Source organism: Petromyzon marinus, chromosome 52 (assembly GCF_048934315.1).
Source record: "Petromyzon marinus isolate PM22_M1 ecotype Great Lakes invasive population chromosome 52, UKy_Petmar_22M1.pri1.0, whole genome shotgun sequence".
Taxonomy (NCBI): Eukaryota; Metazoa; Chordata; class Hyperoartia; order Petromyzontiformes; family Petromyzontidae; genus Petromyzon; species Petromyzon marinus.
The window spans coordinates 12,736,860-12,802,766 of record NC_133718.1 but is presented as its reverse complement, the minus strand read 5'-3'; the positions used below and the strand labels follow the sequence as shown (position 1 = coordinate 12,802,766).

The following is a 65,907-nucleotide window of genomic DNA, read 5'->3' as shown; positions in this document are numbered from 1 at the left end:
AGCTGTAACACACTGGCTGAGGAGGGAACGTGAGTATCATTGATACGAATTAATTGTAATGTTTCAGCACCATTGGGTCATTCAATGCCGCCATGAATGTAGCCTATTTTAAGAAAATGTAAAAATACTTAGAGCCAAAGGCAAGTTCAGCGGTGTCGAGCCTACGGAGAATTCCATTTGCCGCTGCAGGCAGGCATCAGCAGTAGCAGCATCATCAGCAGTAGCAGCATCATCACGAGCAGTAGCAGCATCAGCAGTAGCAGCAGCATCATCATGAGCAGTAGCAACATCAGCAGTAGCAGCATCAGCAGCAGCATTATCATCAGCAGCATCATCAGCAGTAGCAGCATCAGCACCAGCAGCAGCATCAGCATCAGTAGCAGCAGCATCAGCAGACGGTCCGGAAATGTTAAGCTGTTACAATGTTAATAATAAAACACGTCAATGCATTTGGTGTAGTAAATGCACAATGGTAATACCCTGCTTTATATCGGGGTTGCGTCCCTGAAAGGTGCGATTACGAATATCGAAACGTCAAATAAATCGATTTACAGCGGTCGGTGGTGGAGGCGAAGGCTGAGAGGCGGCGGGTAAGAGAAAGGATGTTGCTGTCAGCGACGTAAGTGTGGGGTTGAGGCGACGCTAATCAGGTCGCGGTGTTAATAAAACATCAATTTGGGGGGCTCTCATCGACTGTCCCCTCCCCCCGTGGATCTGCCACTGGTGGCAGTGACATCTGAACATGTCCGGGGCCCCCCACTCTTCTCGCACTTTGACCAGCGTGGTGAAGTATGGTCAAGCAATCCCTGTGACCGGCGCGGCGTGTTGGGGAGGCCTGGTTGCTATTTCAGGGCAATGGCTGCTCGCAAATAGTCACCGGCAGTGGATGCCTCAGGGTCGCAGTTGATTGGCCAAGGGCCACCACGCTGTAGAATTATGATGATAATGATTATAATGATAATCACCGTTTATAATCACCGTGGCGAACGTTGTCGACCGCCACTGCTTCAGCTCCGCCAACATTCGAGCTTGATCCAAGCCAGGCCCTCGAGCCCGTGGTGCCACTCGGGGCTATTTGATGGCAATCGTTGTCATTGTTACCAGAAACACTTATTACTACGAGCAACTACGGCAAATTGGCACGACGATTGTATATATAAGCATAATGCAATAGACATCGAGATCATACGACTGCATTTTGATAATTTTCCTCGGAATAATATCTTAATAAAATGCGGCAGTGCCCCCTCCATTGCCACTCAGGGAGACACCACGTTACATATTTACGTATGTACAGTATGTAGAACTTCTTTCGCACCGTACGTAGCCAACCGTGCTAGTCGGAGGTGAAACATCTGACAAAATCAGAGCAATCCCCACGACAGTGGTGACACCTCAACAGTCGGTGCGGCATCGCTGACAAAAGTGGCTCCACATTTCCCCTATGTAGGGTAGCCGAGCTGCACCTCAACATCACGATCACGCCATCGTCACGGACCCAAACCATCGAGACCACCAACTCACCACCAACTCATTCCACCCTCTGACAGATCCCACGGGAGACACACAGCCACCTCCAAGCTCTGCCTCCACAGTCTCGTACCACTATCTGCTCTTAAATCTTATCCTTGTGGAGGCCACTCTGAATCCTGTTGCGGTAACCTGCCATTCCCTCCGTGCGTCTCCCTTGTCCTACCCACGTATCCTGCCAGGTAGCTGCACCGACTGTGGCGTAAACGTGAGCGGATAAATAAAACCTCTGCAAAAGCCTTCATGCAATTCGAGCATTGCTGTCGATTCTCCCGCATGTGTTTCCAACACTTGGACCTCGCACCAACCCTGCCGGTGGTCTTTACGCCGCTGGGACTGATGTCAATGCCTCCTGTGCTACCCCAGGGCACAGCGCGTCAGTGCATCTCCTGATTGAAAACTCTTGTTTTAATAACTTTTTTGTGTGTTTAGTTTGTTGTCCTTCCCGCGCACCTCCGATGAGCGCGGTTGGCTACGTACAGTGGTAAAGAAGTTAAACGCACACACATACATTAAGCCTCCTCTTCTGCGCCGTTATCCATTAGCTCGGCAAGGCCAGACCTCAAAAACCCGAGCGGCTCGCCGTGGACACGCCGCACGTATCTCGCCCTCTTGACGAAGCCATTGCGAGTGTGCATGCGCGCCGTGCCAAGCCAGCTGGCCGGGGTTCTGCTCCCCCAGGCCCTGACGGCAGGGGGGACGCTGGCAATGGGCCTCTCGCAGCTCCGTCGCACACACACGGCCCGCACTGCAGACACAGACTTTGTCTTTATGTGGGTGTCGGAATTTTTTTTATTTTTGTATCAAGCTCAACTCACTCACAAGCGTGATCCCTCCCACCTTTTTTATATTTCCGAGTGAGATATGGACCGTTGCAGGGACACCGTATATATAGAGAATCCATTGGCGATTTTCGGCAGTTGATTTATAACCTCCCTTAGAGCCTCGTCCATCTTTGCAAACATCGCTCAGAACAACTGCTCCAGTCTCTCGGCAGCATTCGGTGGAATTTTGATGGTGTCTGACAAACTTTGCTGCTCTGCTAGTCCAGAAGTGATAGGCTAAGTTGTCGGTCAATTTAAATATACATATATTTTTACTAACATATTTTTCGCTGTGTATTTAGCGACAGAGACACTGCTAAACTTGAGGACATTATGATGTATCTCCTGTTAGCGCTTTTGATCCATTCCTGCCCAGCTTTTTCCCAGGTCACCACAACCACTGAGGTGAACTTCTCCGGTGAGTAACACTCCTCTGTGACGCTGTTGTGTCTCTGCCAACATTACAAGTTCGCAGGTCCCTGCAAATGGAGCTGTAGGTTAAATCTACCGCGTGCGACTCAAAGCGCGCGCACACACACACCAAATACGCCACACACACCACACACACCGCACACACCACACACATACACCACACACACCACATACACCACACACACACCACACACATACACCACACACACACCACGCACACCACACACATACACCACACACACCACACACATACACCACACACACCACACACACACCACACCCACACCACACACGCACACCACACACCCCACACACACACACATCACGCACATCACACACACACCACACGATCACTGCCTCCGCGCTGCTTTAACACGGAAAGCACGATATCTCTGTGTGTTAAGCGGCTTTAGCAGTGACGGAAATCCATCCTCGGAGTGGCGACGTCTCGTCTTGTGCGTGCGTGCAGGAGATTTGTGCTGTGTGTGTATCGAGCGTTTTCGTGTTATTGTTTTCCCGGGGTGAAGTATAAAGGATCTCGTGGTTTTCCGGCACGTAATCCCAGCGGGAGGCTCCACTCACCTCGTCCGGGGTTAATGACGAAGTGGGGTACGGAATCGCAATCGGCCCGGCTCCTCTCTGAACGTCCCCGGCTCCTCTCTGAACGTCCCCGGCTCCTCTCTCAACGTCCCCGGCTCCTCTCTGAACGTCCCCGGCTCCTCTCTGAACGTCCCCGGCTCCTCTCTGAACGTCCCCGGCTCGTCTCTGAACGTCCCCGGCTCCTCTCTGAACGTCCCCGGCTCCTCTCTGAACGTCCCCGGCTCGTCTCTGAACGTCCCCGGCTCGTCTCTGAACGTCCCCGGCTCCTCTCTGAACGTCCCCGGCTCCTCTCTGAACGTCCCCGGCTCCTCTCTGAACGTTCCCGGCTCCTCTCTGAACGTCCCCGGCTCCTCTCTGAACGTCCCCGGCTCGTCTCTGAACGTCCCCGGCTCGTCTCTGAACGTCCCCGGCTCCTCTCTGAACGTCCCCGGCTCCTCTCTGAACGTCCCCGGCTCCTCTCTCAACGTCCCCGGCTCCTCTCTGAACGTCCCCGGCTCCTCTCTGAACGTCCCCGGCTCCTCTCTGAACGTCCCCGGCTCCTCTCTGAACGTCCCCGGCTCCTCTCTGAACGTCCCCGGCTCCTCTCTGAACGTCCCCGGCTCGTCTCTGAACGTCCCCGGCTCGTCTCTGAACGTCCCCGGCTCCTCTCTGAACGTCCCCGGCTCCTCTCTGAACGTCCCCGGCTCCTCTCTCAACGTCCCCGGCTCCTCTCTGAACGTCCCCGGCTCCTCTCTGAACGTCCCCGGCTCCTCTCTGAACGTCCCCGGCTCCTCTCTGAACGTTCCCGGCTCCTCTCTGAACGTCCCCGGCTCCTCTCTGAACGTCCCCGGCTCCCCTCTGAACGTCCCCGGCTCCTCTCTGAACGTCCCCGGCTCGTCTCTGAACGTCCCCGGCTCCTCTCTGAACGTCCCCGGCTCCTCTCTGAACGTCCCCGGCTCCTCTCTCAACGTCCCCGGCTCCTCTCTGAACGTCCCCGGCTCCTCTCTGAACGTCCCCGGCTCCTCTCTGAACGTCCCCGGCTCCTCTCTGAACGTCCCCGGCTCCTCTCTGAACGTCCCCGGCTCCTCTCTGAACGTCCCCGGCTCGTCTCTGAACGTCCCCGGCTCGTCTCTGAACGTCCCCGGCTCCTCTCTGAACGTCCCCGGCTCCTCTCTGAACGTCCCCGGCTCCTCTCTGAACGTCCCCGGCTCCTCTCTCAACGTCCCCGGCTCCTCTCTGAACGTCCCCGGCTCCTCTCTGAACGTCCCCGGCTCCTCTCTGAACGTCCCCGGCTCCTCTCTGAACGTTCCCGGCTCCTCTCTGAACGTCCCCGGCTCCTCTCTGAACGTCCCCGGCTCCCCTCTGAACGTCCCCGGCTCCTCTCTGAACGTCCCCGGCTCGTCTCTGAACGTCCCCGGCTCCTCTCTGAACGTCCCCGGCTCCTCTCTGAACGTTCCACACGCACCAGGAGCCGGCACCCGGCTCTCTCTCCAACACTGCCGCGTCAACACTCGGCCTTCGTTTGGCATTCACAGCGTTTGCTTATCTTGAATCAATGCTGCTGAAAGTATCCGCTCCCAGAGGGAAGGCCGAGCGGCCGATGGGTTGTTTTACATGTTATATACATGTTGTTTTACATGTTGTATACATGTTGTTTTACATGTATACATGTTGTTTTACATGTTGTATACATGTTGTTTTACATGTATACATGTTTTTTACATGTTATATACATGTTGTTTTACATGTATACATGTTGTATACATGTTGTTTTACATGTTGTATACATGTTGTTTTACATGTTGTATACATGTTGTTGTACATGTATGCATGTTGTTTTACATGTTATATACATGTTGTTTTACATGTTATATACATGTTGTTTTACATGTTGTATACATGTTGTTTTACCTGTTGTATACATGTTGTTTTACATGTATACATGTTGTATACATGTTGTTTTACATGTTATATACATGTTGTTTTACATGTTGTATACATGTTGTTTTACATGTTGTATACATGTTGTTGTACATGTATGCATGTTGTTTTACATGTTATATACATGTTGTTTTACATGTTATATACATGTTGTTTTACATGTATACGTGTTGTTTTACATGTTGTATACAGGTTGTTTTACATGTTATATACATGTTGTTTTACATGTTGTATACATGTTGTTTTACATGTATACATGTTGTTTTACATGTTGTATACATGTTGTTTTACATGTTATATACATGTTGTTTTACATGTTGTATACATGTTGTTTTACGTCGAGAGATGAATTACGTGAAGGGCGCGTCATGTGTCGACAACTTGTTTGATTCGAGTATTTATTTACCATTGTAGATCCGTTTACAATGGAAAACAACCCTTGGTTGCTGGAGTGGAGAGAATGTCAATGGCAGTAGAGTGAGATGAGAGGGGGGAGGTAGGAGAGTGCGTGGAGGGGAGTGGAGTGAGATGAGAGGTGAGAGGTAGGAGAGAGCGTGGAGGGGAGTGGAGTGAGATGAGAGGTGAGAGGTAGGAGAGAGCGTGGAGGGGAGTAGAGTGAGATGAGAGGTGAGAGGTAGGAGAGGGCGTGGAGGGGAGTAGAGTGAGATGAGAGGTAGGAGAGAGCGTGGAGGGGAGTAGAGTGAGATGAGAGGGGAGAGGTAGGAGAGTGCGTGGTGGGGAGCAGAGTGAGATGAGAGGAGAGAGTTAGGAGAGAGCGTGGAGGGGAGCAGAGTGAGATGAGAGGTGAGAGGTAGGAGAGAGCGTGGAGGGGAGTAGAGTGAGATGAGAGGTAGGAGAGAGCGTGGAGGGGAGTAGAGTGAGATGAGAGGTAGGAGAGTGCGTGGAGTAGAGTGAGATGAGAGGGGGAGGTAGGAGAGTGCGTGGCGGGGAGTAGAGTGAGATGAGAGGCAGTGGCGACGGATCTTTAAGAGGGTGAGTCAGTGCGATGTGGTGGCGTCAGTCAGTGAGAACGGTACCGATGCAGTGTTCTGTGGGGGTTCAACTGCAGGTGCAATGCATCCGATTCGGGGCTCAGATGTAAGACTATGGTCCCACACGCATATGATGCATAACAATCCGTTTTCACGCATTGTATATTTCGGAAGCATTGGTACACGAATTGAAACATTACAGTCATGCAGCGAAACCACAGTATTAATCGTAATATATATATGTATATATTTGAAAGACTGCATTATTGTGCAGTAATAAAGTGCTCTTGCCAATAGCATCTGCATGGCATCCCAGCAGGAATTGTGTAACAGGCTTCATCCGCAGAATGCATTATTAAAAAAAAGAATTGCTGCTGGATAATGATCATGTAAACGCGGAACGCAACAGCGCACAGGAGGAACCACAGACGAGCCAGTGCGACCAACAGTTGTCGAAGCTCTGCGGTCATCTACATATTAAGATGTTTCCTGCTAATGAATGAGTGGAGAAACCCCACACGTGCGACAGAAGCATCACTCTATCCCATACACGGGGAACAGATGGAGTCCACATTTGCTGTACTGACTTCTCTCGTAAAGTTTGCTAAGAATAAAGTTTACAAAGAAGCGTGGAAAGATGTACGCTCGGAATTACACGGAGTACACACGCAAGCAGGTAATGGACATCATTGTGACTATTAGCATAGTGAGAGGGTGGCAGCCAACGGATGGAACGTGCCGAGGAGGTGGAAAGAGAACATCAGCTCGTGTGTGCAGGTGTAAGGTGGATTGTCGGGTCTCATGATCATGAGAGATGGCGATGGCTTGGTCAGGCCTTCATCCAGCAGTGGATTGATCATGGTTGATGATGATGCGTGTGTGTGTTGTATTGTAGAGAGAGGCAGTGTAGTGGATAGCGCTCTGTGCACTACGAACCCGGCCGCCAAAGATTGATTTCCACTCACGGGACAAAACAGTGGCAAATATTTGAACCGGTTCCTGGCCTCCAGTAGGGTGAACTTAGCCTTAAACTTAGTACGTGATGTGGTGTGTAAACGTCAGGACTGGGGAGACAAAGGCGGCCGGGCATGGTGCCGCCCACCCACCTTATCGTGTGTTGTGCCGGCTTTCATCGGTACTCCTCGCAACAGCACTTGCCCCAAAAATCCGTTAAAGGCTATACGGGGGATCTTTGTGATAGTGTGTTGTAAAGATTGTGTGCATCAATGTATAAGTACCCACGCGAGCCTTCCACCTTCTGTAGGGGGATGGGGGGGATGCGAGCGTTGTTCTGCTGAGGCGTGGACAAACGGTGGCGTTCAAATGTCGCTGAAGGGTCCCCTGTCACTTGGCCCGCGAGCGTTCACGACAGCGGAAACACACAGATGGCAGCACACACTCACACACGGCAACACACACACACGGCAACACACACACACGGCAACACACACACACGGCAACACACACACGGCAACACACACACACACGGCAGCACACACACACAGCAACATACAAACACACGGCAACACACACACACGGCACACACACACGGCAACACACACACACAGCAACATACACACAGCAACACACACGGCGGCACGCTCTCGCGGGCACGCGGAACACAATGAAGCCCTAGGACCCACGACCTTCACTAATGAAGCCCTAGGACCCACGACCATCACTCTCCGCAAACTACGTCAGTCACGGGAAACTAAAAAATAAATTTTGATGGAAAAGAAAAAAAGGTTTGAGATTTGGTTGAGAATTGCGACGGCGAGAGGCCTTTTTGTAAAGTGTCCGTGACGTTCTCAGCACGTGGTTGACACCGAGAGGACCGCTTTGCGTGTCCTCGACACCATGGTTGGAGAGCCGTGGGATCGACCTCACCTCCTTACTGTGGCGGTGAACTTCAAGGTGGATCAGAATCAGAATATTAGTTTAGACAGGAGGAATCCGATGAGCTATGCAGCTCTTTTTCACTGTTGCCAAGTAGGGGCAGGTGAGAATGTTACAACAACAAACAACACAAGAACACGATTGGAGTGCAAAGCATAGGAAAGTGAACAAATCACTAAATACAAACTTTTAAAATCTTATTTTACTAGGTAAGGCTTCTTTTTTAGAAGCGACCTGGCCACAAATTATGGCTCAAAGTGGCTTATGTGGACATTTATAGCAGCCAAATAATCTAAAGGCATGTCTCTAAATGTGGAGGGTATTCCCGACGGACCTTTGAGATTGTTGTGTTCTCAATGTAGTCACAGTGGTGGAGCTCAAAGTCTGTTCTCGTGACTTCAAAGTCGTTGTGCAGCGAGGATGGTTTTCATACTGTAAATATGGTGGTGGACTTTATGCCTTTTTCCAATGTTTTGCAGATATTGGTGGACCTTATGGACAGTTTAAAAGTTATCAATGTAGTGGTTGACCTGTGGGATTTATCACATGTTGTCAATACAGTGCTGGACCTGTGGAATTGTTCTTATATTCCTGCTAGAGTGATGGACTTTTGGGATTCATCTCATATCTTAATACAGAAGTGGACCTGTAGTACTGACCTCATGTGGTCACGGACCTGTATAACCGTGCCCACGTTCTCAGTGGTGGACCTGTAGGACTGACCTCATGTTGCCAATACAGTAGTGAACCTGTGGGATTGATATGATATTCTCAATGCAGTGAAGGATCTGTAGGACTGACCCTACGTGGTCACAGACCTGTATAACCGTGCCCACGTTCTCAGTGGTGGACCTGTAAGACTGACCCTATATGGTCACGGACCTGTATAACCGTGCCCACGTTCTCAGTGGTGGACCTGTAGGACTGACCCTACGTGGTCACGGACCTGTATAACCGTGCCCACGTTCTCAGTGGTGGACCTGTAGGACTGACCCTACCTGGTCACGGACCTGTATAACCGTGCCCACGTTCTCAGTGGTGGACCTGTAGGACTGACGCTATGTGGTCACGGACCTGTATAACCGTGCCCACGTTCTCAGTGGTGGACCTGTAGGACTGACCCTATGTGGTCACGGACCTGTATAACCGTGCCCACGTTCTCAGTGGTGGACCTGTAGGACTGACCCTACCTGGTCACGGACCTGTATAACCGTGCCCACGTTCTCAGTGGTGGACCTGTAGGACTGACGCTATGTGGTCACGGACCTGTATAACCGTGCCCACGTCCTCAGTGGTGGACCTGTAGGACTGACCCTATGTGGTCACGGACCTGTATAACCGTGCCCACGTTCTCAGTGGTGGACCTGCTGTCGACCGGCGAGGGCCAGGCCGCTCGCGTCGCAGGGGCGCTCGCCGACATCCGCTCTCGCGACGTCGTGAACTTCGCGACCGTGTTCCGCCTCTCCCCGCACGCCGGGGGCTCGCTCGTCGGGATCTACTCGCGAGCCAATGGGACCAAGCACCTGGAGGTTATCCTGGCCGGCAGGGTCAACAAAGGTGAGAAGTGTGGAGCTCAATTGATCGGTGATTCAGTGGGATGCATTCGACGAGAAGATTGTCCGTTAATATTTTTTTTTCTCGGAGATTTCAAAATATTGCATATCTCTTGCTGCCGGGGCGTAATGGTTAGCACACTCAACGTGCAATCCAGTTCGATTCCATCTCCTGGCGCAGCAGTTTGAATAATTGGCTAATGTCTTGAAATAAAACCTGCCATCTGTCTACCGAGGTGTATAAATCTATCCACCGCAATTAGTCAATCTGCAGGTCACCTGCTGTGGGTTAAAGCGTGGGTACTCCCACCACTGCCAAGACATCTGACCAGCGTGGAAGAGTAGACCAAAACAGCAGTGGCGTGAGCAAGAAATATCAAAGCTGCGCTTTTACCATTTTTATCCGATCAAAAAAGGAGAGGCTTTCCACTTTCTGGCAATAGGAGTGCCACGGTGGCGAGACGTTAACTACCTCACCTGGTGTGCAGGAGGTTGTGGGTTCGATCCCAACCCTGACGCCTGCTGTATATTTGGAGTTTGCATGTTCTCCCCGTGGTCGCGTGGATTTTTCTCAGGGTCCTCTGGTTTTCCCCTCCACGTTTAGACACATACGTTTAGAGTATTTGGCTGCTTTAAATTTCCACGCGATAAGCCACTTCGTTGAGTTATTATTTGTAACCAGTCGCTTATGAAAAAAAAGCTGCATAGCATAAAAATGAAATAGTTTAGCTTTTAATAATTTTGATACTGGCAAAAAAGGGTATTTTTTTAGCCGTTCAAAAAATTAAATATTGGTGGTGTCTGGACAACCACGACAGCTGCAGTGGCTGCGGTCCCGTAGCAGACACTGCACGAGGCGGCGAGATTGATGGTTAGAATAACATCGCGGTATCAATTTAAAAGTCCGTCGTAAAAAATTGACACGTACCGTGCGGCATAGCCTGCTTCTATAAAAAAAACCACAGCCTCTTTTTTTGGTGTGCAAGGCAAAAAAAGGTAACATTCACGTAGTGGGAATAGTGCAGCAGCTGTATTGACCTTGAATAAGCCGCCTTCCATAAACTTTTATAAATCAGTTTCCAACATTTATGGCTACGCGAGTCGAATTATGATGAGGTGCCCCTGTGAGTTAATGAATCAGCCCGTTCCGGCATGAATCCACTTGGACCGAGAACATGGAACTTGGAACATTGGAAGGACATCGCTTTGAAAGACGACTAGGTGCTTTGAAAATAAAAACTAAACAAAATCCTACAATACCAAGTCGTGACCAGGCTCGTACCTGCTTGGCTTCTGAGATCCGACGACTGTGTTGTTACTTAATATGGACAATGACGCTGAATTAATATTCTGCGTCATGCATTATTTCGACTTGAATCGAAAGCTTGTTCTTGCCCTATGATTTATACAACTGGCAGTATGCAGTATTGGTTCTCATCAGCAAGCTTGACTCTACGGATGTGGTAATGCGTGTCAAAGCCGGTTCAGAGTTTGATTTGCTTATATTGGAACCAACGCTCCTGAAATGATGCACTCTCAGAAGGCCGTGTGCCTGATGGGATGTGTATAAATCACGCATGTACAGTAATACCCCGATTTACGGCTCCCCCTTTTACGTCGTTTCACAAATACGTCGTCACTTTATTAACACCGCTATCTGATTTGGGTGGCCTCAACCCCAAGTTTACGTCGCTGACAGCACCATCCATCGTTTCTCGTATCCGTCGCTTCTTAGCCTTTGCCTCCACCTAACCCTCCAAACTGCTTTGATCACGTTGTTTCGATTTCGTCGTTGTACCTTTCAGGAATGCATCCCCTACGTTAACTGAGGTTTTGCTGTGGATATATTTGTATTACGTGAAAGGGCTAGTCACGTGTTGGTGGCGTGCTGCTCGCTCGTTAACGTTGTTAGGGTGCTCCAGTGGTGAGATGTTAACTACTTCGCCTGGTATATAGGAAGTCGTGGGTTTCGATACCGACCCAGACGTCTGCTGTATATTTGGATGTTCTCCCCGTGGTCGCGTGTATTTTTCTCCGGGTCCTCTGGTTTCTCCGTCCACATTTCGAAAGATTCGCTTTCAGACTTTGGCTGCTATAAATTTCCACGTGATAAGCCACTTTGTTGACCGATCAATTGTGGCCAGGTCGCTTCTGATAAAGAGCTACATAACTTAAGCGCGTATCATCGGGCGCAATGCGGGAGACTCGTGGCCCGCATCTCTCCCCCAATTCTCCCGCAGCGGCCGTGCGCTACCTCAAGGCCGACGGGACGCCTCACCTCGTCACCCTGGACCGCGTGGCGGTGGCCGACGGCAAGCGGCACTCGCTGCTCGTGCGCCTCGAGGGCCTGCAGGGCGGCCACGCCACCGTGAGCCTCTTCGTCGACTGCCGCCTCGTCGACTCGGCCGTGGGGTTGCCTCCGATCCTGCGCTCGCTGCCCGGCGACGCGAGTCGGCTGACCATCCGCACGGGGCAGCTCTCGGCCTTTCGCGTGCAGGTCAGGGGGGTGGGTCAGGGAAGGGCAGGTCAGGGTGGTGTGGGTCATGGCAGGTCAGGGGGGTGGGTCAGGGAAGGGCAGGTCAGGGTGGTGTGGGTCATGGCAGGTCAGGGCAGGCAGGGCAGCGTGGGTCAGGGTGGTGTGGGTCATGGCAGGTCAGGGCGGGCAGGGAAGGGCAGGTCAGGGTGGTGTGGGTCATGGCAGGTCAGGGCGGGCAGGGCAGCGTGGGTCAGGGTGGTGTGGGTCATGGCAGGTCAGGGCGGGCAGGGCAGCGTGGGTCAGGGTGGTGTGGGTCATGGCAGGTCAGGGCGGGCAGGGCAGCGTGGGTCAGGGTGGTGTGGGTCATGGCAGGTCAGGGCGGGCAGGGAAGGGCAGGTCAGGGTGGTGTGGGTCATGGCAGGTCAGGGCGGGCAGGGCAGCGTGGGTCAGGGTGGTGTGGGCCATGGCAGGTCAGGGCGGGCAGGGCAGCGTGGGTCAGGGTGGTGTGGGTCATGGCAGGTCAGGGCGGGCAGGGCAGCGTGGGTCAGGGTGGTGCGGGTCAGGTCAGGTCAGGTAAGGGTTGATTGATATCACTTAAAGATTTTTCTGGGACGCTGGTAGTCTGGAGTGGGTGGCATGTGATTGGCAGCCACCATCATAGCGAAAGGTATATGTGATGTGCCGGGTACGGTAATATTTATTGTACCATTGACCCGGAAAGGTAGATGTACAAGGTAAAAGGTGCAGCCCTGCAATTTCTTGTTCAGGCCACTGCTGGCAGAAGGGCCTCGACTAGAGGGAGCTCTCGAGAGCCCATATAGAGGGTGTGTGGCCGAATCTTTCCCACCGGAGTGACATATATAGCCCACCATGGCGTGGCCTGCCGATCTACCAACGGTGGTGTACCGATTCACTGCCTGCTCGTGGGCTGACAAAAGGCGGGGGGCGATTGAAGAAGCTCGCCGCGTCGTTTCACTCGTCGCACCGGGAGGTTGGATCGAACCGGCGATCTCTGCCAATCTAAGTCCGGGTGTGCTGGTGACCATTTCTACCGCGGACAGAACCGGCTGAAATGTAAGCCCTGGGCTACGGGTCGAGCGTCCGCAGCGAGGTCGCAGAACGTGTGGACACGAGGGGATGCGTCCAGCCGTCTCGCGCGCTCCCTGCTTTGCTCCAGACTCCACCGCCCACACCCAAAGTGCAATGCGAAGAGTCAGCCCGGTTATCTTATCGTAATGTATAAAAACAAGCAGGCACGACGCAATTCCCGTCTGCTGTGGTGCATTCCTCGACAATGCGTGCCTTGTAGAATGACAGCATCCTCCCTTCCATCCCCCTCCCCGCCAGGTCCAATGACATCATTCTCCATCCTTAGTTGACATCCATGGTTTGAGAGACACTTGGTCTACAGATGTGGCCTATTTAAAGTTCCGTGGCGGGTATCTATGGCAGTTGGTGATCTACCCTATATGCAGAGATCTACGGCCTTTAGAGTAAACGTCACGTATTTTACAAACCTCGCGCGATCGCCTTAAGACACAATCACTCGGAACGTGCCGGGTCTCATCAGAGCTCAGAAGCTAAGCGGGGTTGAGCCTGGATAACATTTGGATGTGTGAGGACCACCGCACTGGCGTGGGGAGGCCCTCATCCAGCAGTGGATTGACACGACTGCTGTACGTGTTGCATGTACATGGTCATTACCAAAATGTATTTAAATTTCGATTTGAAGCTTTCGTGACTGCAAGGATTCATCTTCTTTGGTTCTTTCGGTAAAGTCACGTAGAATGAGAATAAAATAATAAAATAACACAATAAAATTCTCACGATGTTTCGGCCACAACGCAAGTGAAGACGGCCGCTTACGTTGTGGCCGAAACGTCGTGAGAATTTTATTGTGTTATTTTATTATTCTATTCTCATTCTACGTGACTTCATCGAAAGAACCAAAGAAGATGTATTTAAATTGTCTGGTGATGCTTCTGCTGCTGCTGCGTTGGCAGTTGTGCACAAGCAGAACGAACAAACACATCTCAACACATACGTGTTGGCCCATACATATAGACCACATGGGAGTCCGCTTCGTCCGTGCACCTGCACTGTCTTCTCCTGGCAAGCCGGGGGCACGGCTCCTCCTCGACGCCCACGGGAAGGGAGTTTCACAACATCTGGGTGTGATCCACCAACCCCCGCTGCTGCTTCTGCCTCCACAGTGCTGCTGGCTGTGGAGGCAGCAGCATCCACGCGCTGTACGTGTGAGACTGTACGTGTGAGACTGTACGTGAGGCTGTACGTGTGCACGCTGAGGCTGTACGTGTGAGACTGTACGTGTGCACGCTGAGGCTGTACGTGTGCACGTTGAGGCTGTACGTGTGAGACTGTACGTGTGAGACTGTACGTGTGCACGCTGAGGCTGTACGTGTGCACGTTGAGGCTGTACGTGTGCACGTTGAGGCTGTACGTGTGTACGTTGAGGCTGTAAGTGTGCACTCTGAGGTCACGAAGTCAGTCACCGGCCACTGCGGGAGGCTTGGCGGACGTCGGTGACATTGGCTGCGTATCGGCGGTGCGGTGAAGCTTTGGACGTGCGACCGATGCTTTCAGCAAACCGTGCATGGCTCCGCGCGTGTTCCCGTGTCGTGGCGCGCCACAGCGGAGCAAAGTGACGCGCTCGCAGACGCCGCGGCAGCGCTGCGAACGCACTCGTTGCCCGGACTTTAAAAAAAATATAACGACGCGTCAATTTAGTTCGAAGGCCGCCAGACAGAGGTCGCCCAATCAGGGGCCGTGCGTGGGTTTGCGTCTTCAAGGGACGCTCATCTCGCAGCGGCTTCGAGCTCCGGGCGTGCCAGGCCCCGCGCGGCCACCACTCAGTCGCCCCCCCCCCCCCACCCCGGGCCCAAGCGCCGCTAATCCCGGGGCGCGGCATCTCTCAAGCGCGCGCCGCAACAACGGCAACAGAAGTCGTCTGTTGCCGTTGTGTAAGTGCAGCCCGTGTGTAAGTGCAGCTCGTGTGCACGTGAGAAAGAGCTCTATAGCTTCGTGGGCCTTACTTGGATGTGCGCCGTAACCGAACAGGGGGTGTGGAATGAGATGAGAGGATAGAAGCAACGTGAGAGCAAGACCACGTTTGCGTCTTAGAGACCGGTGTGCAATTTCGATTTAATGTTCATAGCCAGAAGCAACATTCCAGAGTACATTTTTCTTATTTGGATTCAACGGGAAATATTGAGTGTCAAATGTCGATAGAATCCCCATACGATGGTGACATTTCTGTCCAGCGTTTGTTTAGTCTCTGCGCTCTCTTCCACCACCACCTCAATCACAACTCTCACCCGCTATACTCACCTCCTACACTCACCACCAACCATCACGAATACCACCCACCATTGTAACTACCCACCATTGTAACTACCCAACATTGTAACTACCCACCATTGTAACTACCCAACATTGTAACCATCCAACATTGTAACTACCCAACATTGTAACTACCCACCATTGTAAACACCCACCATTGTAACCACCCACCATTGTAACTATCCAACATTGTAACTACCCACCATTGTAACTACCCACCATTGTAACCACCCACCATTGTAACTACCCAACATTGTAACTACCCACCATTGTAACTACCCACCATTGTAACTACCCACCATTGTAACCACCCACCATTGTAACTACCCAACATTGTAACCACCCAACATTGTAACCATCCAACATTGTAACCACCCAACATTGTAACTACCCAACATTGTAACTACCCACCATTGTAACTATCCAACATTGTAACTACCCACCATTGTAACTACCCACCATTGTAACTATCCAACATTGTAACTACCCACCATTGTGACCACCCACCATTGTAAACCACCCACCATTGTAACTACCAACCATTGTAACTACCCAACATTGTAACTACCCACCATTGTAACTACCCACTATCGTAACTACCCACCATTGTAACTACCCACCATTGTAACTACCCACCATTGTAACTACCCACCATTGTAACCACCCACCATTGTAACCACCCACCATCATTTACCACCACCACCACTACTACTACTCATCATCCACTAATCATCGCCACAACCATCACCCATTGCCACCCACTCGCATCGCCCACCACCAACTCAACTTGAAGCACAACCACGAACATCTACAAAACTTTACCACCCTCATCACCCCCACCACCCTCTACCAAAAAATACAAAGATCCCCCGTATAGCCTTTAACAAACTCTTGGGGCAAGTGCTGTTAGCGAGCGGCACCTATGAAGACCGGAACGGTACACGAGGGGGTGGGTGGACAGCACCACACCGGCCGTCTTTGTCTCCCCAGAGCTGATGTATACACACCGTGCCGAGTACTGAGTTTGAAAACTGACTTCTTTAGAGCAGCGTTTTGTGTTCAGTTTGTTGTCCTTCCCCCGCACCTCCGGTTAGCACGGTTGGCTACGTATGGTGTGAAAGAAGTTCAACGTGCATACTCATTGAAGGCTTAGTCAGCATAGGGACTGGAACCGGTTCCGATAATCGCCACTTATGTTGGCCGTGAGCGGGAACTCGGGTTGCCGGCGCCGTAACACAGCACGCTAACCTCGACGCGATCACTGCCTGGCAGGGCTCTCTGCAGGAGATGAAGCTGGTCCTGGGAGGGTCCCTCGCAACTGTTGCCAGTATGCAAGGTTGCTCGCATCAGGCAGATGACAACACACTGCTCAACACAGGTGGGACATTACAACTGTTGATCACCTTCTATCACCATCATCCCCATGACGTCCAGAAATGTGACGGTCAATTTGTCTCTGGCGCAAGAGTCGGTCTCGTCGCTCCATCCCCGTGGTGGCCGTCCTCTCGAGGACTCTCTCTGGTTGCCGTTCCGTCACCAGCCTAGTGCGGTGACCCTCGTGCCTGTATGTACATATGAATGTTGAACTTCTTTCGCACCGTGCGTAGCCAGCCGTCAAAATCGGAGGTCCCTGCTCCAGCAAAACTCAGCGCATCACCGACAGTGCTCGCGCCGCGCGGTGGGCTGTCCTAGCCCTCTTACTAACAGCCACACGTGATGTCTCCCATGTGCACTCTCCCTAACAGCCACACGTGATGTCTCCGATGTGCACTCTTCCTAACAGCCACACGTGATGTCTCCCATGTGCACTCTCCCTAACAGCCACACGTGATGTCTCCGATGTGCACTCTTCCTAACAGCCACACGTGATGTCTCCCATGTGCACTCTTCCTAACAGCCACACGTGATGTCTCCCATGTGCACTCTCCCTAACAGCCACACGTGATGTCTCCCATGTGCACTCTCCCTAACAGCCACACGTGATGTCTCCCATGTGCACTCTCCCTAACAGCCACACGTGATGTCTCCCATGTGCACTCTCCCTAACAGCCACACGTGATGTCTCCCATGTGCACTCTCCCTAACAGCCACACGTGATGTCTCCCATGTGCACTCTTCCTAACAGCCACACGTGATGTCTCCCATGTGCACTCTCCCTAACAGCCACACGTGATGTCTCCCATGTGCACTCTTCCTAACAGCCACACATGATGTCTCCCATGTGCACTCATCCCAACAGCTACACGTGATGTCTCCCATGTGCACTCTCCCTAACAGCCACACGTGATGTCTCCCATGTGCACTCTTCCTAACAGCCACACGTGATGTCTCCCATGTGCACTCTTCCTAACAGCCACACGTGATGTCTCCCATGTGCACTCTCCCTAACAGCCACACGTGATGTCTCCCATGTGCACTTGGTCACCCGTACGGACGTGCGCCCCTCTCTCTGGCTCCCGGTTTTAATTCCGAGCGAGCGTTTTGCCAGCGTGCTACTTTATACCCGCGTTACGTTTTATTTCGTGACATTTTAACTGTCAGCGCCGATGGTTCTGATCCGTACGCCACAGCTAGCAATGCGCGCTCATTGAGAACTTGCTATCCGTGGGGACCACGGTTCGCTGCGTCTCATTGCCCAGTTCGGTTTATCAAAACGCGTACCCACCCTGCTCCCCTTCGGCTCTATTTGATAACCTTCGATTATAATGTTACTGTGTATGTGCGCGCGTGTGGTTGTTTGCTCGGCTCTCATAGCCTCACCTGGCCAGGTGGCTCAGCGGCAGTGCAAACGGCTCGCAATTGGAAATGTTGCGAGTTCAACTCCCTCTGGGGTGGATGACTTGGCCCATCATCCCTCTGGGGCCGTTATAATAATCACCGCGTTGTAGTAAAGTCAACAGCGGTTGTTTTATGAGTTGCCTCGCCTCGCCCAAACCCCGTCATAGTAACGTGGAATTTCCACCACCGGCTCAGGGCTGTCTAGAGGAGATGAGCACCATTGCCTCTATGCTCATTTGAGCGGGAATCACTCTTGACTTTTCCACCGAAGACCCTAATGACATAATGGTCATCGTAGTGTTGACTTTCACAATGCGATATTAAAGAGTAGAGTTGATCCTTGAATGCAACACGATGTTATATTTAACCCGTCTTATACGTTGACGTTTTCTTTGTTTTCACAGTGTCATCAAATTCACGGACCTTAGGTGAGAAACAAATGTAAAATCTAATTTAAAAATTCCCTGTCACCACCGCTTCTTCCTCTCCTAGGCCAGAAGCCCCAATGTAGCGTGCGGTCGGCTGGTCCGAGTTTAGATGTCCGTGGGTTTTCTATTCTGTCTCTTCTCTATTGGCATCCACTGTCTTCTTACATCGAGACCCATGCACGTGCATGATCCGCAGACTTACAGAGATAATCAGAGACGTACACAGAGACTCACAGACTTGCATAAAGAAACAAAGAACGTGCATCTTCTTCTTCTAAGACATTGTTGCTTGGGGGTAGCTGCTCGGATGTTCTCTCTCCACCTGCTCCTCCGCCTCTTCTCTACTCACATCCACTCCGCTCATATCTCGTTCCACCGCATCCTCTTCACATCTCACATCATCACTTGTTCCGACAAGAATATTTACTAAATGCGAGCGTGTCATCCAACTGTCAAGGATCAAATGGTACGAGTCTGATTTTTTTCCAGCGGGCCAATCTATCGCACGCTCCGGAACTGAACGCAGTGGCGTTACCTCGGTGTATTTGTTTTGCATGATCCCCCAGGCTCGTGAGTGCCATTGCCGGTGTGCCGCGCTCTGTTCAAGCCGTGATTCTATCGGCGATGCGGGACCCGTTCCCTGCTTTTGCGAGCCGCGCAATGAAGTGACAACTGATGGACGTTGGCGCTGGCTGGGCCGGCTCGGCAGTTGAGGTTCTCTGTCCTCCGTCGCTCTCTTGCAGACGACCAGAGCGCCCGACTGCTGATCAATGAGATGGCGAAGCTCACACAAGTCTTGCGGGAGCTGCGTGAAAACGTCCAGCAGCAGGCACGCACCCCGCCTCGCACGCACCCAGCCACGCACCCCGCCTCGCACGCACCCAGCCACGCACCCCGCCTCGCACGCACCCAGCCACGCACCCAGCCACGCACCCCGCCATGCACCCCACCACGTGTTCACCCACGAACCCCGCCACACACCCCACCACGTGTTCACACCCCACCACGTGTTCACCCACGCACCCCACCACACACCCCACCACGTGTTCACCCACGAACGCCGCCACACACCCCACCACGTGTTCACCCACGCACCCCGCCACACACCCCACCACGTGTTCACCCACGCACCCCGCCACACACCCCACCACGTGTTCACCCACGCACTCCGCCACACACCCCACCACGTGTTCACCCACGAACCCCGCCACACACCCCACCACGTGTTCACCCACGAACCCCGCCACACACCCCACCACGTGTTCACCCACAAACCCCGCCACACACCCCACCACGTGTTCACCCACGCACCCCGCCACACACCCCACCACGTGTTCACCCACGCACCCCGCCACATACCCCACCACGTGTTCACCCACGCACCCCGCCACACACCCCACCACGTGTTCACCCACGAACCCCGCCACACACCCCACCACGTGTTCACCCACGAACCCCGCCACACACCCCACCACGTGTTCACCCACGAACCCCGCCACACACCCCACCACGTGTTCACCCACGCACCCCGCCACACACCCCACCACGTGTTCACCTACGCACCCCGCCACGCATGCCACAATTCCCCGGCCGCCCTCCTGTAACAGAATGGCTGCTTTCTATTGATGCAATATCCATATCATAGGGATAAAAGTGCAGCTCCGACAATGCTCGCTCACACCACTGCTGGCGGAAGGCCTCCGAAAGAGCGAACGCTCGATGTTATTTGGTCTACTCCTCCACGTGGACTGAAGGTGTTGGAAGAGACGGATCTACCCACGCTTTACCCCACCAAATCGGTGAACTGTGAAGAATCCATTTAACTCTTGTGGGTAGACAGAGGAGGCGACGGGGGGTTTATGAAACTGGCCCCCATTGTTTCAACTGCCGCGCCTGGAGATGGAATCGAACCGGCGACGTCTGGATTGCAAGTCCTGTGTGCAGCTCACCAATCCACTGCTGTCGCAGTAACCCCATTCATAGTAGTGTAATGACAGGGTGACACCTGCCGGCCTGTACGGGTCATTACGGTTATGGCTGCATTACATAATGCCTTATTAAAAGGGGTCCGTATCTGGGATATAGGTGAAGGGCGGAGTCAGTCGAGAAGCTCCGGGAACCATCCCGAAGGGTCTAGAAGGTTCTGGAAAGGGAGCGTGGCCAGAGGTGGAGCTTGGCCACGCCAGGCAGATATCAGGAGCCCCGAACGAGGTTCGGAGCTGTCGCGTGGGGTCTGGGTCCTGGCTGCGTCGCTGCTCGTCGTCGTCTCTTCGTCTTCGACCACGTGGCTGTTCTTCTGCAAGAGCAGCTCCATCGACGCCGCTGCGCTCGTCAACCAGAAGCCTTCTACTCGACGTGTGTCGGAAGTCGCTCACTGCAGTCGTAAGACATCTCCTAGCGCCACTGCTGAGCGGTACAACGTCAATACGCCCATCACCAATGACCATACTTCACCACGCTGGTCATTGGAGGTTGCTGAATCCGCAGAGCATTGTATATGAGGACATAGAAGCACAGAAAGACAAAGCAAGTTACTTTGAATTATACAATAGCTTAGGTGCACTGTGGTGCAGTGGTTAGTGCACTGGACTTGTAGTCTAGAGATCGATGGTTAGATTCAATTTCCTGGCGTGGCATTTGAAACAATGAGGCAAGTTTCTCAAAATCACTCCGTGCATCTCTGTCCACCCAGGAATATAAATACTCATCGATTTGGAGGTTGTAGTGGTAGAGTAATGTGTGGGGAATCCCACGAGTTCCAGGATAGATGTCTGTTCAGTATGGAAGAGTAGGCCAAATATCCACTAAAGTGAAAGCCCCTTCCGTCAGTAGTGGCGTGAGCGAGAAATCTCAGAGCTGCGCCTTTATCTTTAGCCGTCACCGAAGCGCATCAAGTTGAACTGACGGCTCTACGTGCACACGAAGGCGGTCCCTACTCGGGAGAAAGGAATCCCATTACATTGAGGCAACACATTTGGTTCGGGTCGGCAGCGGGGAGCTGCAGTCTTTGTCACTTGGCTCAATGCGAGTAAACGTTTATAATGGACAGACAGACGGAGGGAGGTGATGGATGGATTGAAAGCCGGCGCTGAATATGCTCGGAATGCCTCTCTTTGTGTTGTTGTTTTTTGTTGTTTTTGTCGTCGTATTTAATAACGTGCCGCTTTTATTCATCTCTCTCTCTCTCCCCACCTTCTCCGTGCAGATAACAGAAATGGCTCTGCTAAAAAATGTGATCCAAGGGTGCAGAGCGTGCGGTGAGGTTTAAACGGCTCCCTGTGATCCTCACGCTCGCTCGCAGCCCGGCAAACGTCGTCGGCATCGCCCCCTTGTCATTCCTTTCCCTCTCTCGTCACCTTTATCCCATGTGTGCTATCGCAGGGGTCGTAGTACAAGGTGACAACAGAATGCCCTTCTGTCCGTCATCTCTCTGCTTAAAATTTGTATTTTATTTTAGTCCATCGTGTATATATGTTAAACTTCTTTCGCACCGTACGCAGCTAACCGTGCTAATCGTAGGTGTGGGTGAAGGACTGCAAACTAAACACAAACACAGTTCGAAAAAATGAGTTTTCAATCGAAATGTAAAAGTGCATAGCTTCATTAGCTTCTTAATATCGGAAGGAAGAGCGTTCCAGACGGCCGGATGGGAGTAAAACAGTCCCTAGGGTAGGGCGAATCGGGGCGACTGGCCCAGGCCCCGCGCTTTCAGGGGACCCGCGCATTAACGTCACGGTGTCAGATGGCTGCGAGGGGTCCCACAAGCTGTGATTTGCCACGGGCCCCGCACCCCCGATGGACGGCCCTGCATGGGAGCGTCGGTGTGAGCCATGACGATGACGACGATCGGTGATTGATGAGAATGCGTGGCCGACCGGATGGCCCCGCTCATGTCGCAGACGCTGGGGTTGACTCGGGGAGGCTGCGGTGCGACAGGCAGCCGTGTTCCCGCGGCGTCGCGTGCACCGACACGGAGCACGGATTCCGCTGCGGGCCCTGCCCGGACGGCCTCACCGGGGACGGAGTGCGGTGCACCGATGTGGACGAGGTCACTACCCTCCCACCCAATTACCCCCCACACACCCACCCCCTACCCACCCACCCTACCCCCCCCCCCTACCCACCACACCCCACATCCACCACCTCCCACACCCACCACCTCCCCCACCCACCACACCCACCACCTCCCCCACCCACCCAACCACCCCCCCACCCAACCACCACACCCACCACAACCCCCACCCAACCACCCCCCCACCCAACCAGCCCCCCCACCCAACCACCCCCCCCACCCAACCACTCCCCCCACCCACCACACCCCACACCCACCACACCCCACACCCACCACACACCCCACACCCACCACCCCCCTACCCTCCACCCCACACCCAACTACCACCCCCACCCACCACACCCCACACCAACCACACCCTCCACCCAACCACCCCCCCACTCTACCCCCCACCCACCACACCCCCCACCCAACCACCCCCCCACCCACCACACCCCCCACACCCACCACACACCCTACACCCACCGCCCCCCCTACCCTCCACCCCACACCCAACCACCACCCCCCACAACCACCAAACCCCCTACCCACCACCTCCCCTACCCCCCATCACACACCACGCCCCCACCCACAACCCGCCCCCACCCAACCCCAGCACCAACCCACCCACTAATCAATCTATCCACCCACCCGACGACCCGCACACCCAACCACCCACCCACTAATCAATCCAACCACCCACCTGCTCATCAATCTAACCACCCACCCGCCAAATTACCCTACCAACCCAACCCACCGTGAATTGATGTCCGCTGCTAAAAGCCCACGTGAACGACACCGCGCTGACTCTAATCTGCAGTGCGCGGGGGCCAAGCCCTGCTTCGTGGGGGTGGAGTGCTCGAACGCGTTCCCGGGCTACGAGTGTGGGCCCTGTCCCGCGGGCTACACGGGCACAGCCACCTCGGGGCTCGGCCTAGCCCAGGCGAATGCCCGGCCCCAGGTGAGCTGACGCGAGCGAGCGAGCGAGTGAGCGAGCGAGCGAGCTTGCTGTCAGCCGCTCGTGATTAAATCGAGTAGAATCAATCGATGTTTTCATGCTAGACATCATTGACTCTGCGCATAAAAAAGATCGCATTAAGATAGTTTTTTTTGTCAAGTTAATTAGGTTCATTAAATTAGAAATTAATAGAGTATTGATTGACATGCAATAAACACTCTCAGCTGGGCACATGAAAGGTTTTAACCTCATGTGGATAAAGTGGCCAAGTGGAGCAAGCACGTGGGAGCGTGTGGGCGGCAGCCTGGAGCAGTGGCGACACGCGCCCCTCGCAGCAACGCGCGCCTCGGTTCGATTCCCGACTCGGGCGTCTTTATGTGTGTGGCGTTTTTGTGTTCTCCCATTGTTTTTTAGAGAATGAGTGGAGTCTGTATTTTTGACTTTAAACTTTCCTGACTGCAGGAATTCATATTCTTGGTTCTTTTTGGTAAAGTCACGTAGATGAAGGCCGCTTATGTTATAAACGTCGTTATATATTATTTTTCGATTTAAAGCTTTCGTGACTGCAAGGATTCATCTTCTTGGTTCTTTCGGTAAAGTCACGTAGAATGAGAATAAAACAATAAAACAAAAATAAGACAATAAAATTCTCACGACGTTTCGGCCACAACACAAGTAGCCTTCTTCAGGTGAAGAGACAGGTCTGTACGGAAGACAGAGCTCGAATGGACGCCGTCATGTATGGACAGCGTTTATTAAGCTGTGTGGGCGGAGTTAAAACATGAGTCTGTACGTTACCAGCATCACCTCCGGAGAGGGGGAGGGAGGGGGGGCTGGGGACACAGGCAGAGGGGAAGAAAAAGACTAAAGAAAAAGTGAGCAGGTATAGCAAGGTACGATGTTGTGTCCTGAGCAGCTTCATGACCATGCTATAAACTGGACTTCTATACAGTACAATATTAAATCTTCAAATCTAAACTACATGGTATAACATCATATCATAGACAAATTCCACCTTTGAATTATACAATGCGTTACTTTACACTACCCTATACTTTAGATTATAAACTATTTGACTTGTGATATTACACTGTGTCTTATTATATGAACCCAACTATATACCACACTGCTGTATATTCACTATGCAATTACGATGCTATATATCTACTCACCTGATATCGACAATCAAGGGCATTTCCCTGTCCGGAGACGACCTGCTTGTCAGTTTTGATGTGGTGTCCTTATTCACCAAAGTTCCGGTACCTGACACCATCGCAATCATTAAAGACCTGGTTCATCAAGGACTGCATACTGATGTACCCCCTCTGGTGAGACATTGCTTAACCAACACATACTTCACCTGGAATGGAACTTTCTACAAACAGACTGATGACATCCCAATGGACTCCCCCATATCTCCAGTTGTAGTCAACGTGTTCATGGAAAATTTTGAAACTGACGCCATCCAGACTGCCACTCTACGCCCGACCTTATGGAAGAGGTATGTAGATGACACCTTTGTTATCTGGCCACATGGACTACCTGCTCTAGACCAATTCCTCGACCACATCAACTCCATACACCCAGCCATCAGATTTATCATGGAGGTCGAAAAAGAAGGCAAGCTACCCTTTTTGGATGTCTTAATTAAAAGGAGACCTGATGGTTCAATGAGCCACTCGGTCTACAGGAAAGCGACCCATACGGATGCTTACTTAAAACCGGATTCCCACCACCATCTATCCCAGAAGAACTTCCTCATCAAGACTCTGCACCAAAGAGCCCAATGCATTTCCGACCAGGATCACATTGCCAGTGAATTCAAACACGTACACCAAGCTCTCAAGGCTAATGGTTACTCCGACTACACAATCCGCAAAGCCATCACTCCAGTCATGAAGAAGGATCCCCTTGTGGAGCCATTCAAAACCATCATCACCTTACCCTACATTGCGGGGGTCACAAAAAAGATCTCCAAAATCCTGAACAAACACAAGATCCAGGTCCGATTCAACACAGTACATAAAATCCGTGATCTGGTTCCATCTGTAAAAGATACTGTTCCAGACATACAGTGCCCGGGCGTTTACAAACTAAAGTGCCTCTGTGGTAGCAGCTACATTGGAGAAACCAAACGACATATCTCGGACCGCATCCGCGAACATAAAGCAGACTTGAAACACGGTAGGACTAACACCTCTGCCGTGGCAGATCACTGTTATAATTCAGTGGGCTCACATGACATTGACTTCGCCAAGACGGAGTTCTTTGCAAGCCAACCGGCTACCATGAGAGATTCGTTCATGAGGCAATCCACATATACAAGCACAGAGACAATTTCAACCGAGGAGATAGATTCTGGCTTAGTAACCATTGGAAAGATGTTTTAAACCATTCCGGTTCTTAATTGATTGTATTTCACGGTGACTTTCAGACCACAGCCCTTTCGCTGACACTGCCTCTTAATACTTCTCACACCACGGTCAATAGTATGGTTTATAACATGTAGTATAATAATTAATAGTATAACATTATAATATTTAACAGAACTCATAAGGCAATATATAGCATCGTAATTGCATAGTGAATATACAGCAGTGTGGTATATAGTTGGGTTCATATAATAAGACAGTGTAATATCACAAGTCAAATAGTTTATAATCTAAAGTATAGGGTAGTGTAAAGTAACGCATTGTATAATTCAAAGGTGGAATTTGTCTATGATATGATGTTATACCATGTAGTTTAGATTTGAAGATTTAATATTGTACTGTATAGAAGTCCAGTTTATAGCATAGTCATGAAGCTGCTCAGGACACAACATCGTACCTTGCTATACCTGCTCACTTTTTCTTTAGTCTTTTTCTTCCTCTCTGCCTGTGTTCCCCCCCCCCTCTCCCCCTCTCTGAAGTTTGATCGGGCTCTTGTTCTGACTCCGCCCACCCTGCTTGATAGACGCGTTCTTTGCATTCCTCTCTGCCTGTGTTCCCCCTCCCTCCCCCTCTCTGGAGGTAATGCTTGTAACGTACAGACTCATGTTTTAACTCCGCCCACACAGCTTAATAAACGCTGTCCATACATGACGGCGTCCATTCGAGCTCTGTCTTCCGTACAGACCTGTCTCTTCACCTGAAGAGTGCCACTTGTGTTGTGGCCGAAACGTCGTGATAATTTTATCGTCTTTTTTATTCTCATTCTACGTGACTTTACCGAAAGAACCAAGAATATATATTATATTTTGTTATCTTATATTTTCTATCTACGTGACTTTATCGAAAGAACCAAGAACATGGAATCTGTATGTTCTCCCCTTGTTCTGCAGACAGTGAATGTGTCTGAGTGAGTGTGAGTGAGTGGAGTCTGTATGATCCCTCCCCCTGTTCTGCATGGTTTTCCTCCGGCTTCCTTCCATGATTAAAAAAAAACCCACTTCCACCCCGCACAATTGAATTGCAGCCCCGTACTGTACACCACACACGAACGAGCGCGAGCGACAGTCACGACGCACCGCCACTCTCACAAAACGGCGCAACAAGCAATGGGCGAGCGACGGCGGCATCGCGAAACTCCGAGCCACAACGCGTCTTTACTGCCTCGTGGTGATTCACTGGTTTTTGTTATTATCTCGGAGTGAACCGGCAGGTAATTAGCGCAAGTTAAAATAAAAAAAAAATCTTAAAACCTTTGGGACCCTGTGGTCACCCAGAAGGGAACAATGGAATATATCTGACGACATCGCAACTGGCGATTAACAAATACGAAGGGGGGGAGGCATTGTCACAGGGGCCCCACTCCTCCGCTCCTGACGCTTCACGCAGCTGATTCGCCACCTCGGTGTAGGCTGACAGCTGTTGCTCTACTTCAACATCAGCCATGCGAAGAAAATGTGAACCTAGAAACTGTATTTAGTTCTGACTTATTTAAGGGGCGCCACGCTGGCGAGATGTCACCTTCCTCGCCTGGTCAGCACGAGGTCGGAGGTTCGACCCCGAACCTGACGCCTCCTGCTGCTGCTGCTGTATATTTGGAGTGTGCGCCTCTCTCTCCCCGTGTTCGTGTGGATTTTTTCTCCGGATCCTCCGTATTTTTTCTACACATTTAGAAACAACATGGATTTAGATTATTTTGATGATTTGGGGCTGCTCTAAATTTCCACGTGATAAGCCACTTCGTTGAGCTATCACTTGTGGCCACGTCGCTTGTGAAAAAGAGCTACATGCCTCAGTGGGCCTTACCTGGTAAGATAAAACATTGTTTAGATTTATTTGTATGTTTACCTTTCCTATAATTTGCACTCCTGTCGTGTTTTGTATTTGTTGTAACGTTCTGACCTGCCCTTATTGGACATCTGTGAAAAGAGCTTCATAGCTCATCGGATTCCTCTAATAAATATAAATATCTTGATTCTGACAAAAACGAAGAAGCGCAACTTCGTAACGTTTGCGTTTCTTCGCGTTGCTTTGTGCTCAGCTTTGTCGTCTTGTGCTCAGCTTTGTCGTCTTGTGCTCAGGTTTGTCACGACATCGACGAGTGCCACGACGGGAAAAACGGCGGCTGCGTGGACAACTCCATCTGCATTAACACCAAGGTGAGTGAGCTCACCAACACCATCACCAAGGTGAGTGAGCTCACCAACACCATCACCAAGGTGAGGGAGCTCACCAACACCATCACCAAGGTGAGTGAGCTCACCATCACCATCACCAAGGTGAGTGAGCTCACCAACACCATCACCAAGATGAGTGATCTCACCAACACCATCACCAAGGTGAGTGAGCTCACCAACACCATCACCAAGGTGAGTGAGCTCACCAACACCATCACCAAGGTGAGTGAGCTCACCAACACCACCATCAAGGTGAGTGAGCTCACCATCACCATCATCAAGGGGAGGGAGCTCACCATCACCAAGGTGAGTGAGCTCACCAACACCAAGGTGAGTGAGCTCACCATCACCATCACCAAGGTGAGTGAGCTCACCATCACCAAGGTGAGTGAGCTCACCAACACCATCACCAAGGTGAGTGAGCTCACCAACACCATCACCGAGGTGAGTGAGCTCACCAACACCATCACCGAGGTGAGTGAGCTCACCAACACCATCACCAAGGTGAGTGAGCTCACCAACACCAAGGTGAGTGGGCTCACCAACACCATCACCGAGGTGAGTGAGCTCACCAACACCATCACCAAGGTGAGTGAGCTCACCAACACCATCACCAAGGTGAGTGAGCTCACCAACACCATCACCAAGGTGAGTGAGCTCACCAACACCATCATCAAGATGAGTGAGCTCACCAACACCATCACCAAGGTGAGCGAGCTCACCCACACCATCACCAAGGTGAGTGAGCTCACCAACACCATCACCAAGGTGAGTGAGCTCACCAACACCATCACCAAGGGGAGTGAGCTCACCAACACCATCACCAAGGGGAGTGAGCTCACCAACACCATCACCAAGGTGAGTGAGCTCACCATCACCATCACCAAGGTGAGTGAGCTCACCCACGCCATCACTAAGGTGAGTGAGCTCACCCACGCTATCACCAAGGTGAGTGAGCCACCCACGCCGACACCACGGCGAGAAGGGACGATGGCCGATGGTCAAGAGTAATAACGAAGCGGTGGCCAAGGAATGGAATGCATCCGAGAGCTCAAACAATGTGGAGATGGAACGATGAGAATGAATGTGCAGGTGGTTATGGATGGATTGTTTTATCGCGCTTGGGGAGGCTTTCATCCAGCAGTGGATTGATCTTCGCTGTTTTTCGCGATGAGGAACGTTCCCATTGTATTCTATGAACACTTTTTTTAATGTAATTAGGTAGTGAATTTAATTGAATTGGCTCAAATTATGTTTTCGTGCTTAAATTTACATTTACAGTCAATAGGATGAAATGTATGGTGTTCTGCGTATGTATGTTTAACTTATTTTGCACCGTACATAGCCAACCGTGCTCATCGGAGGTGCGGAGGAAGGATAATTGTAGGTGCGGGTGAAGGACAAATACACAACGTGGACTAACACTCTCCCGTAGCGCGGCGTTGTCCACCGCACATGTTCCTCCTGGGAGTTTTGCCGTGCCCCTAATCCTGAGGTCTTAATACCCCTCGCATTCTCCGCAAGGGCCCAGATTATCCTGCCAGAGGGCCAGGGTTTAGATAATTCAGAGGGGTTCGACGGGCGGATTGGCGTCCCAGGGAATTTAAAATTTGGCTTTGATTTAACGTTGATTTATCTTTGCAATTTTTTTTTCAATTCCAGCATTGCTTTGTTGTGCGCATTTTTGTTTTCATCTCAATTGCTTATCCGAAGCTTGTCATTTAAGCCTATAATATAAAAATACACTTTCAAACGTAGGCTGTTGCAACAGATATTATTATTATAATTGGTTTCTTTTGGCTTAGATCGTGGAGGTTTAATGCCAATTTGCTTGAAACCCTCCACCACCCGACAATTAAATGAATTTGTCATGTGGAAAAATATACAAATTAATTTGGTTTCTTATCGAAACCGGGGGAGGAAAGTAGAAATATTAAATTTTATTTGATGGCTCTGTCGGGTGGTGAAAGGTTATCATTAAATCTTGGCGTGATACCTACACAGTAATCTAAGCCAACAATTAATCAAAATCAAATGCAATTAAACGCAAAAACCAGAGCATTGGGGAAAATGCGGCAATGCTAAAATGTGAGATTCCACTCGCGTCGTCTGACTTTTACCATTTCAGTGACCCAGGTCACTGTCGCGAATTCGACTCGAACCCTGTCCTCTGGAGTTCTCACGATGGTTACACAAAATACTCTTCAACCCCGACTCGCGCATTCACAATCACCAGTGCATTCGCGACCTAACTATTGACCGCAGCTGCTATGCTCAACATCATCATCAGCCGTGATCTATACACTGCTGGATGAACGCCTGCCCAATCTGCCGCCACCTCTCGCACTCCCGCGATGGAGCAACACACCCAGTTCCTGCACATGAACTGAATGCAACGCTCCACTTCCTCGAACGACCCAGCGGCTGTGGTTTGCACGCGACGGGCATGGTGTATGTACGTTGAACTTCTTTTGCACCGTACGTAGCCAACAGCCCTAATCGCAGATGCGGGGGAAGGACAACAAACTAAACACGAAAAAACAGTTCTAAAGAAAAGAACATTCAATATAGATTTTAAAATGCATAGCTCCAGTGCAGACGGCCTCAGAAGCGCAGTGACCATCTTTGTTCGATGGCGAGCCAATAGAAAATGGTGGGGCTTGGCCATACTTCAGCACGCTGGACAGCGCCAGATTCTCGTGTCTCACTGAGCACGGGGCTGCTATCAAGTTATTGACCTACTCGGGCTTAAGTGGCCCTTCAGCCTCTTTGCCCCGCCCTCGCCATTAATTTCCGATATTTAGCGCTAGACGCAGTTGTTGTCGCGGCATGTCTTGTGCTGTCTTGTGCTCGATGCAAATACGCGGAGTCAAGACACACACTGCGGGTGTATTCCCTGTGTGCGGTACGCGCCGTCTGCCTCACAGCGGACGTTTAATATCACGTGACGTGACTCGAACAAGACGAGGCCAGCGTGTGCCAGCCTCGCGAACCAAATGTGCCACAACAACAAACAACAACTACTAATAACTGAATTAGGAAACACAACTATCATCACCCTCCCATAGCGAAAACTTGGCAGGAAGCTCCCGGAACACCGACAATATGCAGCTCAACGAAGCAGTCCTAGCTAAACAAGCGCAACAATTATGAGAATACATACAATATACAAATGTATAATTATCACAATGAATTAATATACTACGCGTTTAATAACGCGCCAGCTCGTATTATTTCAGCTCACTGCTAAGTTGAAGAATAATGCTCACGATGCGCGACCTTTTGCTTGGAGCTGTGCCACGCGTCTTCAGGGACATGCAATATGTCACGGTAGAATCCAGGAAATCGGGATGTAAATTACGTTTAACTTAACACCTCTGTGCCAAGGGACATTACTGTGCAGGGTGGTTCAGATTTCTTGTGACCCACAATTAATTGACCCTTAACATTTTTTCCCTTTGCATATTAATGTCTGTTTTAAATAAACCTTACTTAAAAGCATATAAAGTTTTGGAGAATTAAATGGGGGTCACAAAACATCTGGGCCATCCCGTAGATGTTTAGAGTGTTTGGCTGTGATATATTTGGACGTGATAAGCCACTTCGCTGAGCTATCATTTGTGGCCAGGTCGCTTCTGAAAAAGAGCGATATAGCTTAGCCTTACCTGATGAAATAAAACATGGTTTGATAGTTTAATGTATATAAGAATGTATGTTGGAATTATTTCGCACCGTACGTAGCCAACCGTGCTAATCGTGGGTGGTAGACGCTGGCAGCTCGTGGAGCCAGGGTGAAGGACGCTAACGAGGCCACGCTTTTCCGCACTTGCCCTCCCGTCGCGTGCGAGCAGGGGTCATTCCAGTGTGGGCCCTGCGGGGACGGGTTCGTGGGAGACCAGAGGGTCGGGTGTCGGCGTGGGCACGGCTGTTCCGGGGCCCACAGAGCGCCCTGCAATGAGCAGGGCGTGTGCGTCACCACCGACAACGGATCCACCTCCTGCCAAGTAAAGATTGCAGTGCAAATCACAATCAGCAGCACCGTCATCATCAGCACCACCAGGGCCTCATGTCTCACTGAATATCTACCAGCCTGTGACAGAATCGGACGGATTTCGTCCGATTGTCGTCAGATCTCGAAAGCTAAGCAGGGCCGAGTCTGGATAGTCGCGCTTGGATGTGTGGCCAAGCGTGCGGACGAGGCAGGTGCAGACGGAAGCGCTGTGTGCAGGCGTGGGCAGTGCATTGAAATCCTTTGTTCTGCCCTCTCACCCCACCCCACCTTCAAGTCGCAGTGACAAACGTGGTGATGTATGGTCACGGTTCCCACCTGATGTGGAGAGGCCCAAATCCGAAGGTGCAGCCCCGAAATGTCTTGCCCACGTCACTGACGACAGAAAGGCCTCCCCTGGAGGGCGTTGTGGCCGCCTCTGCTGTGCTGAGCCGACTTGGACGAGGTGAGATGGCCCACACTTTACCCCACCACACGCGACCCGCCAATTCGTTAACGCTGCTTGGTGGACACGGGCATTGGTGAGGTTAAATAAACTTGCACAGTTGAGAACGTGAACTTGCGACCTCCGCAGGTCGCAAGTTCACTCACCGTGGCAGCCGGGGCAGCTTCCCGAGCTCAGTGAGGTAAATAAGCGTCACGTTCTATCTACAGCCATGGCTTCTTCTCACGCTATCTCCTCGGCATATCCAGCGCTCACACGGCAGCTCACACGGAACATCCAAGCCCGATCTTCCCAGCTGGTGTGCGCCCGCCTTTTCCCGCCTTTGCCCGCTGATCAGTCCCGTCCGTCCGCCCGCACACAGAGGCAACGACCGACCCCCCCCACCCCCCCGATAGACGGCAGGGGCAAGGATGCTGCCCCCCCCCCCCCCCATGACTGTCGTGGGCAACAGACTCGACTCGCGATGCGAAGGTCGCCGCGTCATCTCCCGCCGTGGCACTTGGGGCGAAGCTGCGCGAGTTTCCTCAAATGTCGCCCGGCTCTTTGTCCGCCCAGAAGTCTCAAGTGGTGCGCCAGAGTTACATCGATTGGGTGGCCAGCACCACGCCCGGCTGCCTTTGCCTCCCGAGTGGCGATGTTTGCACACCACACCAAATACTTATTTGAGGCTGAGTCAACCTAGGTGAGGCCTAGGACCGGTTCAAATAATCGTCACTGGTGTTGGCCGTGAGCAGGAATCGAACTCGGATTGCCGGGTTTGGAATGCAGCGCGCTAACCGCGACACGACCGCTCCCCACACTCACACAACAGCAATCATTGCCCCCTACTGGCAGCAGACGATTACTCCACTCTCGCAAATGTGACTCCGTCCTGTTCGCGAGTTCTCACCTGGCTAAACAACAGAAACTTAACTTGAAACGTGATTATAGCTGACAAAGGGACATGCACACGATGCACACAATGAAAAGAGAGGAACACTCCCCCCTTGGATCTGAGAATGATTTCCCATATCCGTGAGCTCTAACATATATTTTTTTCATTTCCAATTGTGCCATTGCCATCAAATCTCAGACTGAATTATGTTCTGCAGAATAAGTTATCATTGAACCACTGCTGAAATCCCTGTCAGCGAACTCTATTCCACACACTGAGGATGCTGCTCTTTCTCACCTGTCCTGCTATTGAGACGTTCATCGCATGCAAATCAAACCGAAATACATATTTTTTTCCATTCTCACGCTAGAATTGCTATCATCATATTAACCAAATGTACAAGTGGTCATTGGTGACCGGACTGAGACCATCAACTCACTGCACTTGAGAACTCAATTTCACTACAGTCGGTGGATAAAACCAGGATTTGAACCCAAGTTACAGTGGTGTCGGCTCAGTGCTCTGGGCCCTCTGCTCAGTGGGCTTTACCTGGTTAAATAAAATAATTTATCTACGTGACTTTACTGAAAGAATAATTTGATTTGTAAATTATTTTTAGTGAATTGCTGTACCTTTCCTATAGTTTGCACTCCGATCGTGTTTTTGTGTTGTTGTTGTATCGTTCTCACCCGCCCCGAATGGACATCTGTGAAAATGAGCTTTGAAGCTCATTTGATTCCTCCACTATAAATACATATCCTGATTCTCAACGAACCCAGCTCTGAGAATGTAAGGCTGTGCGTGTGGATAGATGGGGAAGCTACGCGAGCAACCTGAGCAGCCCCGCACGATGGCCATGCTCGTGGGTGACGTGAACATTTAATAAAAAATGTGAATGTCATTTAAACCGCACTTCAAATTGACGAGAATGTAACCAGGGTCACCAAACTCCAAACCACGACCCCCCCACTGACCTAGCCCGCAGCTCCCAAGTGTTCTTTAAGCCGTCACCTCCATTTGACACTAAAATAATTACCTCATCAAATCTCGTCCGGTGCAAGTAATAAATCACGTGCGGTTTTTTTTTGCAAATGTGACAAATGCCGCAGATACTAAGCGTGAGATTTAATCCCACATTCCCAAAGGGGGATCTCGCTGAGAACAGTGACGCGGTTGTCAATCGAAAAACTTGATTTAGCGATACGGTAATATACCGTTTATCATGCCCCACCGTCGTTATTCTACCTCATTATCATCATGGATTCCGAGATGCCTGGCTCAACCCCCGTGCTGCAGTGCACACAAAAACAAATATCCCCCGAGTGGCCTACATGGGCTGCAGGGGCAAGTGCTGTTAGCAAGCACCTATGGGATGAGTATAAACTACAAACGATAAATAATTGTCATTTACCAGGTAAGGCCACACTGAGCTATATCGCTCTTTCCCAGAAGCGACCTGGCCACAAATGATAGCTCAACGAAGTGGCTTGTGTAAACATTTATATCAGCTAAATACTCTAAACGCGTGTTTCTAAATGTGGAGGGAAAAAACGGAGGATCCGGAGAAAAGTCCATGCGACCACGGGGAGAGAACATGCAATTTCAAAATATACAGGCGCCAGGGTCGGGATTCAACCCACGCGTCCTTCATACCAGGCGAGGTAGTTATCGTCTCGCCACCGTGGGTGTGATCAGAACCACGTCCTACCGTATTTGTGTCCCCAGTGCTGATGTTTACACGACACAAGGTGAGTCATTTAAAGGTTGAATCGATCTAGGAGACACCCAAGACCGTTTAAGATAATTGCCGCTCATGTTCGCTGTACCCGGGAATTGAACTCAGGTCTCTGGGTTCATAGCACAGGGTGCTCACGACTACCCTACCACTGGCCACTAGTGCTGCATACAAACATATATGACAAATATCCCCATAATAGCCTTTCCGTTTCGCGAAAGTGGCATTAGCGAGCACCGATTAAGGTTGTTGGCATGTACCACTGCCAACTTGTACCATGTTTGGAGCCGGATCACCCGGAGAACACCGACACGTGGGAGGGCAGCAACACTCTGTCCCATACAGATGGAACATATGGGAGTCCGCATTTGCTGTGCCGCCTTCTCCTGGCGAGCCAGGGTATGGCACCTCCTAGATGTCCACAGAAAGGAAGTTTCACATTTGTGCGGTGATCCACCAACCCTCGCCGCTGCCTCAAGTGCCGCTGCATCACAGGCGGCCACGTGGGACGTAGCCACCGCGCCCGTCTAGAACTGTGTTGTTATTTGCATGGGCAGTGCAGGGTGGGCTGGGCTGGAAATGGCTTCGTTTGTGGAATCGACACTGACTTGGACAGCTATCCTGATGAAGATCTGAGCTGCAAGGACAGCAACTGCAGGAAGGTAAAAGCTGCCCGCCCCACGTGACCCGCACCGCATCCACCCAATGCCTTCAGCTGCCATGAAAGCAAAGCAGCTCTTCTCGTAAACACAAACTCAACATTTACATGAGCTGAAGTTGCCAGAGCAGCTTTGGCGGTGAAAGGTCCTCTCTTTCATCTCTTTTATCCTCTGCGTAACACAAAATCACCATGAGTGTTGTTGTATAGCAGAGTCTACATTTTTCAGTGGGCTCAAGCCTTCTGTAAATCACGTGACGCTGCGTGGCCGCCCCCACTCTGAATCCCTCTCCCCGTCGCCCCCTGTGAACACACACGCTGCTGCTGCTCCTCCATGAAGCCCACTGCTGCTTTTTTCTGTATCTCTCTCCTCCCCTATCATCATCAACATCATCATCAACATCTCATCCCTCCTCCCCTTTCTGCCAGGTGCTCTTTCATTTTAAACATGCCTTGAGATGATTTTGCTGCGAGAAATTTCCACGTGAAAATCCACTTCGTTGAACTGTCGTGTCATTTTATTTTCTGTTCTCCGGTGTTTGTCGAGCACCCCCTGGTGGTCACAGATTTCGAAGCTGAAATCGCACGGAATTTTCCGCGGCTGCCAGATTCTTGTTTGTTTACGCCGTGATGAGCAACCCTGCCGTGCTATTCTCGAGCATCGTGGCAGCAGCAGCAATACGGTCAGGAGCTCGATGCCAATGTCGAGGTCTAGCTGCTGCTCGACACGACGAGAGGGCTTCCGCAGAGAGAGAGACTTCGTGTCGTGTCGCTCTTCCTCCTCCGGCATTGGTTGACTGTGTGGTCCCTAGTTTGGGTTGCATGGTCACAATTGCATTGCTGTGAATTGTCTTTAATGTATCTCGATTTATGAATGTTCCATTAATGAATGAGATGTGTGCAATCGGCCTGGTGATAAATGCCTCGATTATATGGGTTTTACATTTTCATGCTTTTGATACTTAAATTAGTGTTTATTTAATGAAAAATAAGTTTAAAAAATAAAATTTGACTGTTGCAAAGTTATACATCATCACAATCAAGACAAGTGTCCAAACCGTATCACCCAGAATGCACCCGGCCTCGTCGGCTCCTGGATGTTGGATTGTAGGGGCGACCACCTTGTACAGCAGGTGCTATAGGCTGTGGGTCCACGTGGCGGGCGGTAGACGGACAGCGCAGCAAAATCTTGTCCTTCCACACTCCGCTCATCTATACTGCCTGCCTACAACATCCCGCAGCTAGCCAGTGTGGCGTAGTATTGGGCAAACCAATGACAACCCACACGGGAGTAGAGGAGGCCCTCATCCAGCAGTGGAATTGCAAAAGGACTAAATTTCGATTTAAAGCTTTCGTGACTGCAATGATTCATCTTCTTTGGTTCTTTCGGTAAAGTCACGTAGAATGAGAATAAAATAATAAATTGATAAAATAAAATAATACAATAATATTCTCACGACGTTTCGGCCACAACACAAGCGGCCTTCATCAGGTGAAGGGACGAGACTGTCTGGTAGGACAGCGCTGGGGTGACAGTCTCGTCCCTTCACCTGATGAAGGCCGCTTGTGTTGTGGCCGAAACGTCGTGAGAATATTATTGTGTTATTTTATTTTATCAATTTATTATTTTATTCTCATTCTACGTGACTTTACCGTAAGAACCAAAGAAGATGCAAAAGGACTGTAGAGGCACATACGCTGCACATACTGTTTCATCTCATTCGTACCGTGCTCAACCATCGCACTGCGGATCACAACAACACATTCGTTCATCCACCCACTCACCACGCTGCAAGTCACGGGACACCCACACACTCAATCACTCCACCTCATTGGCCCACCCACGCACCACGCTGCAGGTCACGACGCTTCTGCTTTTTGCCTCGCACTGTTCTACTTAGAAATGCCCTCCTCCCATCGTCTCTTCCCTCCCGAAGCTGTTATAGCAATAAGCTCGCTCAATTCTGATACAACTTTGATAATAGTACCGCTTGCTGCTGACCGCTTGATGTGTTTGGACCCTTTGGGGGGGTGGGGGTTTGGGGGTCTGTACCCAAACATTTTGTCGTAAAAAAAAGAAAGCCCCAGAGAGCGCCTCTCATTTCAGGACAACTGCCGCCTGACGCCCAACTCGGGACAGGAGGACGCGGATGGCGATGACGTCGGGGATCAGTGTGACCCCGATGGAGATGGTGATGGCATCACCAACGAAGAGGTGAAATGAGTGACGATGATGGTAGTAGGCTCATTCTCGCAAGAAAAGCAACGGGAGTCGTGCCGAATCCAGACCCCACAGTCGGCCGAATTGAGGCCCCTTTCTGTTGTGTGGCTGCGATTCGTCGCTCGGTAGGTGGCGCTACAGGACTCGGTCGCAGTGTTGTCGGTTAACATCTTGGCCATAGTAGCAGATCCCGGTAGTCGATCAGTTGTCACCGCTAATCAGTCATCGTTGTGGTCAGGGTCATCGGGAACATCAGGACCTTTAACAATAAATTAAACACCACCGCCACTATCCCCATCATCATTACGAACACCACCACCATCATTATTTTTATCCCTCTTGCATCAGTAAAATGTGATGATTCGCCCCTCTCTTAATTCAATGAAATGAAAAGGTTCTATGAAATAAAATGTGCCTTTATTACATGTTTTCCCCCATTCCAGCCATTGTGTTATTCCACTGCTGGATGAGGGCCTCCCCAAACCATGCAGCTTGTGGGGATTACTTAACCATATTTCACCACGCTGGTCAGTGCGGGATGATGAAGGCGAGGAGCATAGACGTGGGAGCATAGGACTGTACGACTTTTATTTTGGTGCGCTGCGGTCTGCTGCCCGCGATGTACCACCGTCGCAGCCTGTAACGCCCATTACGCGTTTTTTAAAACGAATTACTTTAGAACCGCTTGTCGTGTTTAGTTTGTTGTCATTCCCCCTCACCTCCGATGAGCACGGTTGGCTGCGTACGACGCGGAAGAAGTCAAACATGCATGTGTACAATACTCGTAACGCCTGCCGCCCATCCGGAGCTGAACCCTGCAGTAGCTGCTGGGATCTGACGGACTCGGGCGCATTAGCCAGGGGCTTCGGTCACGGGGCGGTTTCCGTCGTCGTCGTCCCACGGTAAATCCAGGGACCGCCAAAGTGCCGCGAGGAGTCCTCAGCAGCTGGCATGGGTGACCCTGAGCGAGAGTCCCACCCGCGCCGCCCGTTGACAGTGTCCAGGTCACCTGGAGACCCAGGTGACCTGGACACCGTCGCTTAGTCACCTGGAGATCCCAGGTGACCTGGACACCCTCGCTTAGTCACCTGGAGACCCCAGGTAACCTGGACACCGTCGCTTAGTCACCTGGAGATCCCAGGTGACCTGGACACCGTCGCTTAGTCACCTGGAGATCCCAGGTGACCTGGACACCCTCGCTTAGTCACCTGGAGACCCCAGGTGACCTGGACACCGTCGCTTAGTCACCTGGAGATCCCAGGTGACCTGGACACCGTCGCTTAGTCACCTGGAGATCCCAGGTGACCTGGACACCGTCGCTTAGTCACCTGGAGACCCCAGGTGACCTGGATACCGTCGCTTAGTTACCTGGAGATCCCAGCTAACCTGGGCACCGTCGCTTAGTCACCTGGACATCCCAAGCAGGGGGCGCACAGATGCGGACAGGTGGAGAGGTGCGTGTACGCGTCTGCAGCGACGTCCCGTGCGCATCTCAAACGGCGAACGTGGGAATTTAACAAATGTATATTTTGTACTTGATAAATGTTACCGCGCATCCGCCGCAGGACAACTGCCGGCTGGTGCCGAACCCCGACCAGCGCGACACGGACGACGACGGCTTCGGCGACGCCTGCGACAACTGCCCGGCCGTCTCGAACCCCGACCAGCACGACGCGGACCGCGACGGGCACGGCGACGCCTGCGACAGAGACGTGGACGGGGACGGTGCGTGGCCCACCGGGCCCTGCCAAGCCGGGCTGAGTCGAGTTGAGACGAGCAGAGCGCTGCGAAACTGAGCCACGCCAAGCCGAGCTCGGCTGAGCTGAGCCGAGCCGAAGTGAACTGAGCAGAGCTGAGTGGAGTTGAGCCGAGCGGGCTAAATACCCCTCCAGAGTGGCTCGATGGAGCTCGACCTGGTGCAGGGCATTCTGCCAGCAGTGAGCAAAGCAATTGCAGTGCTCCACCTTTGCCTATCGCTTCCTCTCACGTCTCGACGCCTTTAAGACAATCAGCAATCCAGCCCTGCGAAGGTGAGGGTTGGTGGACTACGCAAGGTGAGGGTTGGTGGACCACGCAAGGTGGACTCAACACGAGGAAGTGCCATGCCCTGGCTCTGTCAGAAGGTGGCACAGTATTGATGTGAACTCCATCTATTTCATCTGTACGGTGTAGAGTGTTTCCCCCTCGCACGTGTGGGTTTCCCCCGGGTGCTCCAGTTTCCTCCCACGTGTAAACATTGATTAACCGAAAACACGTGCATATATAGAAGACTGCAGAGCTCGGTGGGGGTGGGAGGAAAATTTGCCTCCGCTTGGCTGCTGCTGCTGCTGCGGCCTTCCCGCTCATCTGTGGTTCCTCCTCGCGCCTCTGGATTGTTCTCTCTCTGTGTGAGCAGATTATATGCGGGGTGTTACAAGTTGAAGTTATTATGATACAATCGGGGGGGGGGAAATATAATATTTAAATCCTGGCCGCATCGCCGCCTACCGTGGGGCAGGATTGTGAATTGTGCACTTGCCGTGTGGTCGGTGTCGGCTGGGGTCGTCTGCGCAGGGATTCCCAACATTCTGGACAACTGCCCGCGAGACGTGAACCCTGATCAGCTGGACAGGGACTCGGACGGCGTGGGCGACCAGTGCGACAGCTGCCCCAACGTCAGCAATCCCACCCAGGTGCCGTCACCTCCCAGACGAGGGCCGCTTAGACTATTAAACTGTACAAATATTTTTTTTATATTTTACCAGGCAAGGCCCACTGAGCTAAGTAGCTCTTTTTTTGGAAGTGATCTCGCCGCAAATTATTGCTTCCATCCAGCAGTGGATTGACAAAGTGCTGTAATAGATGTCTTCACCCTTATAGCAATATGGTGAATGCGTTACGAGTCGGGGTTATGAGTAATTGTTGCTGTATCGTTTGAATCCTGTCTCGTTTGCAGAGGGCAGACTCGAGACGTCCCAGGTTTGGTGGGGGGGGGTCGATTGGGATAGGGGGTGGGGGTGAGCCGGAAGATTTCAGCTTCTTTAAATCGGGCCCTGCATTACTCAAGAAATAAAACCTCCAACCCTACATCCCAAAAAAAACGATGCACTTTATCGGTTACATATCAGTAAGAGACCAATGTTTGTGGTCTCAAGTGGGGGGCTGGTGACCCCCTTCGCCGTACGCCCCTTTGTGATCCACCGCTGCTCATTTGCCTTGACTCTGGTGCTGTGTAGTTCGCACACCTCCTCGTTTGTTTACAGTCTTATTGTGAACGTTAATACTGTTTAGATTAGCAGTGGTTACATTCATAATGGTTACATTGTTATTGTTTACATTAATATTGTTAACATTAATATTGCTGACATTAATACTGTTTGCATGCATGAGAGTTACATTCATATTGTTTTCATCAATATCGTTTACATTCATAGTGTTTACATGAATAGTTTATGTTCTGTAATCTTCTAAACAATTATATGGCGTGATATTTGTTGTCATGTTCCATTTTAATACTTGTGTTTGATTATCAACAATATATGGTTATAATGAATACATATATGTTCGAAGAATCAAACATACATTTTAATTACCAAGCATATTCGACAAACACAGGGACCAAAAGCTTATTCACGGATCTAAAATCTAAGAAACAAACCCGCGAATCCAACAGGCGCGTGCTTATCATAGAGCAGATACCTTCAAAGGCAATTACCATGCACGTCGGGGTTTGACACGTGGGTCGCACGCGTGGGTGGGGTGGAGAGAAGGCAGCGTAGTCGTTAGCGCCCTGCGCTACACACGCACTGTGCTACACACACACTGCGCTACACACACACACAGCGCGACACACACACTGATCTGCACACACACTGTGCTACACACACACACACTGCGCTACACACAGCGAGACACACACACTGCGAGACACACACACTGCGCTACACAAAGATAAAGATCCCCCATATAGCCTTAACAGACTGTAGGGGCAAGTGCTGTTAGCGAGCACCTATGAAGGCCGGAACGGTACACGAGGGGGTGGGTGGCCAGAACCACGCCCGACCGCCTTTGTCTCCCCAGTGGCAATGTTTACACACCGCACCAGGTACTCATTTGAGGCTGAGTCGACCTAGGGGAGGCCCGGGACCGGTTCAGATAATCGTCACTGGTGTTGGCCGTGAGCGGGCATCGAACCCGAGTCGCCAGGTTCATAGCGCAGCGACAGCGCTACACACACACTGCTCTACACACACACACTGTGCTACACACACACTGTGCTACACACACACTGTGCTACACACACACACACTGCTCTACACACACACAGCTCTGCACACACACACTGCTCTGCACACACACACTGCGCTACACACACACACACACACTGCGCTACACACACACACTGTGCTACACACACACACTGTGCTACACACACACACTGCTCTACACACACACAGCTCTGCACACACACAGCTCTGCACACACACACTGCTCGGCACACACACACTGCGCTACACACACGGACCGCTCTGCACACACACACTGCTCTGCACACACACACTGCTCTGCACACACACTGCGCTACACATACACACACTGTGCTACACACACGCGCACTGCGCTACACACACACGCACTGCGCTACACACACTGCGCGACACACACTGCTCTGCACACACGCACCGCTCTGCACACACGCACCGCTCTGCACCCCACAGCTCGACACACCCACAGCTCGACACACGCACCGCTCTGCACACCCACAGCTCGACACACCCACAGCTCGACACACGCACCGCTCTGCACACCCACAGCTCGACACACCCACAGCTCGACACACCCACAGCTCGACACACGCACCGCTCTGCACACCCACAGCTCGACACACGCACCGCTCTGCACACACGCACCGCTCTGCACACCCACAGCTCGACACACCCACAGCTCGACACACACGCACCGCTCTGCACACCCACAGCTCGACACACGCACCGCTCTGCACACACGCACCGCTCTGCACACCCACAGCTCGACACACACGCACCGCTCTGCACACCCACAGCTCGACACACACGCACCGCTCTGCACACCCACAGCTCGACACACACGCACCGCTCTGCACACCCACAGCTCGACACACCCACGCACTGTCATTTTTGTAACCGACAAGTAGCTGCATAATTACAATACCATCTCATTTATTACAAACACAAAATATTCTGAAATCTCCTTGATAATGTTCGTAAACGTGAGCCACGTCACACTACCATGGCGGAGGACCTGGCAGTGACTTTAAAGTCTTCCCAACGTTCCCAACTAAGGGTGAAACCATTCATGAATTAGCTTTGCCCATCTGTCTGTCAGCCCGTCTGTGATGGGCTTCGGGGGAATGGGGGGCGGAGGGGACCCGATGACTCTCGTGAAGATAGTCCGATACGAACCAAACCTCATTGTCAATTTGTGTTGCTGTTCGGAGCTATCCGGAGAGAACCCCGGCCGAATTAATCAATAGTTTGCCTGAAACCTGGAAAGACAGAGCGGCACGAATGTTACTATTTGCAAACATGCAAATTCATTTTTGCACTGACAGCTGCACCCGCCGATTTCAGCACTGCCAATTAACTGCTTCCAAAGACAATCGCATGATCGAAAGCGTCACGTGGCAATACATACGCGCGCATCATTTTTGTGCTCCTTGTTTCACATTTAACGAGGCTCGCAACGTCCTGCCCGGGGCCATCCCAGCTCCCACGGCCTCAGCGTCCCTCTGCTGGACGAGGCGCCGCCCGCCGCTGAGCGAGGCACAGGAGCGGCGTCTTTTTCAGTGATACAACCAGGAAAACGAGAGCGCAATGATTGCCACCTGACCCTCCCCTCCCTCCCTTCCTCATTCTAACCACGGTGTCAAGATTTCCCCGAACGAGGAGGTGGGGAGGGTCATGCCCTCCTAGTTTCAAATCAACTCCTCCTACCTCCCAGAGCCGGTCCGACTGACACGTGGCCACCACCTTCACGCCTGCGACGCCAGCCGTGGCAGGCGATGCCGCCGGCACGGCTCCCGTGTGACTCCGTTATGTCAATTTGCGTCGGCCGATGCTCGCCAGCCCCGCCGGAGCGGGCGCGAGGATTTGGTTTTCCGGCCGAAGCGCCGCGCAGCGACGTCCGTGGTCGTCGCGGGAGTGCGCCCGAGAGACGCGTGGCGAGAGTCACGTGGGCGCGCGCATAAACCACAGAGCAAATGTTGTGCCCCTGGAAACCAAACTTGTCGATCGCTGGAAACCGAAATGATCGATCGCGGAGAGAAAGCTCATTGATCTATGGAGATAGATGAATGGAACAGGGGTCACCGGAGCTATTGACCCTCGTTCGGACGTTGCCTGTCCAGGCTCAGATTCCCGGTTTCCGGCTCCACGCAAGTGCGGTGCGGTGCCCCACGCGCCGCTCCGCACAAGGGAAGACCAAATGATCGTCTCGCAGGCACAACACGTTGACAGCAGTTGTTGTTGTTTGTTGTTGTTTGTTGATGTTTGTTGTTGTTTGTTGTTGTTTGTTGTTGTTTGTTGTTTTTGTTGTTGTTTGTTGATGTTTGTTGTTGTTTGTTGTTGTTTGTTGTTGTTTGTTGTTTTTGTTGTTGTTTGTTGATGTTTGTTGTTGTTTGTTGTTGTTTGTTGTTGTTTGTTGTTGTTGTTGTTTGTTGATGTTTGTTGATGTTTGTTGTTGTTTGTTGATGTTTGTTGTTGTTTGTTGTTGTTTGTTGTTGTTTGTTGTTGTTTGTTGTTGTTTGTTGATGTTTGTTGTTGTTGTTTGTTGTTGTTTGTTGATGTTTGTTGTTGTTGTTTGTTGTTGTTTCTTCGCGCCTCTGCAGGCCGACATGGACGACGACTTAGTCGGAGACATTTGCGACACAAACGAGGACAGGTAACATATATATAGTAATTGAATAACTCAAAATAAATGCGGCACGGATGTCTTTGTGAGCCAAACACTAATGACCGCGTCGTGGTCAAGACTTGAATGGGACTGCATTTTTTTATTTTTCCTTAAATGGGCCCCAGCTGCTGGTGCATTGGCTTTAATTGCCTTTGCTAAAAGGGCCCTTCCTGCCAGAAAAGCACAACCGGTTCCCCCCCCCCACACTCCCACTACCCACCCCCCAACCCTCTCTCACTTGGCCAGTTCACTTGGAACGTGAGCCCTCATTGCTGCGGCGAGCTTCGAATTCTGTCCACGCGGTGCGACTGGGGAAGAGAAAGCGGGCGCAGGTTATCCATCCCCACTCGCCCACACGGCACTTAGCTTCTACCCCACCACCCCCGTCTTAGAGTCGAGGTGAGAGGCAGCAGCAGCAGCAGCGTTGTCTTCTCGTGGTCGAGGTCAGAACAGCCGCGCCGTTCCAATTCTAAATCGGGCCACCAGTGCCGCTAGGCGGTCGGGCGGCTCGCAACTGGAAGGTCGCAAGGTCAAATCCTGGTGTGCGGACGATGACTCGGCGCTATAATCCCTCCGGGGTCGATAAAATGAGCACCACACTGTGGTGTTGTCCTATGTGGAATTTCCCGCACCGGCTAAGGGCTGTAAACCGGAGATGAGCGCCACTTCGATAATCACCTGAGCTGGAAATCGCGTTGACGTGGCCTTGCCCGATTCCATTACGCGTTCGTCGTGTGAGCGCCCGCGCAGAGCGAACTGCAGCGGGCTCAGCAGAGCGCGCGTCTTAGGCCCGGCCTCTCAAGCGCTCATTGCAAAGCAAATGAAGCAAAGCAGCTCATTTGCAACCCTATAGCAGCAGGCAATGGGCAAATTACATAATGCATTTTTTAATGCCCTAGGCATGAAGTGCTATTAATGAACCTCTGCCCTTCCAAGCCCACATACGTGCTTTGCATTTCTGAGGCACCCTCCCCAGCCCTCTGTCTCTCTGGGGGGGCCCGAACGAGCGTCTGTTTTGTTAATCCGCCAGTAGCCATAAGTGGATGTCGCCGCATCCAGCCGAGGGCCCGGTAGTCTGTTAAGGTGAAGGCTGTGTGTTCTCATAAAGATTGCTCTTTCCTCTGCGATTTCGGAGGGCACGCTATAAAATATGAATCTGTGTAATCTTGACGTGATTGGGCTGTAATTGGGAATGTATTCGCGTTTTCAACTGATTGATAACAATTATAATAATTCTCATTTCGTAACGAGCGCATACTTCGCGAATCGAACTCGGAGGCGCGGAGATTTATTTTGGGATTCTTTCACGATCGTTATTAACGCTGCCTTAGCAATTAAACAAAATGTTACGTTATTGCTTGTCAAATATTTTGAGTCAGTGGCAGAGTAGTTTGCGCACTGCACAATGAACCCGATGAGCTAAGTTCAATTCTTGACAAGTCAATCTAACAACTTCTTACCCTGTCAGAGCGAATGCTGACCCCAGACATTAGTGAGACTTCGTGGTTTACAAGAGTTTTGCCTCCACAGCTGCCCCGTCAGCTTCCGTGCCGCTAATTAAATCCATCCGAAGACAAACGCGTGGAGGAGAGCGTTGCTGGATCCACAGCTCGTGCGACGCTACTTACTCCCCTTGTTTCATCTCCGATGACCTCTGTCCGCTACGGCGTCGGAACGTCCGGCTTGTTGCGGAGGTTCGCGGTTTGGTTCCGGCAGGCCGCCCCGTTTAATACTGCAACGGCGTTACCCGTCAAATACTACGCGGTGTTTACTTCACGGTAGAAGTTAAAGATCCCGTGATGTAATTCGAAACGAGTGGGCCATCGCATGCCAGTGTCAAAAAATTACATGGAAAATCACTCGATTGGGATTACGCACACACAGCAAAATCACCCCCTACTGTGAAACACAGCAGCGGTGCCTTCCTTCGTGGCGATCGCCCCACGCTCTTTGGAATGACGGCGCCCCTACCACAGCTGCTCGAATGACGTCCGGTATCGTTCTCATCGTACTCGTTGTGCGGCGATGCTTGCACCGCAGCGACGGGGACGGAGTGCAGGACAACCGAGACAATTGTCCCGAGGTGGCCAACAGCTCGCAGCAGGACACGGACGGGGACGGCCTGGGCAACGAGTGCGACGACGACGACGATGGCGACGGAGTCCGCGACAGCGACGACGACGGCGACGACGACGCCCCGCCTGGGCCCGACAACTGCCGGCTGGTGCCCAACCCCGGGCAGGAGGACGGAAACCGTGAGCGCCACGCACACACTCACACACACACTCACACACACTCACACTTTCACACACTCACACACACACTCAACAACAACAACAACAACCGCCATTCGCCACTAAGTGGCGGTGACGTCACCACGACGCTTGTGCCAGGCTATGTGCACCCTGAGGCCACGTGAAGTGTCGAACGCCCGCTGGCAGGAGGTCACGGGGCAGACCCAGGTGCCACGGGTCGACTGACTGAGATGACTGGCTGATGCACCACCTGTGCCCCCTACTGTGCCAACCTGCTGTGCTTTAGCCACCCGGCGCTCCGCTCGCTGTTGTGAGCGTCGCTCCTCCGCCCTCCGTTGTTGTTGGAGGGCGACTGCCTCCAACTGCCCAGTAGCATCCTTCACGAGCCTCCTCCACAGAGGCCGATCTTGACACCGCTGGTACCAGTCATCGGCAAGTCCACTCAGCTCCACGTCCTCCTGTACCACATCACTCCATCTCTTCTCTAGCCCGTGCCGCGCCCGCTTAGCCCCCTCAATCCGGCCAAACAAAAGCTGTTTCGGCATGCGGTGGCTGGGCATGCGGGCTACATGACCCAGCCATCGCAGCCTTGCCTGCCGGAGGAGCTCACCGATGGGACCCTGCCCAGATCTTTCAAGGATTTGTGAGCTCCTCACACAATCCAGTCTGGTTAAACCCAGGATGGATCGTAGGCAGGTCAGCCTAAATGTTTCTAACCGGCGAAGATGTTTCATTAGGGGGGTCCACGTTTCGCAAGCGTAGAGAAGGGAGGGAATGACCGTGGCCGAGAAGACCTGAAGCTTAGTGCGGAGCGACAGACCAGGTAGCTTCCACACAGCGTTACGCAACCGATGAAAAGATATTGCCGCTCGACTGATTCGGAGTGAGACCTCTGCTGTTAAACTGGAGCCAGTCATAAGCACACTGCCCAGGTATGGGAAACTCTCCACTCTCCCCACAACTGCCCCATCACCGATTGGGAGCCGTGGGGGCGGAGTGTCCGATGGTACAAAATACCCAGGCAGGTGCTTAGTTTTGGTGGGGCTGATGGTAAGGCCCCACCTCTTAGTGGCACGCTCCAGTCTCAGCAGCAGCGTCTCCAACTCCTCCTCTGACTGAGCAGCTATTACCAAGTCATCAGCATACATAACGTGGTTGAGCAATAGGGAGCCATCCCTTGACCGCACCCGGGCATCGATTAGCCTCCCATTATATCTGTACCATATGGAGATTCCCCCGGTACAGCTATTGAAGGCTTCACGAACTACGTGGTCAAAATAGATGTTAAATAATGTGGGAGCCAGAGGACATCCCTGTCGCACCCCAAGGTGTACAGGGAATGGCTCTGACTCCCGGCCACGTAGTTTTACCCGGGCCCGCTCACCATCATGAAGGTCCTTAATGATCGTGAGCAGAGGGTCAGGTACTCCAAAAGCACGAAGAACGACCCAGAGCCCAGGCCTACTGATGGTATCATAGGCCTTGACCAGGTCAATAAAGCAGAGATGTAGGTCTTGTTGGAATTCCCTACACCTCTGCTGTAGCAGACGGACAGAAAATATGGCATCTGTGCAGGACCGCCCTTTCCTGAAACCGCATTGGGGCTCCGCAAGCCTCTCCTCAGCGTGCCTGGCAAGGCGATGCTGAATAATCCTTGCCAGGACCTTTCCCGGCACACTGAGGAGTGAGATGCCCCTGTAGTTGTTACAGTCTGTGCGGTCCCCCTTCTTAAAAAGGGGGACCACCAGGGCATCCTTCCAATCCTGCGGAACCCGTCCAGTGGTCCAGACTGTTGTTATGATGTCATATAGGGCAGTCTGTGCACAAACGCCACCCTCCCTCAGCATTTCGCTTGGGAGATCATCTCTGCCCGCTGCCTTTCCTGGTCTCAGACTCCGGATCGCCTTCAATACTTCCTCAGCAGATGGCACCTCAGCCAGCCACTCACAGGGGGTGACTTCATCCAATATTTGAGGCACCGCAGCCTCAGCAGGGTCATCCTCACTTTGTGCCACGATGTTTTCCTGGCTGTGGGATTTTCCCTCCCCCAGGACCTCACTGAAATGCTCAGCAAATCTGCGAACCTGTTCCTGGGGGTCGGAAATTGGATCACCGTTTTTTCCCCTAATGATGGTAATAGGTGTGGCGCTGCAGGTTACTTTTTTGATGGAGTTAAATAGCGATTTGTGATCACGGGCCACTGAGGCAGACTCCATCTCCTCAGCAACCCGCGACCACCACCCATCCTTGCAGCGCCTCACGGCTCTCCGAACCTCCGAGCGAAGGCTGCGGTAAGCCTCCTCATTCTCTGACGTGGGATTCTGTAGCCGATGACAGTGGGCCTGTCGCTTTTTCTCAACCATCCTGAACAACTCCTCTGTCATCCAGGGTGTCTGGGGAGGTCTGGACCGCGTACCCAAAGCAGCCATTGCAGCTGCATGAGTCACAGTCCTAAACCTCGCCCATTTACCCTCGACATCAGGAGGAGTCGGGGACGATGCCAATCCCAGCCGCAAGCGATGATGAAATTCTCGCTTGCAACTTTCATCAGATAACTGAGACCAGGCCACTTTAGGTTGGAATGGGGTCCTGGGTGTACACCCACCACCGGAGTGGAAGAATGGCAGGCGCATCTTACAGATGACTAGTCGATGGTCAGAGGGCAGATCAGCTCCACGGTAGGTCCTGGTGTCAAGGACATGGGCTCGCATTCGCTGGTCCGTCACTATGTAGTCCAGCAGATGTTCTTGCTTGGACCCGGCATGCATCCATGATGTTGTGTGGATGCGCCGATGCCGGAACAGCGTGTTGGTAATTACAAGCCCATGGGCTGCACAAAAATCTAGCAGCCTCCTACCATTGTTATTGAGCTGATCTGGCCCATGCCCTCCAATCACTCCAGACCAGGTGCCAGTATCATGACCAACTCGGGCATTGAAGTCACCCAACATGATGACTCTATCCCGAGGGGCCACTTTAGCCAGCACCTGTGACAGGAGGTCATAGAAGGCATCTGACTCATCGGCTTTGCCTGCATCCCTCCACGGATGTTCATCTTCGGTGGGGGCATAAGTAACCACGACCACCATTCCTCGCCTCCGGTTGATGGGAAGGCGAGCCCAAAGTAGCCTGGGGCTTACAGCTTCCCACACCTCACCGCCACGCTCCCACGCCCCCTTCATTCTTTTGTTCAAAAGAAGACCCACACCCTGTTGTTTGGCAGTCTGCTGCCCCGAGTAGAGGACTGTCCACCCCTCATGGTGGCAGGAGCCAGAGCCGGTCCACCGGACCTCCTGAATGCCGCATAGATCCAGGCGGTACCGGTCCAGCTCCCGACAGAGGAGTGGCAGCCTCTCCTCTGCAGTGAGCGTTCGAACATTCCACGTGGCCACCCGTAGTGGCTTTTCGTTGTTTCTGGAGTAGCCCCGAGGGTAGGTATTCAATCTCCTGGCTCCGCCAATTGGGGTTTGGCCAGGAGACGTCATAGACGCCTGGCCCCCCGGGGCCTCCGGCACAAGCTTAGTTGTTACATATTTCACTTTAATTCGTGGTTTTGTGGTAATTAATTGAAGGTGGAGGGGTTACCAGCCCCTCGCACCCGTCCAGAGCCCCCGTTTAGCCCCTGTGGTGGACACATATGCCATGAGGGGAGGAGCCAATCAAAATTGGATCTCCCGCCACAGCACTGTCCACGACAGAGTTGCCCGTCCGGCACCGCGAGGAGGTAGGGGGTTGTTTTGCCGGACCACACACACTCACACACTCTCACACACACACTCACACACACTCACACACACTCACACACACACTCACACACTCACACACACTCACACTTTCACACACTCACACACACACTCACACACACTCACACACTCACACACACACTCACACACACACTCACACACACACTCACACACTCTCACACACACACTCACACACTCTCACACACACTCACACACACTCACACACACTCACACACACTCACACACACACACTCTCACACACACACTCACACACATTCACACACACAAATATAAAGACAAAGAGGGGGTGGGTGGCCTGCACCACGCCCGACCGCCTTTGTCTCCTTAGTTGCGATGTTTACCGGGTACTCGTTTTGAGGCTGAGTCGACCTAGGGGAGGCACGGGACCGGTTCGAATAATTGTTACTGGTGTTGGCTGTGAGCGGGAATCGAACCCGGCCTGCCGGGTTCATAGCGCAGTGTAGCGCTAACTGCTGCACGACTGTGTTGCCTGCACAGGATGTTGGCGCTGCTGCTGCAGTCGCCGCACAGGATTCACTCACTCAGTCACTCACTCATGGAGAGAGAGAGAGACTACTCGGAGGCGGGAGGAGGAACGACAGACGAGTAGTGAGAAGGCAGCAGCAGCCACGCAGTGAGCCGGCACCAACAATTGCCCAAGCTCTGCGGTCCTCTAAATATGACGGTCTTATTGGCCAATTCCTAAGTGTTTACATGTGGGAGGAAACAGGAGCACCCACAGAAAACCCACGAGTGCGAGGGGGAAGCACTTTATCCCAAACAGATTGAACAGGTGGAATCCACATTTATTGCCATTACGGCGGAGTCGGTCCTGAAATTTAAATATTTTTAAACAGAACCTTACATCTAATATTCTTGGTTCTTTCGGTAAAGTCACGTTGAAGGGAAACAATAAAGTAATAAAATATATATTGTTTCCCTTCAACGTGACTTTACTGAAAGAGCCAAGAATATGAATCACCGCAGTCACGAAATCTTTAAATCAAAATTTAGAACCTTACATTGATAAATATAAAACAATCAGTGTTTTGTCTCTGATGGGTATCAATATCATACTCTCGGGGTCTCGAGGGGTGGGGGCGATGCGGGGCGCCGTTAATGTCCACGCCGCAATCAGCGCGGCAGGAAATTAAATCAAAACGGAGCTTGACGCTGATTTTTGTTTGGCGTTGTGCGTCCCGCGCTGGTGGGGGGTGTGGGGTGTGGGCCGGCAGGCAACGGCGTGGGGGACGCGTGCGAGGGCGACCTGGACAACGACCACGTGCTCGACGCGGTCGACGTGTGCCCCGAGAACGAGCACGTGGCCCGCACCGACTTCCGTGCCTTCCAGACCATCGTGCTCGACCCGGAGGGCGACGCGCAAATCGACCCCCAGTGGCTCGTCCTCAACCAGGTTCCCTGTGCTCACCGACAAACACAAAGACCCCCCCCTCTGCAGCCTTCATAGACTCGTAGGGCATGTGCCCCCCTCTTGCGTAACAACCCCCAAGGTCTCCCCCCCCCCACTCCCCTCTGTGGGCAGTACATGGCACCAGCCCAGCCAGCCAGTCAAACTTTGTTTCTCATCTAATATGATTCCGCTTGCTTAGCCACAGCGACCCTGAATCTGGCTGCATGAACTGCCGATGTATCACCTCACTCTACGGGAATTGTGAAGGTTGTGGTTTTACTCTCCAACACACCGGTGTGCTGAAGTAGTATGGAATTAGCACGTTCTGTTTACGTGACAAACCTTACACATTTAGAGTAATGCGGTCTAACCCTTAAAACCTTTATTATACAGTAATATACTGTATTATACAGTAATATACTTTATCACGGAGGTGTTAAGGTGAACAAACATTACATCGAAGACGCTTGGTGCAGCTCCAAGCGATACGTCACGTGCGTTATTGCTACATTTTGTTGTGACCATTTTGTTCCTCCACTTAGCGGGTGAGCTGAGACGATGGTAGAAACACTTTGTGTTTTTAGTCTTCATTACGATCATTACTACGCTTGTTTACTCAGCGAAGCCTCACTGGGTGCCATGACTCTTTCAGGAGAGTCCTGTCAAGTGTTCGCAGTCGGGGGCGATTGTTGCTATGTACCGTCCCAATTGAGTAATTAGCAGTGTCATTCTTTCTAAATGTAGACACTATTGATCATGACGTCGGCACACAATGGCCTACCCTTGCGAATGGCATCACAGGATCTTTGAACGTCCACTGTGGACGTGCGGCCCCGTGGGCTATGCCCCTCGACCCCCCCATCCGCCTCCCTCCCCGACTGCCCCCCCCCTGCCCCCTGTACCCATGCGAGTGTTTATATATTTAAAAGCGAAATTATAAAGATATTGAACATGGTTTAACATATTCTGCTTGTCCCGGGCTAGAATATACGCATTTCAAGGACAAAGATACCCCGTTTAGCATCAACAGAATGTTGGGGCAAGTGCTGTTAGCGAGTAGCACCTATGAACGTCGGTACGGCACACGAGGGGGTGGGTGGGCAGCACCATGGCTGGTCGGCTTTGTCTCCCCAGGAGTGATGCTCACACATCGCACCAGGTACTCATTCGGGACGTACGCACGCACACTTTAAAATCTAGATTGAAAACGATTTTTTTTCATAACTGCACCTCCAATTAGCACAGTTGGCTAGATATGATACGAAATAAGTTCAACACACACACACATTCACTCGCGGATATTGATAAGAAGATCGATGCCAACTGCAGAACGGAGCTCACGCCATGCTGCGAGTGAATGAGTGGGTAGTTGAGTGAATGAGTGGGTAGTTTATTGAGTGAATGAGTGAGTAGTTGATTGAGTGAATGAGTAAGTGAATGAGTAAATGAGTAGTAGAATGAGTGAGTGAATGAGTAGTAGAATGAGTGAGTGGATGAGTAGTAGAATGAGTGAGTGGATGAGTAGTAGAATGAGTGAGTGGATGAGTAGTAGAATGAGTGAGTGGATGAGTAGTAGAATGAGTGAGTGGATGAGTAGTAGAATGAGTGAGTGGATGAGTAGTAGAATGAGTGAGTGGATGATTAGTAGAATGAGTGAATGAATGAGTGAGTGAATGAGTGAGTGGATGAGTAGTAGAATGAGTGAGTGGATGAGTAGTAGAATGAGTGAGTGGATGAGTAGTAGAATGAGTGAGTGAATGAGTGAGTGAATGAGTGAGTGGATGAGTAGTAGAATGAGTGAGTGGATGAGTGAGTGGATGAGTAGTAGAATGAGTGAGTGGATGAGTAGTAGAATGAGTGAGTGGATGAGTAGTAGAATGAGTGAGTGGATGAGTAGTAGAATGAGTGGATGAGTAGTAGAATGAGTGAGTGGATGAGTAGTAGAATGAGTGAGTGGATGAATAGTAGTAGAATGAGTGAGTGGATGAGTAGTAGAATGAGTGAGTGGATGAGTAGTAGAATGAGTGAGTGGATGAGTAGTAGAATGAGTGGATGAGTAGTAGAATGAGTGAGTGGATGAGTAGTAGAATGAGTGGATGAGTAGTAGAATGAGTTAGTGGATGAGTAGTAGAATGAGTGGATGAGTAGTAGAATGAGTGAGTGGATGAGTAGTAGAATGAGTGAGTGGTACCCTCTGGAGAGGCACGAGTGTTCTCGTTGTGGGCAGATGCCTTCATCCAGAAGTGGATTGGCAAAGTGCTCTGCATTACTATGTAATCATTGCTCTTATTATTTATATCTTTAGCACATGAACCTGCTGTGTGCATTAATGCCCCATTATATTTTGTTTTACTTTCGCCGCAGGGACGGGAAATTGTACAAACAAGAAACAGCGACCCTGGACTTGCGGTAGGTAAGTGAGCTGGGCCCCCCCTCTCCGTGACGCGACGGCTTTATGGGCACGGAGCGATCCGCACGCCATCGCCGCTGTTTGAGCCGCGGGCGATAAAAATGCTGCTCTCAGAGAAGAACATCGGAAATGTCGACACAGGAATCATCAGCGAAAGGCCACGGTGAGTTCATTGGCTTGCCGCAGATGTAAGCTCCGGGCACTCACCAATGCGGTGTGACAGCCTCTGCGAGCGTCGTGGGTGACCGGACAGCTCCCCCATCATGTCTAGGTACGGCCAAGAGACACCTGCGACATTTTGAACAAAAACCATGGGATTGTTGAGTCCGTGTGTTTATCTCTTCAGCAAGGAGACAACGATGCTGCGTGTGCTGCTGAAGAAACCTTTAAGCACACAGTAGCTCTCGCACCTTCAGCATGCATGACATGCGTGTGTTGAACTTCTTTCCCACCGTACGTTTCCAACCGTGCTGATCAGAAGTACGGGAGGACAACAAACTAACCACAAAAAGCAGTTCTAAAGAAATGAGTTTTCAGATTAAATTTAAAAGTGCACAGCTCCAGTGGCTTCCTAATATGGGAAGGAAGAGCGTTCCAGACGGCCGCAGAAGCGAATCTGTAAGTGCACGATGCAGCAGTGGCCGTCTTTGTTCGATGGTTAGCAGCCAAAAGCCGCAGTGAAGACGGCCACAGTTTGCGTGATGTTTTATGCTCCTTGACGAGATGAGCGAGGCGTTGTGTTTCACATGTGGCAAGGGCTTTGTGTGTAATGAGCGCGACCTCACAATGCAGTATATCAATGAGAGTGAGCAGAGGTCGCGCTACCTCATGCTTTGTTGTCCTTCCCCCGCACCTCTGATTTGCACGGTTGGCTACTTTCGGTGTGACTTGAAGTTCGACGTACACAGCGCTGTGATTGCATTCCCAGTACAGCCGTGCCTGTACTCCAGCAGCACCTAGCGCTGCCGGCGGGTGCGATCGCCTCACTGCGCCCCCCCCCCCCCGTGCCCCGCCAAGGCTTCACCGCCTTCAACGGCGTGGACTTCGAGGGCACCTTCCACGTGAACACCGTGGCCGACGACGACTACGTGGGCGTCGTCTTCGGCTACCAGGACAGCTCCAGTTTCTACGTGGTCATGTGGAAGCAGGTGGAGCAGGCCTACTGGCAGTCGACGCCATTCAGAGCCATCGCCAAACCGGGCCTGCAGCTCAAGGTTGGTGGGGGTTGGAAAGTCGGGGGGCGGTCAAACCAATTCGTGGATGAGGAGACAGCCCGACGCTTCGTTTGCACGGAGCCAGCGTCGCGGCCGTCGGGTTTAGTTTGTTTGTTTCTAACCAAAAGGGAGAACAAAGACACGAAAGGTGTTGATTATCGTGGCATGTCTGGGGCGTCTCTGTCATTAGCAATTTGACCAGGGCGGCCGGGTGGTGCAGTGGGAGCGAAAAGGGCCTAGGTTCGGTTGCCGGATCGGACGCCTTTCTGTGTGGGGCTTCTGTGTCCGTCCCCTCTTCTGCGTCGGTTTCCTCCGACTTCTCCGGTTTCCTACCACAGCTAAAACATTGTAACCAGTATTGGCTCAAAACATCCTCATGCTGAAAAATTACCTGCATGTTGGCCAGTCATCGAATCAAGGCGGCCACTGTATCGCACGCTTTCCGATACGCTTCCGCGGCCGTCTGGAACGCTCTTCCTTCCGTTATTAGGATGCCACTGGGGCTATGCACTTTTACGTCATCATCATCTAGCTTTACAAACTAATTTATTCAGAACTGCTTTTTGTTTTAGTATATTGTCCTTGTCTTGTAACTGTTGGATTGTGTTTAGTTTTAGTTGTCATTCCCCCGCACCTCCGATTAGCACCGTTGGCTACATACGGTGTGAAAGAAGTTCAACATACACACTTTACATGTTACTCAATTGGGATTACGCACAGGAACGTCATCGCCACCACCCCCATTGGATCTGGCATTTCAGCGTGCGTGCACACGTGCGTGCGTGCACACGTGCGTGCGTGCACACAGGCAGTGAAGTCGAGGACGGGGCCCGGGGAGAATCTCCGCAACGCGCTGTGGAACACGGGCGACACGGACGGCCAGGTGGCGCTCCTCTGGAAAGACCCACGCAGCGTCGGCTGGAAGGACCGCACCTCCTACCGCTGGCACCTGACACACCGTCCGCAGGTCGGCTACATCCGGTGAGACCCGCCGTGAGCTCCGACGATCAGCGAGGCGGGGGGGCCCTCACGGGGAGAGAGGACCCACGTGCAAGATCACAATCTGAATCTTTATTGTTACTGAAACAAGAGCTCCATCAAAAAAGCCTGTTCGCTAAATTGCCTCTGACTAATGAAAGTAAAATTATAATGATGCCCTTTCATTCAGAATCAGGATCTTTATTTATCCTAAAGGAATCCGATGAGCTATGAAGCTCTTTTTCACAGATGTCCAGTATGGGTGTGTCGGCAAGTATGGGTGGGTCAGCGAGATAGCGTTAGGGCCCTCGCGTTTCATCATAATTTTGTTGTGGCTTTCGTGGATTACAGAGATAGAGAGAGGCCAGAGAGTGAGCTATCGTTAGAGACTGCAAGATGATCAGAGGTCCATCTATGGTGTTTTAGTGCAGTCTCCCAACTACTTGGCCGCTTTATCTATGAACTATAAAGAAGGACCTTTATTATTACTGCACTTGTTTACCCAGGAAAGCCTCATTGAGTCTCAAGACACATTCTCAGGAGGCTCCTGCCAAGTTCTGCAGGAGGGAGGAGGGGGGTAACGTTGCTGCTCCGTGTCATCCCAATAGAGTAATTTGCTGTTAACGTGTAGCCTTGTGATGTTTGGCCAGTTACGTTGTATATATTTTTTTCAACATAAGGGATGCAGTGTTATTGATGAATTGGCCGACTTTTTATGATTGGCATTGGCTCGCGACTTAGACCAAGGGTCCATTGCGGAGTTTACTAACCGGTAAACCGGTTACCATTTTCAGAATCGATTACCAGTTCCGATATTCAGTCACCGAATAAATGCACCGATTTTAAGCAACTGAGAGATGTAATCTAACCGGCAACCCTGTGGGGATCGCAAGTCGAGTGCGACCCTAACCAGCAGCCTCGGCCTCTCAGTCGCAAGGCTGGACGGGTTGTGTTTGCCGCTCTCGACGGTACTAACCGGTTTTTTTACCGGCTTTTTCCACGCAGTTACCCATCCTGCAACAACGTTGACATAAACAAACCGAGTGGGTTCAATGATCGTTGTCGAGCATTCGTGAGTTAATTCGACCCAGGGCTGTTTGTAGAGGATGGCGACGTGCGTGTGCGTGTGTGCATGTGACAGGGTGGTGCTGTACGAGGGCTCGGAGGTGGTGGCTGACTCCGGGGTGGTCATTGACACGACGATGCGTGGTGGCCGTCTCGGCGTCTTCTGCTTCTCCCAGGAGAACGTCATCTGGTCCGACATACACTTCCGCTGCAACGGTGAGAGCCGCTGTCTAGCACTGCACGCACACAAAGACAGAGGCAAAGGTCGCCCGTGTAGCCTACTCAGGCTGTCGGGGTAAGCCCTCCACTTCAAATTAGCTCCAGAGAGCCCCCTCGTAGACGACATTGGCCTACTATTCCACGTTGGCCAGTCAAATTGAAAACAGGTGGCAGTCCCCACAGTCTACCCCACCACAGGTGAACAGGTGGCAGCCCCCACAGTCTACCCCACCACAGGTGAACAGGTGGCAGTCCCCACAGTCTACCCCACCAGAGGTGAACAGGTGGCAGTCCCCACACTCTACCCCACCACAGGTGAACAGGTGGCAGTCCCCACACTCTACCCCACCACAGGTGAACAGCCAACCGACTACCCTATTATGTAGTGAGCACCTACGAAGACTGGGGGTGCAGGGTGTGGCCGGAACTATACCCGGCCGCCTTTGTCTCCCCGTGCTGATGTTTACACAGCGGCACGAGATACTCATTTAAGGCTGGCTTGGCAACATGGGGGAGGCCCAGGAGTGGTTCAGATGATCACCACTGACGTTAGCCGTAGCCAGGAAGTCGAACTCACGGCGTTGGTTCTATATCCGGAAACAGATCTGAAATTTGATCTCCATCAGCAAGGCAATTAATTCAAGACAAAAATAAAAACAAAGTGTTTGTACTCTGGTAAATATCAATAACATATCCATTTCCATGGTCTCAAAGAGGGGGTGGGGGGGGGGAGAATCACCACCATTGCCCCCCACACCGTTTGTCCGTAGAGTAGCGAGCTAACCACGAACCACTCCGCTCGCGCTCGCCACGCACACAACACAACACACAACTGTCAAGACCTGCCGCGGATTAAATCATTCATCGTTAGATATCACATTACTCTCTTGACCTCTGGACAGAAGTGTCGATAAATTACCGTCACTTATACCGAAACGTTTCCCGTTCTTGAGAGGGCATGGATACAGCTATGCAGTTTCAGTTTTTTACACTATAAACTATAAAGAATCACAGATATTGCTGTTGGAAGTGCTCCTGTCGACCAGGGAAAGCGATGGTAGATTGCACCTATATGGTTGGTTCAGTGCAATTATATTATCATAAAATTGTAGTATGGCTATGAAAGCCTACGTTTTAAATGAATAAGCGAGTGCATTTGGTATTCACGCCATTCAGATGATGATCTAGCGCAAGACTATGATGAATGAAGGCGCTGCTGCTGTTTGACAGACACAGTTTGCGGTAGTTTGACGGTAGGGGGCGATGATTGCTACGCGTGTGATCCCCATTGAGTCATTTGCGGCGTCATCTTTGGCTAATTTCTCCCTGTGACGCCAGCACGCAGCGGCCTCCTCTTGCAAATGGCGTCAGGGGGATCTTTAATGTCCGCTGTGAAGCAGATGGCACATCGTATTATCCCAATTTTTATACACCGCAGTAATAATCAGGGCGGCCGCTGGATTCAAACCGCGAACCTCTGCGACAAGGGGCCCAGGGGTACTCGAAATTTATCGTTTTTTAGTTCTCCTGCTTGTTCTCTCTTTTCAGACACGCTTCCTCGTAACTTCAATACTTACTTTCGCAAGAGGAAGAACATGGCCCGGAATGGTCGGATGTGAGCCCAGGACAAACATCATATGAATCAACATGAATCGTGTGTGTGTGTGACCATACAAGCTATTCATATTCTGTCGCTTTAGAATTTTCTGGCGTTATTGGACCCTGATCTGAATGTACAAGACAAACAATGATGTAATATTGTTACGTGAATATAAATCATCCCTATAAGATGGCCGTATTTTGTATGATGTGAGGACAGTAATGTGAACTTGTGTTGACCTGCACAGTAGTCGCTAGAGAGAGAGAGGATGACTCAGAAGCGTGAGGAGGAATCTCAGACAAATGGAAAGGTAACAGCAGCCACGCGATGAACTGGCGATACGAACAATTGAATCATTTGGCGGGACCCCAGGGTCCCGCAAAAATCAGGTCAATAATTATTATTTTTCATTCCGCCCACTCGTGATCCCGACAACAACGCGCCGCCCGCCCAGACTCGCGCCAACAAGCGCCAGCAGGCGGCGATCAACACGATGGGCGCCACCCCACCGGCCAAACGCAAGCCCGGGGAGCGTCCGCCGCAGTTACGCGTGGCGACAACGCCCTCCGGTCAGCCGTCGATCCTCGGCTTCTTTGCCAAGGCGAGCCCGCCCCCGCAGTAAATTTAACGTGTTTATGTAATTTTTCAACTTTTTACGAAACTTAGTGCCCCGAGTAGCTCCCGACGAGGCCAATCGATTGACGCTAGTTTTGTTGTCGGTAAGGCAAGACTCGTGTCGCTACGCGGTTTTTCCCACCCCGGGGCAGTGATGGGACCCCGGGGTCCCGCCAATTGCTTCAATTGCCCAAGCTCTGTGGTCCTCTATATATTAAGGTGTTATCAGACAATTAATGAGTGTTTACATGTGAGAGGACACGTTAATTAACCCTTTCCTTTATGCTTTCAGAATGGCCACGTTATTTTTATTGTTTGAGCTTAAAAAGCACTAAATTCCAAAAACGATTACAGCAATAATAATAGACTTGTTGAGATTTATACTAAATTCAAATAAAATTATTGTTGTCAAAACTGAATTTTGTAATGTTGTCATGACAAGGTTTGTTGGCAGTGTTGTGATGCTTATTACGTATTAATTGTACGTGAGGCATGGGCCAGCAGTTGTGCAGTGGCTAAACACACATTGTGCCATGTACCTGGCGCTCCAGAGTTAGAATCCCATCCAAGGCCAACATCAGTGGCGTGCAAAATATCTGAACCAGTCCACCCACCCCCTCCGCCACTCTTACCGACCTGCACCGACCAGCGCAGTGAAGTACGGCCAAAAAATGTAACGTTTCGCAACAACCACCACCATGTGGAGGCCTTCATCCAGCAGTAGATTGGCAAGACTGTAAATTATTATCAATTGTACTCTTCCATTAGCTATAATTGCAATAGAAGCAGTGAGGTTACGCGGAGTGTACATTGGGCCCTGGAATGAATGCGGAGGGTGGGAGAGAAGCTTTTATTGTCGTGTGGTGAGAGAGAGCGAGCGAGGGTGGCCCCATTGAAAGCGGCAGATGCATTACAAACGTCACCCCCTCCACCTCTCCTCGCCCGAGCATCCTTCACTGACAACAACTGCACAGTTCACCTTGGCGCTCATCCTCACAGCAGATTACATGCTCATCAATGGCTGCTTCATGTCAACCCTGGTTGATAAGGGAGCTTAAGCGGAGACCGTTAAACAGGAGGGGGGGATGAAATGGGTCAGAATGTGGCGGTGAGATCAGAGGAACGCGGCGCTCACCCAAATGTTTCCCTTGCGAGCCGGCGTCCTTACGACGCCGGCGGCTCTCGGCGGGCTCGGGAGCGAGGGGCGAATCGACACGGGCCTCGCTTCAAGGGATGAGCGGGGAATATCGAGCAAATGACTTACAGTGTGTACATGTATGTTGGACTTCTTTCGCGCCGTACGTAGCCAACCGTGCTCATCGGAGGTGCAGGGAGGGGAGTCGGGGTGACACGATGGGAGCTGACTTCGCTGTGTCTTTGTTTGGTTCATAATCATAATACTCTCGTTTTATATCGCGTCATTCATGCTAATAGCATCCCATAACGCTTTACATTAATTATATATCAGGACAAAATGCCATATACAGCCACTAACAAGCAAATGAAAATCCTACTAGCATTAAAAAATAATTAATACACAAATAAAGAAGTGGCACTAAATAAACCAACACAAACAACAAAAACGTGATCATAACACAGAACTTAGTCCATTAGGTCTCCACATCCCAGGTCGCAATCCCAACTCCTGAGATCGATCTGTGTTCGCACAATGAAACTCGATAATAATAATCATTTATAGAGGACCGCAGAGCTTAGACAGTTGTTGGCAGCGCCGGTTCACATCGCGTGTGGCTGCTGCTTCTGCTGCCTTCTCGTCTGCGGTTCTGAGTCGTCCTGCGGCGGCAGCGTGGAGTTACAAGTTGACATTATTATGATTATTGTTGTTGTCCGTGTCATGTAAATAAAGGGCCACGTTGAAGTCTCACTCAGAGTGGCTTTTCAGGAGCGGCGATGTGATCGTATTGGGTGCGGCCATGTTGCGATGGTGAGTCAGCACACTGCACCTGCAAGCCCAGAGGTTTCCGGTGTAATTTGATCTCCCAGCAGGGCCGTGTTTGAAACCCTGGGAAGTTGTTTAATGCCCCCCCCCACCCCCCACGTCGCTGTCCACTCAGCAGCCAGATGCGGACCTGGACCTTCCCAGGAGAGTGGTAGGGGGGGGCAGTCCTGACATTTCAAGATTTTTAAAGAGGGTCCCCTACATCAACAACAACATTTAAATACATATTCTCTGGTATCAGTTCAATATGATTGTTCCGGTTCTCAATGGGGGGAGCAATTCCCCTAACCGCCCCCACCCTGGGTTTGCCACTGCCAGCAGTGTGGGTACTCCTAGCCCTTCTACTCTGTCCGGCCAGCATGGAAGAGTAGACCAAATACCCTCTAGAGGGGCTCTCAAGAGCTGCCTCTAGTTGAGGCCCTTCTGCCAGCAGTGGCGTGAGCGAGCGATTGCAGGGCTGCGCCTTCACCTGTGTGAGTAACGGCGATACCGCTCAGCACCCCGCAGGGACAGCTTTACGAGCCGACTTTCTGTCCTGATACCTCTCACGACGAGCTCGCCTTCTCGCGGGGAGGTTGGAGACTTTCACAAATCTCGACGTGACTCACCAACCCTTGCCTCCGAAGCCCCCGATTAACCGAGTCTTCAGGAGGGTCCTGCATTGGGATGTTTAGACAAGAATGACATCCCAGTCAACATGGCACCACATGGCAACGTTGCCAACGTTGACCCAACGTTGACGGTGCGTGTGAAATGTTATGCATAGGCTTTCACGACCAATACCATGATTCGTAATTGGTTTATTTTGGGTGAGGTCTTAGGTCGTGTAGACGGCGTGTCGGTAACTCTCCTCCACTCGACAGCCAGTGAGCTACAAGCATCGCGTGAATCCAACAGTGCCAAACGTATTCACTGCTTGGGGGGCACCGCCGGCGACGTTGCCGGCGTCCGCGTCGCTGTCCAGCTCTGGGACGGCGCCAGGCAACTTGGTGGAACCCCATGGGGGGTGGGGGGGGGGGCTAACCCCGGGGCCGGCAGCCTGCGGCTCCAAAGCGGCGCGTGGCTCTCTCGGGGACTGCCCCGTGACGACGTTAACGCGCGGTGCGGCTACTGGAAGACGGTGGGGAAGGGGGGAAGGGGGGGATGGGGGGATGGGGGGGATGGGGGGATGGGGGGGATGGGGGGGATAGGGGAGATGGGGGGGGGATGGGGGGGATGGGAAGGGGGGGAAGGGGGGGGATGGAGGGGAAGGGGGGAAGGGGGGATGGGGGGGGGATGAGGGAGATGGGGGGGAAGGGGGGATGGGGGGGATGGGGGGGGATGGGGGGGATGGGGGAGATGGGGGGGATGGGGGGGATGGGAAGGGGGGGAAGGGGGGAAGGGGGGGATGGAGGGGAAGGGGGGGAAGGGGGGGATGGAATGGGGGGGGAAGGGGGGATGGGGGGGATGGGGGGGGATGGGGGGGGATGGGGATGGGGGGATGGGGGGAAGGGGGGAAGGGGGGGATGGGGGGGATGGGGGGGATGGGGGGGGGGTCTTTTTACCGAATTAGAAAACAAAGAGTGTCCCTTCTCGTGATTGCCGATCCCCCCTGGGGCCACCCCCAGAGACTCCCGGTGGCGGTACGTGTCTGTCTGTCACGGTACGTGTCTGTCTGTCACGGTACGTGTCTGTCACGGTACGTGTCTGTCTGTCACGGTACGTGTCTGTCTGTCACGGTGCCGTCACGGTACGTGTCTGTCACGGTATGTGTCTGTCACGGTATGTGTCTGTCACGGTGCGTGTCTGTCTGTCACGGTATGTGTCTGTCACGGTATGTGTCTGTCACGGTATGTGTCTGTCTGTCACGGTACGTGTCTGTCACGGTATGTCTGTCACGGTGACGTCACGGTATGTGTCTGTCACGGTATGTGTCTGTCACGGTGACGTCACGGTATGTGTCTGTCACGGTATGTGTCTGTCACGGTGACGTCACGGTATGTGTCTGTCACGGTATGTGTCTGTCACGGTATGTGTCTGTCACGGTATGTGTCTGTCTGTGACGGTACGTGTCTGTCACGGTATGTGTCTGTCACGGTACGTGTCTGTCACGGTATGTGTCTGTCTGTCACGGTATGTGTCTGTCACGGTACCGTCACGGTACGTGTCTGTCACGGTGTCGTCGAAGGTAAAAGAGTTAACGGGGGGGGGGGTGACTGGCATCGGCACAGCGGTGGTACGTGTTCGAGCCGACACGTGTCTCCAATTAGCCGCCTACCGCATGACACCATTTCGCCCGTCGCCCCGGCAACCGCTCCCCGGCTCGCATAGAAGTCAGCTATTTTTACGCCTTTTCATCGGCAATCTCCGCCTCGCCAAGCGCCCCGTCTCTCCTGCCGCCGCTGGGTGGGAGAGAGAGAGAGGGGGAAGCGCTCTCGGAGCGAGCGGCACGGTATTGGGCGCGTTGTGTTCTCTTCATTAAAAGTTACACGGTGGTGGTGGTGGGGGGTTAGCAGCGGATTCCCGGGTGGTAGAGAGGTGGGTGATCGCTCCCCACTTCCCCACCACCTCAACTTGACACATCGCAAAGTGATGTTGTGTTATCCACAATACGGTAGGACCAACACCTCGGCCGTGGCAGATCACTGTAATAATTCAGTAGGCTCACATGACATTGACTTCTCCAAGACAGAGGTTATTTGCAAAGCCATCTGGCTACCATGGGAGATTCCTTCATGAGGCTATCCACATATACAAACACAGAGACAATTTCAACCGAGAAGATGGATTCTGGCTTAGCAATCATTGGAAGGATTTGATAAACCATTTCGGGTCTTAATTGATTGTTCACGCTTAAGGTGACTTTCAGACCGCATCCATTATTTTCGTCTCCCCCCTCCTCTTTTCCGAACATAGATGGACTCGTCCATCTGAATAACTGCCAAATCGCTCTCCGTGGTGCTAACGTTAAAAACCGCCACTTTTTTAAAAAATCTCTTGCTGCGGTTTTCACACCTGATGATGATTGCTTGTGTTGCAGTCGAAACGTCGTGAGAATTGTATTGTTTTATATTTTTATTATTGTATTGTTTCCCTTCTACGTGACTTTACCGAAAGAACCAATAATATGAATATAAATGTGTCGTTAACCCGCCATCTCAATATTTACTATTGGAGTACGA

General features: G+C 51.8%; 2 protein-coding genes and 1 long non-coding RNA gene across 4 annotated transcripts; all 3 read left to right on the top strand.

Moving 5' to 3' along the window:
• The first annotated feature begins 8,722 nt into the window (after positions 1 to 8,722).
• LOC142931279 (thrombospondin-3b-like) lies at positions 8,723 to 14,944 on the top strand. The gene is made up of 3 exons (XM_076075017.1): positions 8,723 to 9,751; positions 11,988 to 12,244; positions 14,828 to 14,944. The coding sequence occupies exons 1-3, from the start codon at positions 9,511 to 9,513 to the stop codon at positions 14,942 to 14,944; spliced, it is 615 nt and encodes a 204-aa protein (XP_075931132.1). The 5' UTR covers positions 8,723 to 9,510.
• A 1,166-nt stretch (positions 14,945 to 16,110) lies between these two features.
• LOC116953495 (uncharacterized) lies at positions 16,111 to 19,660 on the top strand. The gene is made up of 3 exons (XR_004404598.2): positions 16,111 to 16,961; positions 18,766 to 18,789; positions 19,533 to 19,660. It is a non-coding gene; the product is annotated as an uncharacterized LOC116953495 (long non-coding RNA).
• Positions 19,661 to 20,728: 1,068 nt separating this feature from the next.
• On the top strand, positions 20,729 to 61,205 carry LOC116953519 (thrombospondin-4-like). Of its 2 annotated transcripts, XM_076051870.1 has the most exons (17): positions 20,729 to 22,046; positions 22,689 to 22,837; positions 23,661 to 23,801; positions 28,309 to 28,386; positions 32,256 to 32,408; positions 36,025 to 36,129; positions 38,233 to 38,340; positions 39,912 to 40,071; positions 40,900 to 41,018; positions 45,191 to 45,243; positions 47,296 to 47,510; positions 52,510 to 52,688; positions 55,050 to 55,098; positions 56,113 to 56,309; positions 57,118 to 57,290; positions 58,429 to 58,568; positions 60,120 to 61,205. In XM_076051870.1, exons 1-17 carry the CDS (start codon positions 21,884 to 21,886, stop codon positions 60,188 to 60,190), a joined length of 2,253 nt encoding a protein of 750 aa, XP_075907985.1. In that variant the 5' UTR covers positions 20,729 to 21,883; the 3' UTR covers positions 60,191 to 61,205. The 2 variants fall into 2 exon arrangements, with proteins under 2 accessions (XP_075907985.1, XP_075907986.1); XM_076051871.1 differs by having other exon boundaries at positions 20,730 to 22,837.
• The last annotated feature ends 4,702 nt before the right edge of the window (positions 61,206 to 65,907 follow it).

Coding starts and splice junctions, on each gene's coding strand:
- LOC142931279 (XM_076075017.1), top strand. CDS start 9,511: ATGTGGTCACGGACCTGTATAACCGTGCCCACGTTCTCAGTGGTGGAC. Junction 9,752..11,987: donor GGCCGGCAGGGTCAACAAAG/GTGAGAAGTGTG, acceptor ATTCTCCCGCAG/CGGCCGTGCGCTACCTCAAG. Junction 12,245..14,827: donor TCTCGGCCTTTCGCGTGCAG/GTCAGGGGGGTG, acceptor CGATGCTTTCAG/CAAACCGTGCATGGCTCCGC.
- LOC116953519 (XM_076051870.1), top strand. CDS start 21,884: ATGCTCGGAATGCCTCTCTTTGTGTTGTTGTTTTTTGTTGTTTTTGTC. Junction 41,019..45,190: donor ACGTCAGCAATCCCACCCAG/GTGCCGTCACCT, acceptor GCGCCTCTGCAG/GCCGACATGGACGACGACTT. Junction 57,291..58,428: donor CCGCAGGTCGGCTACATCCG/GTGAGACCCGCC, acceptor TGCATGTGACAG/GGTGGTGCTGTACGAGGGCT.